Raw genomic sequence first — 67,415 nt, forward strand, 5'->3', positions numbered from 1 at the left:
CCTATTCCTCCATTGATAACTACTTTGGCTGCCCTAGTCTAGTTTTAGTAAGGTGCAGGGCCCAGGACGTTAAGCTAATAATGAGCGACGTATGAGGCTGATAAGACGGTGGTAGCTGATGATGACGAGAGGAGTAGTCGAGGATGTTTCCCTGGTGAGGGCCTTGTGTATTTCACAGCACCCCGTCACACCCTATCTGCCCTCCCTTATCTCTGTCTGCAATGCAGACTTTACACACTGACTGAAATTCACACGGACACATGCATGTTGAAGAGGTGGCCGATGGGATGATATTTAATTGTTATCGTGAGACAATTGTTATTGTGCTAGTCTTTTTCATCTATCATAAATAAAACCAACTTCTTGTTTTATTTCAGTGAACATAATTCATCTGGTTGAATTCAATAGAAAATATATATATATATTTTTAAAGATGTTTTTGGCAGCAATATTCACAATCTGGCACCAGCAATGTCAGAATACGTTGCGTATGATGCATATAGGGTAAAGTGAAAATTTCTTAAAAGCCCTGTCTACTTATTTTCATGGGTCTCTTCTATTGCCTATAGTTTTGAGATAAATTTACTATAAACTGGCAGAAAGAAATATGTGGAGAGATTTTTCAAACTATGTTTTTTGTAATTTTCATCTGTTGAAAGTTTGGCAGGACTAAATTCTGCCCATCTAACTATAGATCGGCTATGTTTTACATCACCCACCTCCATTCCACTAGATAATTCCACTGATTCATCTAACCTGCTTTCCCCTAGCACACCGTAGTGTCTGAAGCTGTGCCCTAGTCATTCACCATAAAGTGCACTACCTTTAGGGTTCCGCCATTTTGTAGTGGTGATCGAAAATAAAGTGCACGGTAACAATCCCATAATGCGCCATAAGGTATCATGTACAAAGGATGTACACTAAATGGACATGGAAAACCCATAATGCATCACGTTGTTTAGTCTTTGAGGAAGACAGACCATCAAATTGTTTATGCGATGCACTCCGTCACATAGCATCGCACTCACTTGCATAAAGACGTCTGAAAATGTCCCTGTTTTCACATGTAGGGGGCAGTGAATAGGGCACACCTGTGTTGGCCTGTGCTGGTCATACCGGCCACAAGCTTTTTCTTTGAAGCTCCGTGTGCTAGTTTAAACAGTGTGCTCGACATACACACTGTGATGTGTTTTCCTCATTATTTGCTAAAATAGCCTGGAAATACGTCTCCTCACATAACCTCAGTATAACATTTCTGCCTCTAAATTCAGAAGATTGCAGCTGCAACAACGAGACAGGTTCTCCAGCTTCTTACTGGAACTTTCTGTTCCACCTTAAATGGTGCAGAACTGACAGGAGGCAGAATATAACTGCAGCACTAATGTCAGTGAGAATTTCAGCTTCATGCTGAGAGAAGTGCACAGCAAAGTTTTCCTGTAGATTTTTTCTTTAAAATTTTAAATCAGTCAGATCCAGTGAATACAGGAATCAGAGTCACGGCCTGTCACCACTTTATTAAAACATGCAAGGAAACTATAATAATGAAACAATACCTATTAATACCTATCAATACCTATAATTCTTGATATGATTTTGTCTGACGAGATAGCTAGATATAGATTATATAGACGAGATAGATATACATTTTTGTATATTCAAAACCATTAGACAGGGGCTTAAAGTATTGTGACATAATATTTTTTGCCATTTTGCCCACACATACAGTAGTGTGTACTGTACATTGTCTTAAAAGTTATTTCATTTGTGGTATAGCATTGCTGTTCCTTATTAACCCTTATTTTGAGCATAACAAATAGAAGAACTCAAGATTAATTCTCAGTAATAAGGCATTCAACAAAACAAAGAAATGTTGTTGAAAATCTGTTTTTTAAACGTTCAGTTGATGCCATACTTTAAAGAGGAGATAATTGGCCATGAAAAAGTTATGTTTAATATTACGTATAATAAAGTAAGCATGTTGACTAATTAAATGTACAATAAAATGTCTACAGGCTTGTTTTGTGGAAAGAAAATGTATTTATATATTTTTGGACACAAGTGGAAAGATGTTAAAGTGCAGAGCCGAAAGTGTTAAAATGTCAATCAATTATTAATATTAATTATACTTAATTTCCTAACTTTGCCAATATTTAATTGCCTAAAAGGGTTAAGAGATGCTAAGTGTGCCTTGTGAGACGATTTGCATTGTTTGTTTAACGCTGCTATGAATACTTCCTCTGTATACAGTGGTGACTGTTTTTAATGGAATAATGGAAGCTATGAATTTTCTTTTTTCTTCAACCATGAGCAAACAACTTGGGTCTTGCGAGAAGAGCTTCACCCTTATCACCCATCTGCTTTGTCCTCTTTCTTTCCCAACATATCAGCTACTTTGAATTCCACGCAGCACCCCATGAGCGAACAAAACCGGCCTTGCCCATTTTGTGATCTGATTGAATTATATCTCTTTCCCACAAGCTGGTGTCTGCTTTCTCCCCATGACACCCCTCCCCACGCCACTCTGTGGGAAAAAGAAAGACATCCTGATTGCAGTGTATAGCATGCTTTGTAACAGGTAATTCAATTTTACACCGTGGCCGTGGGCTGTATAATAGAGAGTGTGGGGGCATGTAAAGACAGAGGAGAGGGGTTCACTAAACAGCCTTTCACTGCCCATGCGGCTTTTTGCATGTGTAAAAAAAAGTCCAGCAAGTTGAGCGCGTGAATGGGGTCAGCTCTGTAGAAAAGCGTTTCTGCTGTGTTAAGGGCAGGGGCCTGAGTGCCAGCTGACAACAATACACCACCTGATGGTGACAAAGATCATGGCCTGGACCAGATAGCAGTGCAGTGCACTTCCTTGAGCAAATCACTTTGTCACCCAAAATTAGCTGGAAGAATTTCCTTGTTGGAAGTGGAGGTTCTTTATGTTTAGGGCTGGTTTCCATGGCCTACATTAAGCCCAGACTGTTTATGAATTATCATTACTATTGCTATGTAGTCCAATCTAACTGTTTTCATTGTGTTATTTTATTTGTATTTTTTGTTAGACTTGCAAGGTACAGAATTCACTCCAAAATTATGTTAATCTCCCCCTTTCATGACCAGAAGTGTGTTCTCTTTAGAGGATATCGTCACTGTCCAATGAAAACCATGTACCTCCAAAATGGGGATTTTACAGGGGAAGGCAAAAATGTTCTTAACTTATGTATCTTAAGTGAATGTAAAAAATAAGAGGTCTTTTCAGGTCAGAGTATTTTGATAAACAGTGGCATGCAGAAGTTTGGGAATATTGTTATTATTATTATTATTATTAGAATGAAAAGGGAGGAGCACACCATGTAAATGTCTGGCTGCCTCAAGAGTTTTGTGCTCTCATATAACTTTTACCAAAGGTCTCAGACCTTAATTAAGTAAGGGCTATGACTTCACAATTGTCATTAGGAAAGGTTAGGTGATGTTAATTCCAAAGCAAACACTCAAACGTGGCCCAATTCATCTGAGCCCAGCCCTTCCTGCATCCTCACCTCAAAATTCAGTATCAGGAACAAGGTCTGTGGACCTCTGAAGTAAAAACATACATTTTTGCATTTTGCATTTCATTCAAAAAGAACATCTTTACAACTGTCAAGCGCAGGGATTGAGCAATCATGCTTTGAGCTTGTGTTGCAGCCAGTGGTACGAAGAATATTTCACTGGAAGAGGAAAAAATGCATTAAAATATGTGCCAATAAAGTCTGTAAAAAGCTGAAGAAGTAAATAGGATAGTTTCTACAGCAGGATTACTGTCCCAAACCCATCTCAAAATCCACAATGAATCCTCAAGAAGGTTATGCCATGGCTCTCACATATCATGGCCTAAATATCATTGAATTAGAAGTCATTTGCAAGGAAGCATGGGTGGAGAAGTGAACTGAAACTTGCTAGATACTAAATCATTTACTAGCAGTAATACTTACCAAAGCATGTGTTAGTATGAAGCCTGCCCAAACAATTGGGCCTTTTTTCTTTTTTATGATTTTCAAAGTTGAAAAAAAGTTAATAAATATAAAATGTATCCTTGCCTAAAATATTAAACTTATGTTACCTATAACATTATGCCTTTTAGAGCTCATCTTTTACTTGCCTAGTTATTCACAGTAACATTTTGACCAGGGGTGCCCAAACGTTTGCATGCCACATATGAATAAAGTGAAGTTTTCCAGTGCACTTGTGAAAAGAAGCGTGTATGATGGATGTATGACAGGAGTGACTTGTTTGTATCCCATGCCTGCATTTCACAGCATCTACGCTTTTCACAGTATGTAACGTGTGCACCCGTGCACAAAGACATGCATTGAGTGAAGCCAGGGCAGCACAGTTGACAACAAGCAGTGAGATGTTATGTGAGCTTGTAAAGGTCCCCCCTGGCCCCTGAGGGCTCAGTACGATAGGCTCTTGCTTCACCAGGCCTGTCACAGTGAGAGCTCATGCCTGCAGATCAGTGGTGCTGGATTAGCGCCTCTGCATTTACACATGCTTATGCTTATCCGGGCTGCAGGGCGTCCCACATGTTGACGAAGGCCTCTGTTAGTCCTGTGGAGGAGTGTGGTAGTGGATAACATATAAATAAAAAGAGATGAACTCAGTGAGTCAGCATTAAATCCCTGCTGTTATATGTATAAAAAACTTTAAATTTAAACCCAGTTGTTATGAGTAGGCCAATAGAAACGCTCAGAAGTGTCTTAAAATGACGTTAAAGTTAATAATGTTAAGTTCCTATTAGTTCACAGACTGTTAAGAGCCTAATTGGAACTGGCATTTGTCTCAGATGGACTCGAAATAGTCAGAACTTCATTTCATTGATTATCTTTAGGTCCGTTCTTCGAGGAGTGGAGGTGGAGTTGTCTATTTGTCAGTGTTTTAAATTATTTTCTCTGGTTTATTATGATTATCCTGCATTTCTTTCATTCTTTATTTGTTAATATTCTCTTGAATTAATAATTTCATTGCTGAAATTCATTCATTTGAAAACCTCAGCTATGCTTGACGTTGTGTCAACAGAAAGAGCACCTGTAGACGTGGTCCTCAATTATATGGAATAAACTCTTGTTACATTAGTGTACATTAAAATTACATGCTCTGCTGCCCATCTTTTACCTGCTCTTAAAGAGACAGAAATTGCAATGGGGGTTCCTGGTTACGTATGGGTAAAATAAATGTATGTATTTATTTATTCACATATCAAACAAACAAACAAACAAACAAACAAATAGCAGGCAACATGCTCATGAGACAGACCGTCAGATCAGACAGGCCACTGCTGCTGTTTCACACCCCAATGCCAGTGCCTCTCTCCATGCCTTTGTGTATGTGTGTATCCCTTCTCTCTGGTGCCTCCTGTGTCTTTTTAATAAGGCTGAGTGTCAGAACCTGGATGACAAATAGGAAGTGGCTCTTTGCAGATTCAGTGTGAGGAGCAGGGGAAGGTGTGTGTGTGTGTTTGTGTGTTTCATGCAGAGTTATTGCAGATCAAAGAGTGCTCCACAGGAGTTTGATCAGAATTAACACCTATCTGCTACTCCAGTTTAGGAGACGCTAGGGGTGTGGTTGCTGGAGTGGTTTGTTGCAACAGGCCTTGACTACAGTCTAAGCCAAGAGGGTTGTGTGTGGTACTAAGAGGAATTCTCTGACTTCTAACAGGAGTTAAGACACATTTATGTTTTATTTTTTTAAGGTTATATAAAATCCAGACCATTAACCAGGCCAAAAATGCTAAAAGCTAAAATGTGAATTCATTAGTCGGTTGCTTAGAAATGGTGTTGTTTTGTTTTCATATGTCTCAAACCATTTTTCTCGTCTTAAAGGCACATCCTGGAAAACAAAATGTCCATAATCTTCCTAATAGGCATTTTAATCAGCCCGCAGCCAAAAGTAGGAGACAGGAGCTGCCATAAACATTTCCTTTTCACATTAGTTTTACATCATAGAGGTGAAGACTCTTACATTGTTTTTGGGTTAACACTTAAGTCACAGAGGGGCCAACACACACAAATGCTCTTAACACATGTTCACTGTTCGACCATTAATTATTGCTGGAAAGAGCAAATCCATTTGTGCAGCATACCATCTGGAACCGAAGCTCACTTTAGGCCTAAGGCCTTGGGGAAAACTGCTCTGAAAATGAATAAAAAACACATATATATATATAAACTGTCCTGACAGTTACATGAGCATTAGTCCTCTAATCACTCCTAAAACCTTTGCAAATATTTACTCTGCACATACACAGCTTTACAAGAAAGACATTTATTAGACCTGGTTCCCCTCTGTGATAGAATACAATGGTGCTAAGGCTACTACAACCAGATCATAAACACTTCCCTTCTGAACTGGACCAGATCTGGGCAGAATACTTTATGTATTTACAGTAGTGATTTTTTTAAAACGGAGTACACTGTCCTACACTGTCCTTTACTCCACCTGCTGTACTGGAGCAAAATATCTCAAAATCCTGAGCAGGATTTAACCTGTTTATTTGGATATCATATATTTGAAGCCTTTTACTTTTTCAGGTAATGTGTGGCAGTGCTGAAAAGAAAACCCAGTCTTTATCACTGATCAAAATGTTCACTACTGACTGTTCAGTGCAATCATCCCTCCAAAGGTACAGTGATTTATCAGTCTACTCATGCTTTAGCAGAGCTCAGTAACTTTCCTTTGAGATTCTGGTCCATGTTCATAATTGTGTCACTCAATTCCTGTAGATTTGTCAGGTGCACTTTCATGCTGAAACCCTACTGTTCTGTCACATCTCAGAGATGTTCTGTTGGAGTAAGAGCTAGTGACTGAGATGACCACAGAAGATCCCTGAACTCATGAATCCTGAAACCAGTTTGAGATGACTTATGCTTTGTGACATGATGCATTATCACGCTGGAAGTAGCAGTTAGAAGAGATGAATAGTTGAGTATGTAGAGATAGATTGAGATGATCCACCATAGAGATGATTGACTGCTATTAACGGACCCAAAGTGTACCAAGAAAACACTCCCCACACCACCTTCACCAGCCTGGAATGTTGACACCAGGCAATTTGGGTCCATGAATTTGTTCTGTTTATGCAAAGTCTAACTCTACCATCTGTGTGTCACAGTAGAAACCAAGATTTATCAGATTAGATTACATTTTTCCCAGTATTCAACTGTTCAGTTTTGGTGAGCTGCAGCCTCAGCTTTCTGTTCTTGACTGACAGAGGTCAGCAGTTCTATCAGATTTTACACTACACATGAAATCACTGAGATCACATTTTTGCCCTATTCTGAGGGCTGATGTGAACATTAGCTGGATCTGCATGGATTTATGTATTGACTGAATGAGTAGATGCACAAGTGGTCTTAATTCATATTCATAAATTTATTAATTCATCTTCTTATCCGCTTCTCCCTCGCCATGGCTGGGGTGGGTCTGGCACCTTCCAGGAATCATTGGGCGCAAGGCAGGAATAGCCCCATTCCATTGCCACTGCAGTGTACCACACGCACACTGATTTTTTGATTAATAATAATATTTAATATTAATAATAAATAAATAATATTTATTATAAATAAATATAGAGTCCTCAGTATGTTAAATGTAGTATCATTCTGAATGCTGCCTGTTACATTACATTATGATCCCAACAAGGACAAGCCATCTCAGAATTCCCTTTACCTCAACTGAATATGTGAGTCACATGCACTCTTAAAACTTCTTAACTGGTTCTTGGATTGAATTTATTGTTCTAGAAAAATACATTTAATGGGAAATAACTTTGTGGAGATTCTGTGAGCTTTAAAATTGTTCTCCACACTCACTAATCTCGTCCACAAGAGTATTATAATAATCTAAACTATTCATTACAACAAGTATTAAAAGTATTTTTCGATGTCAGCACTGTATGTCATCACTTTCTGTGTGCTTCAAATAACTTTTTGGGACACTTGTTTTTAAGAGTGTTTACCAAGGTCTTTATTTATTATAAAGCTGAAAGTGTCTGGTACCAAACAATGAACAATAAAACATGTATATTAATAAATGGTAAGTAATTGTAATGTACATTTAAACTGTATATATGGAGAGTGAGCCCAAACACCAAGTCAAAGCACAGCACATAACTGTGGGCCTTGTTTTGTCTATTGTCCATTGTCTACTGATGGACTGGTTCACGAATACTTTGCGGTCTTTTCATTGCGTTCTCTTGAAATAACAGCAACTTCTTGGAAGCAGGCCTAATTGGCTTAACAAATGAAATCACATTTGATGGAACAATCTTGGTCAACTTTAATCCTCTTAAAACGTCCACTCTGTCATTGAGCCAGTTCACTTTCTCCAGCCGTCGAGAAGAGGAGGAGGAGGAAAACAAAAACATCTAAATAACACTGGGGGTGTAAATAAAAGTGCACAGCGCTCACAGAGGCTCATAAATTCTCTAAGTGTGTTTTCATACCCTTCCCCCTCAGCAGGCCCTTTTAGCCCTTGCGCTTCCCAAGCTTCAGATACGGAAACTTCCCCTTAGGCCTCTTTCAATTACAAATAATGTTTTGATGGATGATATCTGTGATAATGGCAACATGTTGGCAATGTAATATGATAGCTTTAAGCATATGCTAAGAGCCGAAGTCTTGTGCAGTAATATTAGGAAAAGCTTATATGGTGACTTTTGGGGTGGGGAAGAGCAAAGTCATGTGATTTTTGAGGCAAATGGAGGAGAATGAAAGTCTGGCCTGACACTTCTGCACCCCTGTTCCCAGAGCAGTGCAAACTCCAGAGGTGAGAAAAAACAACTTTTTGCTTGCATTTTTAAGGGTCCTAGACTGGTGAGACGGCAATCACATAAACCTCACCCTCCCTGGCCCAAATGGTGATCACACCCTTTGGCCATTTCGCAAAGAGAGAGAAAAACTCTCATTTGGCATGTTAGCTAAACATTGACACCAGGCAAAACAAACAGAGCCATGAGGACTGTTAGACACTTTGTGCTTGGCATCTGGCCTTTCAGTTTGGGCATATTATGGTAGGGAAAATCGGTATAGAGCCTTTACATTATGCAAAGATGTTCCTTTACATATCTCATTTACAATATGATTCTTTAAGAAACCTAAGATTTAACCTTCTAAGCCTTACGTTAATGAGTGTGTTATGTGTCCTGTTGTCAACGCAGAAACTACTTATTAAATATTTGTTAAGTTTAGCATGGTTTGTGCAGTCACACAGGGTTTTATTTTAGGCTCTATAAAACTGATGTTAAGTTTAAGAGTTATATGGGTTAGGAACTGATGTGTAGGCCTATGTATAAGGTACAAGGAGTTGAAAAGCAAAAAGTGGTTCTTCTATGGTTTTGCCCTAAATAACTATTTGGCACCTTTATTTTTAAGAGCTTGGCATCAAATTGCTATGGTTCATTGTGAGTAAACTAAAAGTGCAACCATTTTATCTTAGGCAAACATACAGTATATATCCAATGTCTCAGTCTGTCCCAAATGTCATCTACAGTGGTATAAATCTTTTTAACAGTGGACTGTGAAGTGGTGAAACTGAATTCCCTGAAGTGATGGAGTCCATCTCCATCTTTCATTATTTGGTTTTGCCCATCAAATGTATCCTGCATGAATGATGCTTCTCTGTAGGAGATCTGTGGTAATGGCTCTGCTCCCAGAGTAAGAAGGCAATGAGTACAATTGGCCAGTAAGATGAAGGAAAGAGAAAACTTAGAGAGCAATGGAGAGACAGGCCTTGTGTTGAAAGGAATCTCATAAATGTGAATAAAATGTGCTAAAATATCTGAGTGGTTCAGTGATGTAATGCACTGCTACTATGAACTGGGGGTCGTGAGTTCAAATCCTGAGCCATGGCGCTTTGCCATCAGTGGCCGAGGGTCCGCAATTGGCTGTGCTCCTTCCGGGTGGGTAGATGGCGCTCTCTCCCATTATCAAGTGTGTCTCATCTGGTGTTGTGAAGCTGGGGACCTGGCGAATTACCTCCAAGCACGCTGAGTGCCCGGCAATGCCGCATCAGCAGTAGTTCGAAAAGAGGCAGTGGCTGGCGACGTGTTTAGTCATTACCCTCCTAGTGTCAGAAGCATTGTGCTAGGGGGAGCTACGTACAGGTGGGTTATTGAGAGATAAACAAATAAAAGAAATTTAATAAAAAAAGTAGAAGAATAGAGAAACTAACATCTACACTAGCAATGTTAACATAATTATGGTAATATTAATAAGATCTATGGTAATACCACAGATCACATGTTTTCCCAAAGAAATCCTACATGGGCTTTCAACAGCTGTTTCACTACGCGTCAGCAATATTTAGGCCCCACAGTGCTTGTTTGGTTTCACTGTCATAGGCTGTAAGCTCAAGAGGCAGCCTGTGATCTAATCTTCCTTTAGTTATGTGTGATTTGTAATTAGACGGAGACTTTCATCACTCAGTGAAAGGGCTTAATTAGCCCTTTTCAGTGCCTTGCCCACATCTGCCATGTTATTGTTTTTGTCACGATCCAGACTTTGGATCTATTGCTTGGAACAGTGCAAGAATATGGCAATGCCCTGATGCTCCAGCTCCCACTACTGTTACGACACTCCAGCAGCATTAGCATTCTACCAATCCACACCCCCCTCCCTCACCCTGCCGTCCCAGAATCCCACCACAGCCCCTCCACCCAAGGATGCACTGCCATATTGTGAGGGGGAGATCCATCATCGGGTTAGGAATGGGGATGCCTTGAAATACGCCTCATTCTTCTGCATGGCCTGCTCCTTCGCAGACAGTATTCCTTTAGAGGTGGCGGTGCCGGGGGTCATACTGTCCTGGGAAAGTTAAGTTCTCCATTTAAATCAACAAACGATGTGGCCTTCTGCCGAGGATATGAATGTGCCCGGTGGCAGATGGCAGTGTCCCATACCCATAGACTCCTGCAAGCCCTAATCCCCGGGGGGATCATGCATTCCCGGGTCATCAGTTGTTCACATCAAGTACAAAAAAAGAGGGGAGAGAGCGAGAGAGTGGGACACGGAGAGGGTCCCCCACCCTTAATCCCCTTCCCTAAATTGAGTAAATACGTTTCATTCCAGCTCTGATGGAAAAAAGGGCAGACATAAGCCTAGAAAAGGCCTAATTAGGTGTCTATCTCATCAGACTGAGGGTCTGGGAGTCACCCATGAATAATGCTACCAACTAATTATTCGGGCCGTACAATGGGAGTTAAGAAATACTTCACTTTGTCCTGTACCGTTCATCACCTCATAAGAGACAAGTACTTGAGACCAATTGTTCCCCTCAGGTATCTTCACTGCCCCTGAACAGCATGCTCTTAGTTGCAGCCACTATCTTTAATTTCATACATGGCCGCTCGTTTCATCGCTCATTGTTTGTTTAGGTGGGTGAGTGCTGGTCCCACGCTCTAGCCGTGTGTGTGTGTTTGTACATATCAGCTGCTCCAGGCCAAACAAAGGGGGCTCATGTGACTCAGCAGTTGAGGGAACAGCATCCCCCATGCCCCCTTAGGCTCTATTGCTGAGAGAGACTTTCTCACACCTCTCCATCTGGACGGGCTCCTTTCGAAATGTCAATCACAGCAGGGACTCCCATTTTTCAGCTTGTGCTGGGGGATGACCCTCTCTGGGAGATCTGGTGGAAAGTCAGCGCGCTTGTTGATTTCTGCTCAAGACCTCATCTGCTCAAGACCTCATACCATAGGACATCATACCACTGTCACTTGCCATACTCATTGGAGGCAGGCCTGTGCATTTTATGTCATTTTTTCCATTGATCCTGTTTTGGGTTGTTTTTTTTTTTTCTTATGCAGTGTTAGCCGGAGGTTATTATTCATGTGGAAACAAAAAACACCAACATAATTACAGGCAACAATCGCATTTTCATTCCAGCATAGGCATGCGTTTAGGCTACTCCAGCTGCCTAGCAGACCCAAGACATGCTTGTTATGAAACCAAAGTAGGTCTGAAGTTGCCATATGACATTAAACAAGACAAAACAGTTTGTGGTGAATTGATTGCCATAAGGTCCAACTTTGTTTTCATGAAAATCATCCTGGTGCCAAAAAGAGCTTGACTGCTTGGGAAATATGCACCTCAGAAGCCCTCTAGTGGTCCTTAGAATTTCATCAGTTTAGATCTCTTGACAGTTGTATTTTAGCGCCTTCTAGTGGTACTTAAATAAAATGCAACACAGAAATGAGTTCTTACTTGTACTTTAGCGCCATCTGGTGGATAAAATGGTAGGTCGCATGGGGACATTTTAGATGATCAATGTGCAATTTATATGAATCTATGAGTTAAGCATCATATGGAAAAAGAACCTTGGCCAAGGCCAAGAACCTTTCCCAAACCTAAGCTACACACAGTCTGTATTCATATACAGCATTCATACCTATACACATACAGACCTTTACATCTCTCTTAGCTCCCTCAGCACTTTATTACTTTTAGTTCTTTTTAAAAACCTATTATTCTTTATTGAGCTCGTTGTTTAGTGTACATTTCTCTCTGTACATGGTTTACATGTCACGCTTGTGTTGCTCTTACCAAGCAAAATTCCTTGTATGTGTAACAGATTTTGATTCTGATATTTTACTTTCACAAGAATAAGACACACGCAGCATCTTATTCTTTCTATATGTTCAGTATAAATACATAAACCTTCAAGACATTGTTTTTTCAAATTTTCTCTAAACCCTCCAGATATTTGTAGCCTCATACAGGGGTTAAACACAAGTGAGCAGGCCAAATTCATGCTTTCACATGCTGCACAGCTGTTCTTCATGTAAACTGATCATTTTTGAACATTTTTAGACCTGTCCTTAAGAGTCTTCCTCTCTTTTCTTTAATTACTCTTCGTCTTCCTTTTTTTAGATGTAAAGCACCTGGTTGGTGCGTCTCTTTGATGCAACTACTGGCTTCTTCTTCTCCTCTTTTACAAAGTCAAGTTGATGATGATGGTGTTTAAGGAATGATATATGGAATAAGGAATGAGACATGATATATCTCTCACCACAGCTAGAATTGACCAAGTCAAGTCGCGTTGGTATTGAAGTTGGTTTGTTTAGTTGAGAACAAGAGAGGCCAACATCGCTGAGAATGACTGGAATCCAGATCTTCACTCGCTTGGCACAGATAAGTCAATGTAGGTAGGTAGAACATGGCTTTATAAACACAACAAAGGAACGGGCTGCCATTTTTTATTAAATTAGTATTTTTACCTTTAGATATCTTTCCTCATTGTGGTCCAATTTAAAGGCAGAATAGTGCTACAACACAGGACATTATGCAGATGGTAATGTAGTTGAAAGTTTAATTTAAATGGTTTTTAAAAATGTGTTTATGTAGTTAAAAAAAATACAGTGTTTGATAGCAATTCAAGCATCTCCTGTCTTCAAGTGAGGAGGCACTCGTCAGATATCAAACCAGATATCAACCATGTCTTCACTGAAGTGATACATCATGTTTGTTTGATTTTTCAAACTATTTTCTTAAACTATTTCTTAAAAACCAGATAGTCTACTGAAAGCCTATTAAGAGAATGGGCCTGGCTTGTAACTCACTCACTTGGTCACTCAGTCACACACTCATGTGTGAGGTTGAGGAATTTTCACAAGGGGGAGCTATTGGCACTGATGTGGAGCTCTATTCAGGCCTCCAATTTTGGTCTAAAGCCGAATATGATTCAAAGTGCTGAAGAAAACCTGAAACAAAGGATTTTATGTTTCCTAATATAATTGAATACATCCAATATGGTTTGAAAACTGTATGATAAAATCAGAAATCCAAGTTTACATTTATATTTATAATAAGCTGGTGAGCTAAATGTTTAGCTTAACGGGGGAAAAGAGGGAAAGGCTGAAAGGAAAAGACACCAAACCCGGACGTGAATCAACACAACAACAGCATCTCACAACAACATCTGCTTCACTGTTTCTGCTTATTCACTGTATTTTTTAACAATATAGTTACAATAGCTGGATGCAATATTATCACCAAAATGATGATACAAATGTCATTGTATTATTATATAATATCTAGACTAGAAACATAGTAGCTAAATATAAACAGTTTACTGTATGTTGAGTAATGTCAGCCTTACACCAAACGTCTTTTCAAGCTATTTTTATTCAAGAAATAAAATCCAATGTCTGAATAAGGAGTCAAAGTAAACCGAACTGACCACTTTCTCTCAGCATCGCCATCTGGAGGACATCAGCCCAGGGCATCTGTTGAGAATACGAAAAGAGAAAGAGAGAAAGTGAGGGGGAGTGACAGAGAGAGAGACAGAGAGTGCTCATAGGAATGGTAAGTTGCTTGGATGATGTGATGAGAATTTGTGAGAAATTACTAGTTCCATGTCACACACCGCTCCGGGCACTGTGCTCACTGTCACTGTGTGTATGTCTGTGTCCACAGCATGAATGGGTTCAAGATGGAGACCAAATTCCATCTGTGTCCAAAACTAATGAAAAATAGGCTTATCTTGTCCTCTCTTGTCAGTATAATCACTTTCCCACTCGTTAAACAAGCACTAAAATAATTACATTTAACAAATACACTTATGAACATGCACATAAATAAATCACTGTTGCAAGGTTGGATAACCTTCTCAGACCACTGTCACAAATCTAATTCATCCTAAAGACAAATTGTGGTACTCAGCACAAGAGCAAAATTGCGGATGAATCATGATAAAGTTAAAAGAAGATTCAAGTTTGAACTAAAAACAGTAAACTAAGTTTACTTTCTTGTTACGGTTTAGTTTAATATTTGTCACATGCATAAAACAAATCCTGCTAACTCTGCTTATCTAAATGAAACAGAAATTGATTGATTGAAACCCAGGTAGTCGTCCTAGTAGTCAAGACAAGACAATCATAATCACCATTAGTATTGGACACAGATGGAATTTGGCTTCCACCTTTTTTAACTCACCCGTGCTGTGAGTACACACATACACACTAGTGAAACACACACAGTGACTGTGAGGACATGTGCCCTGGAGCGGTGGGCAGCCATATGCAGATTTGATGCTATGTTTGAGCTGAATGTTCATATAACTGATTTTTTTTCTTCTTAAATGTCATCCCTGCATTTTAATTTTGCTAAACACATAAATGGAATTCTATGATATTTTTTGTATCAGGACAAACCATCTTAAAATTAAGTAAATACAACCTCAGATGAACAACAACACACAACAGATTCCACCATGTCATTATTTTTTCAACAAAAACTGGGACAAAGTGCAGAAGCAGTGTGTAAAAAATAGGTACACTCTTACTGCTTCCATAAGAATTAAGAGGGTTAGTAGCAGCCAGGTGCTGCTAATCAAATGCCCTTGATTAATTGATCATCAGCAGATGTGACCACCTCTATAAAAGCAGAGGTTTGCTGGTCTGGAGCATCCAGGTGTGGGCTAATACAGTGCCAAGGAGGAACAGCAACAGTTGTTGCTGCTCTTCAAACTGGGAAGAGTTATAAGGCCATTTCCATACTCTTTGAAGTCCATCATTCTATAGTGAGAAAGACTATTCACAAGTAGTGAACGTTCAAGACAGCTGCCAATTTTCTCAGTAGTGGAAGTCCTAACTTATTCACCCCAGTGTCAGACCCTGCAATACTCAGAAAAACCCAAGCTGCATCTCAGACTCTCCAGGCCTTCATTAGCATATTAAATGTTCGGGTTCATGAAAGCACAGTCAGATAAAGGCTAAAGAAGTATGTCTAGTATGGATGGGTTGAACATAGTCGCCTGGCTTAAGTTTGCAAAGTTGCATCTGAACAAACCACAAGACTTCTGGAAAACTGTCCTTTGGACAGGCGAGACCAAAGTGGAGATGTTTGGCTACACTGCACAGTGCCATGCAGACGACAAAACACAGTCTAAAAGTCACTGAGTCGACCATGAACTCGTCTGGACACCACAGTATTCTGGAGTCAAATGTGAGCCCATTTATCCAACAGCTCAAGGCTGGCCAAAATTGAATCATGCGAGAGGAAAGTGATCCCAGGCACACCAGAAAATCTACAACAGAATGGCAGAAAAAGAAAAGAATCAAGGTGTTGCAGTGGCCCCAGTTAAAGTCAAGACCTTATCCCATTTGAAATGCTCTGTCAGGACTTCAAGAGTACTTTGCATAAACGAATACCCATGAGCCTCAATGAACTGAAACAGCACTGTAAAGATGAGTAGGCCCACATTTCTCCAGAACCATATCATACCGAGAAACATTACTTCAAGTTATTGCTGCTAAAGGTGGTTCTCCAAGCTATTGATTCATGGGGTTCCATTCTATTTTCCATGTCCCCATACATAAAACCATACATTTCAAAGAGGATGTACTTTGTTTTTCACATGCCTCTATACTGTTATTTTCTAGAATTGAGGGGAAACCCACATATATAAATTTTATTTATTTATATTTTAATCCAATCTGAAATCTAAACCGGTTCCTTTGCTAGTGTATTCCTGTCACTTGTACTAATTTTTGATAACTATGTCATCTCATGCTATGCGAAGTGGAGTGGAAAAGTGGAGAATCTTTATTGCCAAACTTTCAACCTTTATCTTAGAATAACAGATTAAAAATCATGATGCTCCACTGTCTCTAAAAATGGTTTCTGTCATTGCCACTCCAGGCCTGAAACACTGGCTACTGCACTGTAAACTTGTGCAATGTAACTCTGGTAGAGTGTGCATAAGACCTATCGTGAGAACTGTGTAACGCTGCATCCCTCAGGTCATATTTGTGTCAAATTCTGTGGAATTACTCTACCAATAAGTCCACACTGCTTCTGTCAAGTCTACTTTATGTATTTATTTATTAATTTATTTTGCAGTGGTGAATATGTGAACTGATTCAGTTGAAGTGCCCAGAGCATAATACAGAATAGTACTGTTCCAGTGGCATTGAGGTCAAGGATTTTTTCTAAATCCTTGGCCAGCTGAAGCTGTGGAATCATATACACATTTGTGTAATCATGTACACATGCACACACTTGGATTTCATGCATTTGGAGACATTCCAGTCTGGGGATTACAGTCACGTCTGTTTTCCAGATTTGTCTCACTGGATAGTTTCTGCGTCGAAGTCAGTGTAGGCACTAGCAAGCTTTTCCTCTGCTACTGCCAGTGTTTTTGTATGTAGATGGATGGGTATACATTCTCCCAACTCCTGGATAAGCTTTTGTCTCATAGGTTTTCTCACGGATCTGCTAATTGTAGTACCCTGTGAATTATCTATCTGGCCAGACACTTTCCCATTTACCACATCATCTTTATTTCTTGCTAATTTCTTCACAAATAGACAATTTAAGCAAAGTACAACTGGAAAACTGGCTTTTTCACACCAGAATGGGGAACAGGTTACTCGTCTCACTCATTTTAAATAATAGAATATCTGTCCATCCATCTTCAAGAACATTTACATTTACATTTATGGCATTTAGCAGACGCTCTTATCCAGAGCGACTTACAGTGTTACTAGTATTACAGAGGTGGGCCAATGTAGTGTTAGGAGTCTGGCCCAAGGACTCTTATTGGTGTAGTGCAGCATAGTCACCCAGACCAGGAATCGAACCCCAGTCTCCCACACCAATCAAGCACACTGTAGCCTGTTGTCATGCTTGGCTTAATCTGCTCCATTCATCTTTTTAGATTAAAAGGGTAAAATCAGATGAGCACTCTGAGAAGGAGAATCTGACGCTATGTGTGACATGTCATCTCCTTCTTTTTTGTCCTCTTTATACATTCACCACCTGAATCAGGCACATTAAAAGGCAGTCTTTCCTTGTTCATGTTTTCTTCTCTTTTTTCTTGGTCAGACACCTCTGAAGTTGTTGATTGAGGGCTACAATGAACATTCAACACAGAGAAAACCATAAGTGCACTATTACTCTAATCTGTAACCCAGATGCCAGGCTGAACTACAGCACTGAAATACTGTGTAAAGTGGCCAAGGCAATGTTAAAATGTTTGATTGTTGATTGACATATGCTGTATGCCATAAGTGTAAAACAACCTACCTCTTCTGGTAGCCCTGAGGACTGAAGATTCAAAAACTGGTTTTAGGCCTAATTTTTTATTGTCAACTGATATGGTATATGGTCCAAATGTGCTGAGCGATGCTCCAGAGTACTTCCTAGTCTGACAAGAAATTGTTCATAATATTCCCCAAAAAACATACTAGTTACGCCAGTAGTGTTTTGATGAAGTATTATAGGTAGCTTGTAAAGGACTGATTCATACATTTTTTTATGTTTTATTAATTCTTTATTCATCATTACATTGTTCTACATACATTTTAATAGTCTTGATGCAATCCAGGCCCCATACACTATTAAGAAATTTGGTCTGTTCAGCTTTAAAAGTACCTGTGATGAAAATGTAACATAAACATGTATTTTTATTAAAGGTATAGTAAACTTTTGTTCTGGGAAAACAGCTTACATGTGAAAAAAACCCAAAAAACTCCTGTGTAATGGTTTTCAAATCTATATATTCAAATATATATTCATAAATGATTGCAGTTTAAATGCTTTAAAAATATCTACCTGCAGTCCGCTGAGAACTATGTGTGTGTTAGATCTCAGAATGATTGACAGTGGCTCCAAAATGGCAACATAAACAACCCCCCATTAGCAGCAGTGCTGATGTTGTTAAAGACAAAAAAAGTAGATCTAAAATTCCAGCTAACTGTTCAAGCTAAATCAGATCATGAATCTGGTGATATTTCTTTATTTTTATAGCTGTTTTTTTACATTTTTAATAAAGTGGTGACACTCCATGATCACTGGATCAAAATATAATGTTAAGGAAATAAACAACACTAAAACAACATCATGCCGCTAAAATTCTTCAAAACTTCAGTGCCGCAAGTTAAATTCTGCCTCGGTAAGCCGACGAAAGTTGGGGCTACTGGAAATGTTCACTGAGTGTAGTTCATCAATGGATATGAAAACCAGCTGATATGCTATATTCAGATGGTTACAGAAATAAATGCTGGTGTGGCTTTTTTATAGTGCCTCTCTGTGTGCCATGCCTTCATGTCAGAATCAACAGACTGTTCGAGAACTTTAAAAAATAATGAGAGAGAACAACAAGTTCTCATTTAATCTTCCAGGGGTTCAGAGGATCAGCACACAAAAACAAATGTCCAGCTTGTTTGATAGTCTTTAAAGTGGTCTTAAAAGCATGCTGACAGAAAGGCTGGTTCAACATTCATTTACATTTATGGTATTTAGCAGATGCTCTTATCCAGAGCGACTTCCACGGTTACTCATATTACAGAGGTGGGCCAATGTAGTGTTAGGAGTCTTGCCCAAGGACTCTTATTGGTGTAGCGCAGCATAGTCACCCAGACCGGGAATCGAACCCCAGCCTCCCATGTGGTGTGGTAGCTCAGCAGCAGGTAGTGGTATAATCTGTTGCGCCACACCAACCACTACATTCAGTTCTTAGGCCATATTCCGTGTTCACTGGGTGAGGTGAAATAAGGGTTATTTTTCTTATAATCCATGCTTTTAGGGGTCTTTTATTTTGTGAATTATAATTTGGTGTGAGATCCGGATCCAGCAAAGACGCTCAATGTCCCATCACTCTCGATTTCAGCACGTCTTGATTTTTTGAATAGGTCAAATACTGCCATCAACTGGCGAAATATTGTTATTACGACCTTTTAAGGTGGACCGGAAGATCCGAATAAGAAGACCTTCGGTGTCGGACTACACTAAAGGTAGCTGCCTGGAGAACAACTAGACAGATCACAGTGACCAGTACTGCAAAGAAGCTGCAGGCGGTCTCTTCCAGCCTGTCAATCACTTCATCCCCGATACACTCACCCAACCTTACATTATAGTAAGGTAGTACCGTTTAAAAACCGGTGAGGGGGGGGGGGTAGATGATTTATGTTAGAATTGGATGGAGATGGAAATTCAATTTAGAAGAGACAAATAAGACGGAAACGGACTGTTTTGTCACTGAAACATTTGGGGATGTGCAGAGCTACACATCATACCTCAACCAGCCAGCAGAGGCGCTAGACCTGTGGTGGCTTCACTTTTGAGAGGCGATGCGCCGTCCATGTTTTTCTGCAGTTCATGGTACAGATCACAAAAGATGTCAGTAAACTAGTATTTGAATGTATTTGCATAGAAATCAGAGAGTGAGGCAAAACATATGGTATGCCAACTTTATAAAATGCTGACTTAAAACCTAAGACATAAGGTCACATGCAATCCATGACTAAGTATTAGTTTTTTTTATTATTATTTAACAAAGCCCAATACTGTGATTTGAGAGACTATGATGTTAATTATGGCCCATCAGTGTCCAGAAATAGCCCTAGCTACTGAAGATTATTTATCATATTACACAGTTGTCTGGAGACTTGTCGTAACACTCCAGTAATGCATGGCTGTTGCCCTCGCTGGTTAGGGTTAAGGTCAGTGGAGTAACTACCAGCTGGACAGTCGTACTGTGGTCTCTAGCATGGAGGGCCATTGCACACAGTTTACTGTGTTTACTAGACCCAAGCCTAACCCTTATACTGCTAGACATTGCATTGCCTAATACTTTTGTCAGACCCAGACAGCAATGTAGGGCATTTGCTGATTATTATGAACAATTTTATTAAAATCTATATAAAAAAATGACATTTCTGTCTGGTTCAGGTTTCAAGTACCGTGAAAAGTGTGTTTGTTGTCATTTTAAGAGAAGGAAAGAAAATAAATTGTTTATATAATTAAAATCCTGTCTGTGTCAAGTCTATGAGACATTTAGCCCAGTGCAGCGGTACTCCGTAATATCATCTGATACAGTGACATATTAAGTAAATGTTGTGACTTTGAATTTGATCAATACTCAACATCACATCAACCTTCCATGACTCAAATCTTATTGCAGTATTAAGAATTATTAAGCAATTAAAAAGCTACTCCTATATATTTGCTCTTATTCTTTACAAAAACAATTCATAGTAATACTACAGGATATAATTTCTAATTTCTAATTATTTTCTAATAATAATATAATTTCTACAGGATTCCCTCCAGAACCATTTACTACATTTGGTTAATTACCATAGTTTACCACAGGATACGGCATATGTATTACCATTAAGTCAATGTGGTAATTTTTATATTCAATAATAATTTATTTACATATTATAAAGGCATTTATACATTTATCCATGTTTCAACATTTGCATGTTTTTGGCAACCATAAAAACAAAAATGTTTCCCCAATCATTTAATAATTGTACCAATAATAATAATAATAATATTAATAATTGTATATTAATAAAGAAATCTAAATTTCCAACTCATTATTTTAAAAAGATAAAAATATAAAAAAAGAAATACATATATGTTTATGTGTGCTTTGAACAGCAATTACAGGATTGTAGAATAAACAAACACAGGCCTGTTATCCTGCATACACATACAGTTATCGGTAAACTTTTGTTTTTGGAGTTTGTGTAAATTATTTATTTTAAAAGTACTTCAGTGCTATTCTACTAATATTTTAGGGAGGTGGTCGGTATGGACTGGGGCCTTTAGTAATTATGTATTCAAATGCTGATTATTGATCTAATTTTGTACATATGCAGGGAACTGCTCCAGTCTTTGAGCCATCTCTGGCCTTGTGACTGCAGTCCCCCCGAGGCCTCTGGCAGTTAGGGGTCTCTAGGAAGGAATAGTGTATGTCTACGCTCACCTGCTTGCGCAAAAGCGACGCAACCACAGTCTCCATCAGCATGACTCTACGGGTCATGCGCGCCTTCCAGTTCCACTTCCTTTAGAGCTCCAGTCTCTGAAATGGGTCCGACGGGCTGCTGCTGCTGATTATGCCCCTCACACGTGTTACGTTTTTCGTGTGTGTTTTGCGAGCGATCTGAACCGCATCTAGTGCCTCAGCTGAGACGTGTTTTCGGCCGAGTGTGTGTTTGTTTTTTTAGGTGCTCGATTGTCGGAGTGCCGCGTTGATCGCCACGAACTCCCGCAGCATCTCCTCCTGCGTTTGCTAGCAGTGATTAGAGCCGCTAGCCGGGTAAAAGTACCGGGTAAACAGCAGCGCCAGCTCTTTAACCGCCTTCACTTGGCCTTTGAAATGCTGGAAGGCCCCATTGAGCTCGTACAAACACCACAGCTCTGAAATCTCCCCTCGTTTAGGACTTTAGCCAGTTTCGCTTGTAGCAGCGCGTTGTTCGTCTCGAGCTCCGACACAATAGCTCGGCTGGATCATGGGGGCATACCTGTCTCAGCCCAACACGGAGAAAACAACGGCCGATGGCGGAAACAAGAAAGTCAGCTATGGCTTTGCAGCCATGCAGGGCTGGCGCATTTCCATGGAGGTAAAGAAAATAAAAGTGTGCTCGCTGTTCGCTCCGAAACGCAGAAGCAGCAGCAGCGGTATTAGTGAGGTTAGCTAGTGCAGACATGCCGCCGCCGGTGCGCGCTCTTGTTGTGTGAGCGTACGAGTTCACTTCCGTGCACTTCCAGTCATAGAAATGAAGTTAATGGGGTTTGAAACGGGGGGCTGAGTATGTTACATCTTCAGATGTGTGTGTGTGTGTGCTCTACTAAGTTGTTTGAATGGCCATGTGTGCGGGGCTTTTCGCGCCAGTTAACTTGGGTGGTAACTTTCTGCTCACCACATGGCTGACTGCATTGTTCTGTGGCCTTTCAGCTCTGCACCCCTCACCCATTCTAACAATTCATCTACATTTGCAGGATGCCCACAACTGTATCCCAGAGCTGGATGACGAGACTGCGATGTTTGCTGTGTATGATGGACATGGGGGTGAGGAAACATGGCTTGCGTTAATCACCTAGCCATTAGCAGCTTCTACTAAGAAATAAAGTCACAGTCTGTCTCACCACTTTCACTTGTAGAACTTGCAGAGTGGCATTTTCCCTCATGCAAATACTACCATTGCTGCCTTGTGGTGTGACCGATTAAAAAAAAAAAATCATTACCTTAGCATTAGTGCAGATATAATGACTCCTCTTTAATTGGTATGTTATGCAGCGGTTTGAGCACATGGCAGCAAAGTTTCACTGATGATAGGTTTGAGGCTTTAAAAAAAGTATGTTTGCATGGTAGTAAGGAATCTGCACCTCCTCCTTCCTTCCAGGTGAAGAAGTTGCTTTGTACTGCTCCAAATATTTACCTGACATCATAAAGGAGCAGAAGGCATATAAAGATGGCAAACTGCAAAAGGTAAGCGCAGCAGCTTTTTGTGCAAGCCTAGACCATTACGGCCGTGTAATCATCAGTCTTTTTCTCCACAGACTCTCTTTTGACCCCTTCAGAAACAGAATATGAAGTCTTTGCACTGGTAAACCATAGAAAGTGGACTCTGAGCAGTGTTCATTTTGTTTACACAGATGTCCTGTATGTTTTAAAGCAGCAGCTTTTGCGCTTGTGTCCTCTGTTTGCCAGGTGCACACCTAGCAGTGGTTGCTAGGATATTCTTGCTGGTTGAACGAAAAGGTCTCCGGCTGTCTTTTGATTTGGTATTTCATTTACAGCATTTAAAGATTTTGCCAGAACTAGATCAGCTGGCAAGTGTTGATGGAGTGCACTGTAGCACTACATCTGCACCAGAGCTGCCTCTGTTCTGGCATGATTCAGTGGTGCAAATATGCCTCAAGTTCCACCTCTAGTTGATCGTCTCAGTATGCATAATGTGGTTTTATTGACCCTAAAAGGGGATTTATATCTCTGACCACTTTTTATCCTGTTTGCTTGCATGTCTCCAGGCTCTGGAGGATGCCTTCCTGGCTATAGATAGCCGAATCACCACAGAGGAAGTCATCAAGGAGCTTATTCAGATAGCCGGCCGCCCACAAGAGGAGGCAGTGTCAGAAAAAGTAGCAGATGAGGATGATGGTGAATAAAATGCTTTCTTCTTTCAGTAAATGTGACATGATGCCAAAGTTTTATGCAGAAATTGTCTTTTGTGATTTGGCAAGTCATTGGTGAGGTGGGGGTAAAAAAAAAAAAACTCACACTTTTTAAGCTCCAGTCTTTATGCTGCTGTGACCATTATGATCTTAAGGCTATTATCTTCATAGGATATGTCATTACAATGTGGTCATTTTTTGACAGTGATGAAGGTCTTTGATGAAAATATTTGATCAATAAGTAGGTTGACGTAGATGGAAAAAGTACAAATCTAAAAAGATACTTTGGTGAAAATGAATAATATTTAACCAGGTCTAAATGCAAACATAATCAGCAGACCTTTTACTCAAGTTAAGCTTCTTAAGTCTCTAAAAGCATACCACTTAAGTGCAGTGACTGTGTGCAATTACAAGCAGTTTTGTGGGAACAACTACTTTCTCATCAGATGGAGATATATAAAAAAAAATTACACGCACACACACATTGTGTTCTGTACCTAATCGATTGAATGAGTAACCTTCTTTTTCTCACATCAGTGGACAATGAAGAGGCCGCTCTTCTGCACGAAGAGGCCACCATGACAATTGAGGAGCTGCTTGTCCGCTACGGGCAGAACCTGAACAAAGCGGCCAAAAAGTCTGGCCAGGATGCCTCCAAAGAGCCTGAGGATGCTGAGAAGTCTCACGCAGAGAAGGGAATCAATGGCGAGATGGAATGTGAGGCCCCTGAGACAGACAGCAATGGAAAAGCCAAGGCAGGTGAGACTGGAGAGGCAGCTGGAGGCTCCAAAATGAGGGCCTGCAGGAGGGCGGCGGCGGCAGCAGCAGCCTCCAGCGGTGGAAGCTCCGGAACGGGAGACTCCTCTGAGGGTGAGAAAGCTGGAGTAACTGGGGACGCTGGCCCATCCTGTTCCTCCTCTGCAGCACCTGCAGCAGGGAGCACCAAGTCCAAGTTTTTCGAGGACAGTGACGAGTCAGAAGATTGCGAGGATGAAGAGGAAGCTAGTGATGAAGAGGTGAACATGAGCTGATGTTGCGTGTGTCAAGTTTTGGGGATGTTTGGTGTATTAACAGATTTATACAGATGTATACTAGAATGCCCTTCTACAGAATTTGGGAAATTTGGTTCTCTTTTGTTCTCCTGCCCATTTCACTGTTTTGTGCGTGCTATAACAGGACTGCAGCGAGGAGGATGGTGAGGAAAGCAGTGAAAATGAAGAGGAGGAGGATACAGAGGAGGAGGAAGAGGACACCGATGAGGAAGAAGAGGAAATGTGCTTGCCAGGGATGGATGGTAAAGAGGAGGTGAGCTTGTCCAGATGTGTTCTGGAGCCCTGTCATGACTTCAAAAGCACAGTTTGGGTCAGGAGGTCAAGGTCACTGTGTGTGTGTGTTTCATCATTGGTCGATGACAACAGCACAGCCTCTAATGCTGACAAGATGTCGTATTTGTTCCATATGTAGTGCATATAACAAAAATGTTATGTTTGTATGGTAATAATGTAAAAAATCTCTTTTTTAAAGGATGAATTAACTTTGCATCAAGTTCTAAATATTAATCTGTAGGTCCCTGAACAGAGGTTAATGTTCAATCCTTAAGACAGTCCACACAAAGCTTAGTCCAGTGGTAATGTGTGGTCTGTGCTGACCTTCACCCTCTCTGCTTCCCTGGTGCTGCAGCGATTAGCTGCCCACCACTCTGGGCGCGTGTGCTCACTGTCAGAGCACATGTTTGATCAGTAGTGTGTATGTTTGTGTTTGCTGAACGGATGGTCGGGTGAAGGCCAAATTCCCTCTGTGTCCAACACAAAAGGGGAATGCGGTTGTCTTGACTCTTCAAGATGGATTTAGAAGCTTGGTGTTGCTCTGCTGACTCTCAGTTGGAGTTTTTGCTTTCTGCAGTACTGAACGTGTAATGATGCTGCTTTTGTATAGCACAGGGTTGTTATACCCAAGTTAATTATTTGCTAATTATTAATCGCTCTTTGCTGGGAATACAAAAATGTGCGAGACATGGTTTTTGAGACAATTGTGAGGCATTTTAACTGTCAATGAATCTTATTTTAGAAAACGATATAAAGAGATATAGAGATATAAATATTTTAGAAAACACTGGATAGTTGTACCTTTCTTTCAGACTGTCAACATTTCTGTGTAACAGTCGTGTAATCTTGCGGTCAACCGGTTAAGCAGTGGCCAATTCCAAAAAAAGATTTGCTGTACATAAAGACCTAGTCTGTTATAAAATGCTGACAACAGGGTTGAGTAAACTTGATTTGGTGCTTAGCAGTAATGTCCTTGCTGAGTCATCTCTTTTTGAATGAGTAATTTTGCCCTTGAACATTTTTTTGTAAACACATTAACCTACAATGAAGGAGTTGCTTTAGAAATTATTTATGCACAATGTTTTATAAATAATGTGTACGGTTTCTCTTTTACTTTTATCCTGTTTCTCAGCCTGGCTCCGATAGCGGGACTACAGCTGTGGTAGCCCTTATCCGTGGGAAGCAGCTGATAGTAGCTAATGCTGGTGACTCCCGCTGTGTGGTCTCAGAGAGAGGCAAGGCAGTAGACATGTCCTATGACCACAAACCAGAAGATGAACTGGAGCTTGCTAGGATCAAGAATGCAGGGGGAAAGGTGACCATGGACGGCCGTGTTAACGGAGGCCTTAACCTCTCCAGAGCCATTGGTAAGTAGGCTCATTACATGCCGTGCTGAGCCATGTCATTAGACATCTTTTGGTGCTAATAAGCTTGTTGTGAGTTGAGTACTGTTGTGTTAAAATTGTCCCGATATTTTCCTGTTTAGGGGACCACTTTTATAAGAGGAACAAGGCTCTTCCACCAGAAGAACAGATGATTTCTGCTTTACCAGATGTTAAAGTGCTGACTCTTAATGAAGAGCATGAATTCATGGTTGTTGCTTGTGATGGCATCTGGTGAGACTGTTAAGATGTTGCTTACAAAAAGTCTGTAGCTCTTAAAATAGCCACATTGCATCTAATTATTGAGGTGCTTTCGAGTTTATTAATTAAAATGTTAAACATGTTGGACTCTACCGTATGCTGAGTGCACATCCATATGTGCTTGTTGAAACCTCTAATTCCAAACATATGGGCATTGACATAGAGTTTCTGTGCTCATAAACGGCCTGTTCTGCTCAGAGAAGGTCCTCCATTAGCTTTTGGAGCATGGCTGCGGGGACTCGCTGGCATTTGGTCACATGCATTAGTTGAGCAATAAAGTCTGGCATACAGTCTGCATTCCAGTTCATCCCAAAGGTGTTTAACAACGTTGAGATCAGGGCTCTGTAAGCCAGTCGATTTCTTCCACATAACCTCAATTATCGTCATACTAAAACAGGAAATGTCCCACCACAAAACTGGATGCACAAAATTCTCTAGAATTACTTTGTTTGTTAACATTATGATTTTCATGCCAAGTCTACCAATTATGATCAGAAATGTGGTCAAGTATGTCCTAAATATTGACGTTAACCTGGTATAATGGCGAGATTCAGACTGTTAAAGCAATAGTGAAGACATTGATATTTAAGAGCTTTCTATACTATGTCTTTTGTATAAGTTGTGCATTCACTTGTCCCTAATCTAGCTGTGTGCTTACAGGAATGTCATGAGCAGTCAGGAGGTTGTGGACTTTGTGAATGAGAGGTTGAAAGCTGAAGGCAGTGAAAGCAAAGCACTGTCTGCCATTATTGAAGAGGTAGGTACATCATTACAAAGACAAATATTTGTTGAAATTCTCAGGACCTTGTTTTCTGTAATTATTGTCCATTAGGGATATCAGCTCATTTTAACCACTTAAAGTTAACTGAGGGGAAAATAACAAGAGGAAGCAAAGATTTTAGAGCTGTTTAGACGCTGATGTGTGTGGTTGAAGTCATTTTGTGAAATTTACCAGTATTTGTACGACTCAGCATTCCACATCAACTTTCTTCTTAGTTTCTGTTGGGAGAGGGGCTGTAGGCACATCAAAGGCTTTTGCAATTTAATCCTAGTTGCCTGTATGGGGTGGTCTATATTTAGTAGTACTAAATCAGCTATTGCAGAGCCTGGAGCTGTGCACGCTACATTACCAGGTTGAAACTATACATAAATGATACAGTACATGTATCATACAGTAGGTTTATAATGCTCATAATGGATATGGACATGCTTTTCTAGAAAATCTCTCATTGTTTAAAATACTCACTTGGACTCCCTTAAATCTGTTCTTTGTCCAGCTGCTTGACCATTGCTTGGCGCCAGACACATCTGGGGACGGCACAGGCTGTGACAACATGACCTGCATGATAGTCACATTCTCGCCACTCGCCGGCAGCAACATGACCAAGAAGCGGAAGCCAGACGAGCAGGTGTCTGAGGAGAACGGCAGTGACAGCAAAAAACCCAAAACTGAATAGAGCCACTGTCCGTGAACGTGACGTTCTTTTAACATTCTTTTGATGAAGACAGAAATTGGACCCTCTTTTCTTCTCTGTACACAACCCTCACTGGATTTCATTTTTTATGGATTTACTGCCCATGAAAGAATGGTTTAGTTTTAAATAATTTGAAGTTGCAGGAAAAATTGAACTGTAAACCAGCCATTTGTTTATTTTGGTTCATCGTTTTTTTGGGGGAATTAATTAATTAACAGTCCAGCTGTATCTCAGCAGAGGTGTAGCATCACACAAATGAATCATCTGTGAATCCTTATATACTCTGTCTAGTCACAATACCCTTGTATATAGTACATAGTGTTTCCAGAAACCTATGAATTTTCTTTTTTTTTTTTTTTTTTTTTTTTTTTTTTCTTTTCATCATTGTGAGTATTCGTGGCTTTCTCTTGGCACCCATATGTAATTGTATTCAAATACATTTTTGTAAATTATGCACTGAATGTGATTGTTTTAATTTTGAGGTAGAAACGAGCAGATTTGTTCGCTTTTATGATGAGGAGGAATTGGAAAGAAATGCAATCTGATATTGAAACTAATTACAAAGACATTCCTTTTGGTTTTGCTTAAGCAAACATTGACATTAAAGAGTCATCAAGCTTTGCAGGCACAATTCTAAGCAAGTGCAGTTGCCAAGTACCCTTTCCAATCCAGCTACATGAAATGAAAGAAAAATGAATAAGAATAATAGGCTGGGTAAAACCATCAGATTTTAGGCCGTGCAGCTATGAGGTGGGAGTACCAGTTCAAAGGGATTGCCACTCATCAGTTCTTCATTTTCAGTTGCAACACTCAAATAGCTCAATAAGGTTTCTATACAAGGTATTTTGGAAAATTATATTTTGGTACTTTTAAAGCATCTTTGTTCTCCAAGAAAACACTGAACATTGCTCAAAATCGACGTTTTCCTAAAACAATAAACAAGTGGAGACAAACTTGTCACAGGCTTTTCTTTGTTATGTTAAAGACTGGGCAGTGGTCCTCAGCATTAAACTTAGATTTGAATAATGGTACTCTTTCAAATCTGAAAACTTTTTAATTTCACTTTTTAAGGCAAAAACAATGTTTACAATGCAAACCACACATCACTGTCAGGAAAACAACTTTCAGGCTGAACACAACCGTTGTGTGTATATGTATGTATACACATTCACTGAGCACTTTATTATAAAACACTACATTACATTCTTCAAGATTTTGGTCCATCCCAAGTATATTCTACTGTATTCAAATCCAGTTTCAAGAAAAGACTACTGAACTCCATGTCATGATAATATAGTCAGTATGAAGTGACTTTTGCTTTGAGACAGTTGTGCTAATCATACCGAAAGTGGAAATTAGAAGATGTGTAAATTGTGGCCGTGACGAAATGAACAAACGTTCCTCACACAATTACACCAACTTGGCCTGTTGCACATGGACAAGGCATGTTGTATTGATGGATTCCTGCGGATGGTACCAAATTCTGACCCTACAGTCTGTGTTACAGCATAAATTGAGATTCATTAGATCAGGTTACATTTTATAAGTCTAGAACTGTCCAGTTTTTTGAGAGTTTAAGTCTACTGCAGCCGCAGCTTTCTGTTCTTGGCTGACAGAAGTAGAACCTGACATGGTCTTCTGCTGTTGAAGAACATCTGCCTCAACATTGTATATGTTATGAATTCTGAGATGCTGTTTTGCTCAACACAGTTCTACAAAGTGGTTAGCTGAGCTAACTGAACCCAGGCTCACTGAAGGTGTTGTCTTCATCACACTATTCTGAGTAATTAGTTCTAGAAATACTCAAACCAGCTGGCACCAACAATCACTCCACACTCATTTCCACACACATTTTCCCCATTGTGATGGTCGATGTAAACATGACCTGAAGATGCTGACCTGTATCTGCATGATCTTATGTACTGCACTACAGCCAAAAGATTGAAGTTTCCTGAGGGCTCCTAATGAAAAGGCTGACTTGACTGAAGATGAAAAGGCCTGAATCTCCTGCAGTTCAAAAGAAAGGTTCACCAGAGTGGTGCTCGTCTAAACATTCCCTCCCAGCAGCATGACTCTGCCATCTGTTTAAGACAGGAAAACACACATTTAAAACTGGGATTCTGATCCTACATTGCAAATGCAGTGGCCTTTAAAAGTCAGACCACAAAAATATGGGATTTTTTAAATTAGTATTTTAAGCTGGAACAAATCAAAAGATCATTTTTGAATGAAAGAAATGAAAATGTTTCAAAAAGTAAAAATTTATTTATTTTTTTGCACTATTTCTATGCAAATTTTCACATTCAAATAAAGCAAATGTATGACCATTTATTACTTAATTAGGCACCCTTAAACACTATTATTTGTTCAAGTGTGTAAAAACCTGCTTGTCCAGCATTTCTTCTGACATAAACAGTATTAATGGGGAGTGAGTTTCATTTTTGCTGCAGGAACAGCCTCTGCTTTTCTGGGAAAGCTTTATTGTACATGTCTCAACATTGCTAAAGATTGTGGGGGTTTGATTGCATTCAGTCATACAGAGCTTTAGAGAGGTCAGGTCACTGATATTGTATCCGACACAAACATCCCTCCAACTCATTGCTCTGTGGTCTATCTCTAGAGAGAATGCAGTTCCACTGCTCCAAAGCCCAGTGCCGGGGGATTTATACTCTACTATACTGTTTGACAACATTGGACATTGGGACCTTTTCTATGGAGCTTGTACAAGCTCTGGGTGCAATTGAATGCCTGGTTGAGAAACTGGTTCATCTTCAAGGAGCTGATTTTCCATGAAAGGGGTCTAGAAATATTTGGACATACATTAAATGAGACAGGTATTGCCAATAGAATAGGACTCTCTAAAGCATGTAATTCTGATTCCAGGTGTGGGCTGGAGGGGTCTGAAGCATCCCAGCATTGAGCTGTGGAGTTGAGGAACTGTGATCATCCAACATCCTGATGTCACTAATGCTCTTGTAGCTGAATACAATCAAATCCTCGCAGCAATGCTCCAAAATGTAGTAGAAAGCCTTATCTGGACAGTAGAGACAGTTACACCAACAAAAGCAGGATAAACTGCTTTACTATCCTTGATTTCAGAAGAAACAATGAACGAACAGGTGTCCCAATACTTTTGTCCACATAGTGCACAGTGTCCAAAATAGCTTTGTGATGCTGGAAAGGCATACGATTACTTGCCTGCATTCTTTTATGAAGAAATTTCAGCTTCTGGTTTAACAATTCAATGTCCTGGAAAAAAATAAATAAAATAAAATAAATTACACTGATCTAAAAATATTCTGGTTAATTTGATAGTAAGCGTTAATCATGAGTGGCAGTGCGGTAACATTTTTTCAATGTTCCGATCATTATTTCACCTTGATCATCTTGTCCTGCTGTTTTTGCTTGATTTGAGGAAGGAGTTCCTCCAGCCTTTCAATCTGAAATAACAGTAACCAGGTTATGTCCAGACTGCATCGATAGAACACACATTATTATGCAGCCACGAGGGACAGCTGTCTAACAGTTACCGTCCGACACAACTAGTGTGATTCTCCTCTCACCCTTCTTACAATACCCTGCAGTCTGGACTTCAAGCTTCGATGGATAACGGTCATGGCAGTACTTCTGGGCCTTGCATTAACTTCATACACAAAAACATCACATGTCAAAGATGAATGAATTTAGAATTGTAATATTCTTTAAGATTAAGTGTTAAATCAAAGTATCTTAAATGACCTATATCTTACCACTTTCCTGTAGGTCCACTTATTAGGTTTGTGTTGGTTTATGAAGCAAAAATAGGGCCCTATTTTAGCGATCCTTTGGCGGGCCTTCAACCGCTTGATTTAGGGCGTGTCAGTATGAGGGAAAAAAGTATGCTTTAAGTCTTTTAATTACTCATGGGTGTATTTTGGGCATAACGTGCAATAATCCAATCAGCACGTCACTTGCCATTCCCTTTAAGAGCCAGGTGTGGTCTGACTTTGGCGGATTGCTCTTTCAATGGTGCAAATCAGGGGTGTACACAATTGGGCACACGTCTGTGTTGACAATTCACTGCCAAGATAGCAACAAACGTCTGACTCTTGACGCATGCCTGTTCAGCCAGTGGTACACCCACCTAAAGTAGCAATATGCCAGAAATTTACCTGAACACACCTCATTTCGAGACCACCACGCCCATTGACGTAGATATAGGATAGGGTAGGGTAGCAATGAGCATCGCGACACGCCTTGCGCAGGATGTAAGATAGGGCCCACAGTCTTAATTCATTGTTTACACAACCATTTTCCAATATCAGTTTATTGCTTAGCCATTATACCATAGTAATCATACCATGCTGAAAGTATTTTGCCACCTCCAAGACGTATGGCCTAAAGGGATACCAGAGAATAAAAAATCTTAATAAGTGAAAACTGTAGTGTCATTAATAATGGAATAAATATGGAACATCACAAAGAGTCTACACTGATTAGAGCTTACGTTTCTTGAGGAACTTTTGGAGGTTCTTCAATTTGAAACTGTGGAGGAACCCTTAAGAAAGGGTTTATGGAAATAATGGGTTCCTTGAAGGTTTCCTCAAAGCACCTTAAGAGGTTCCAAATCCAAGAAATCCTAAAAGTTCCTCAAGGATCTTATAACAGTATAACTTTTAACAGTGTATGCAATGTCCAAACATACAGACAAACTGAGAATAGTACTACTTCACATTCAGAAAAGTGAGAAAAGTGCTGTTTAAGTAGGCCTTCTTTCCAAATACGGGAAAAATGAAATCGCACAGACTTACATTTGTTTGCTGTTCCCCGGTATGCAGCTGTTCAAAGGGATTAAAAAGCCTCGGCCGTTTCGGATCTAGAATGGGACATTTGTATCATTTAGCATAACTGTTCTAGATTATATAGAATTTAAAAGAAAAGGCTTTATACATCAGGTTAGTAACCAGAATTCAGTCTATGTTTCTCAAAATACCTTGAATGTCACCTGAGCAGCGTCCAGTCTGAAGGAGTGGGCTAAGATCTGTGAGGAAATTGAGAAAAGTTCAGCTCCCTTCAATTCTCCCTTACGGTTAAAATACAACGGTACATAACTGGAGGTGATAACAGGAAAATGATAACTGACAAAAGAAGAAACCAAAGATGATGGCGATGATGGTGATGGTGATGATGACGACCCACCTGTCTTACTGTGGTCACTTTAGTCCCCCTGGGAATGTGGACCTCTCTCAGAGCGGTAACTCTGTCATCTGCAAATGAACAATCGGTCATCCCTAACTACTGGACATAGACCCCACCAGCTGCTTTGCTGAAGATCAACACTGACTTCAATGAAACAGCATTAAAAGGGTCATCAGTCATCAGCCCTGAGGTCCTGCTTTGTCAGTTACACCTGTTGACCGCTCACTACTCTACGCCTTTTAGCCATTGAGGACATGGACGGACAGACGGCTGGATGGACATATACATACATACATACATACATACACACACACACACACACACACACACACAGACAATTATATATATATATATATATATATATATATATATATATATATAATAACGTATTAAGATTTCGCACTAAGCACAAGCTGCGGACAGTTGCTATGGCAACCAGCACGTTTCGCCTCGAACATCTAATTTCTAGCAAATTACAAAATTACAATTATACAGGAATATTTTTGTACAATAAGTGTCTAAGTAGCAAACTAACCATTAAGGTCGAGCCTTTTCAGCGCGACCCAGACCGCCGTGTGCGTGTTCTCCACATTTGCCATCGTAGAAGCTGAGTCTCCTCTCCTCCCCTCCCCTCCCCTCTCCTTTCCTCCGGAGGTTTATTCTCAGAGGCAGTTTGGTCAAATCAGCAACTCCAAAGAAAGACCTTTCAAAATAAAAGACCTCACAGCACTAGCCCAAATCTTCCATTTTGGGCAACATGGTCATATGGACCCTGCTAAAGACACATGAGAGACTATTGTATTTTCTGTTACCTTCAACAATATGCATATATCAGCGCGTTTCTGTAAGGAACTAAAATGTCCTTACAAAAGTGCTTCACTGTTTACTGAGAAAATATCCATAGCCAGTTTGAATAGGCCACCTCTAAGCTGAGATACTACTAAATACAAAAGTCAGCACTACACTTTGGCCAAGTACTATCGGAAGAGGCGAGTCTTTAGTCTGCGTTTGAAGACGGGGAGCAGCACTGCCGTTCAGACACCCATGGGGAGGTTCATTCCACCACTTCGGTGCCAGGACAGAAAAATTGCCATTGAAAAAAATGCAGAAGAAAGGTTTTGAAATACTACAATATATATATATATATATATATATATATATAGAGAGAGAGAGAGAGAGAGAGAGAGAGATGGGGTGAATATAATAAAACCTTAATGGCCATACACATATTACATATAGTACACAACCTCATAGGACCCATAGGTACTGAGTTAAAGTTAACTATGATCATCATTATGCATTATTAGTCAATATTAATCCACAAATATGCACGAGATTCATACGGATTACTGATGCCCTCACAGTCATTTGTGCAGCAGGCTGGCTCTGAAACTACTACTCACAGTAGTTTCAAATAGACTCATCTGGTATCTTGGGAAAGAGAAGAGAAAGAGGCAGAGGCCAGCTTACAGCTCTTATCAATGTCAAAGCAAGGAATGATCATGGTGTTCTGGAAACGAAAGAAGGACAAAGACATAATGCAGACATGTCACAGGTCTTACAGAGACACAAAGTACAAAATAAAAGAAAGAAACAAAGAAAATACATCTTAAACAAAGGAATGCAATGATTCATATAGTAAACAATAAGGGGGCGATCACTAAAGATTATCTTACTCCACTACAAGTGCATATATTTGTAAGAATTAATGAGATGTAATTTTCTCTTATTCTCAGTATACACATTAAAGCAAATTTACACAGCATTATCTATTTCTACCTCGACAGTCCACATACCTCTTTCACTTTCAGTGACGGTTCCGTATGGTTCAGCTTGTCCAGAAATGCCTGTTTAAAGCGTGTTCTTTAGTGGTGGCTCAAAGAGTGAATTACACTTGCTGACTGTAGAGGGAGCCCAGGAGCAACAACAAAAAATGCTTAATGCTGCTTTAAGTCAAAACCAAGCATATTGTTAAAGGGATACACCAGCCAAACAAGGAAAACCCAACCTTGGACATCATGACTGAAAACTGCTTTGAGGTGGATTTTTGGGGCTGGGCTGTTTGAATGTTTTATAGCATAGCTGGCCTCAGGCCAATATTAGAAACCTCAGGTTTAAGCTGTATAAAAGAATAAATTCTTTATTGAGTGTCGCTTTTCCCCCTGACTGTCTCTGGGATTACGAGGTTGTTTAGTAGTCAAAATACAAATACTGAAATGGCATTGAATAAAAGGCTATAACACCACCAGCTGATTTGCATGGTGATTTGCTGATTTCAGTCTTATGATTTGTTTAATTTGCCCATATCTAAATGTATGTTATGACACATTAAGGCTGTATCCAGCCTTCACCGCAGCAACCATCTTTAAAACCCACCCTTTAGCTCCAAATATGGGCACAAGGCTGACTTTATAATGACTACATGACTTCAGAGGTGTATTGTGGCACCCATGTGCATGTGACCCTCCAGATTATCCAAGATATGACCCCTTAAAACACAACTAAGACCATTTAGAGTGCAGGAAAAAAAAGATAAATAAATAATAAAAAAAATTATATTGCCAAAATATATATATATAATATAGCCCAAAGCAGCCATAGTTTTTCAACTCCCCCTACCTTCAAGATGGGAAAATGTGTGTGTGAGAGAGTCCTGTTAGAGGTGGTCGACCAAGGGGGACTTTTCTTTTGAAATATAATTTACAAGCTGCTGCTGCTGCTGCCTTCCTTTCTCTGTGCTCTGTATGATATTCCGCTAGGCTGCGGTGATGAGCAGACAGTGGTACACAACCTTAGTGCATTGGTCTCTCCGCTCTCTAATGTAAAATAACCCCTCTGTTGAAACGGCGCCCAGTGTGAACACACCTGTACTGACCACCAGCAGACCAGGCTGATACCTCAGCATGAATGAGCCAGAAGGACTGCGATTCAGGAGGGTAAACAGACCTCACATTATAACGGACGAGTCCCATGAACCCCAATACAAAGGCACGAGGTGAGTAGCAGAACAGCGAGCTACCGACCAGGACACTGTTTATAATTACTCATTTAAAATTCTTAACTTTACCTAAAAAAAAAACACAGCTGGGGCTGCTGCAGCCCAGTTCCCCTGTCCAGCTCCTTATCCAGCTGCAGAGCAGCTGTGGGAACCTGGAGTGTGGGAATAGAGCAGTGGCAGCAACAACATGTGCAGTGTTTGTTTGTGTCAGATTGATGTACGAGCTCTCCTCTGCTCCTGCAGCACCTACAGTGGAAAGGTGTTCAAAGTTACTTTGCTGTCACTGGGTGGATTCCTGCTGGTCCCGCTCCTTGTGATTGTTTTTCTTCTGGAATCCCCGATTCAGCCAGAGGCTTTCAGGTAAGAGCTGGGAAAAGCTGGGAAATAGGTAAACAGTGTACCGATTTCATGCTCCAGTACATACAAGCAGTGCACAGTGGAGCATAAAGAGCCATACGGTGAACGTGGCGTGGCATGGCTTCAGCAGAGCGCACACACAAGCTCTACTGACCTGGTTTCTCCTTCCTGCTGCAGAGTCCCCTTAAACCACACTGAAGCAAAGGTATTGATACTTCTCCTAAATAAACCGTCAACCAGAAGTAAAGGCAGCTACCAAAGGTACTTTGGTGAGAGTGGATTCAGGGATTCAGGGATCCTCGTAGAAGATCTTAGTAGTACATTTACACTCTTGAACATAAAGGTGCTCCAGGTGGTTCTTTAAGCGACACCGTAGAAAAAAACACTTTGGTTCCATGAAGAACCGGCTTTGCAGTGGGGTTTTTTTTTGGGCCCCCTTTAAAGTTATTCTTCTGGGCCCCTGAAAATGTGACATTGTGCACGCAGTGGATTTCACTGTTTGATGCAAGACTGATGTCCTCTACAAAAGAAGTGCTGAATAGTAATTTCATTGCCTACAATTATGTTTTTTATAGATTATTTTAATAATAATAATTAAAAAAAAACATTATGCCCATGCAGTTAAACCAGCTGACAAGTCCTTCAACACTGTGCTGCTCACCTCCTTCTTCAGTTGGGAGTAGGGCTGTGATCTGGGCATGTGGAGGCAGGGTTGTTGAGCCTAAAGCTGCTTCTGCCTGTCCTGGCGCAGAGTCAGAGGCAGGGACAGCTGTTTTATTATGAAGGGCTGTTAAGAACTTTGCCTGCTCTGATTAATTGTCAGCTAAAGGAGGAGTGAAATGTACACACTGAATTTCTCATGAAGATATTACATTCAGTTAAAGCTAACATTGGACTAAACTAACAGGTAACGTTTCCACCCCTCACAGGCTTGCTGAAAAATTGGGTGAGGTACTGACGCTTCCTGTCTCTCTCCTGTTTGTTCTCCTTCTCTGCATAACCAGTTTCTGGTAACATTCAGAATGCTGTATGATTCTTCCCTCCCAAATAACAGTCACTGCTTGCAAATACAAATCGCACCTGTTTTGAGGGTGGACTGAACCATTTCAGGTCAGTAAAAGGAGGAGGCAAATGCAGGCTCTGAGTGTTTACTTTTTTCCAGACTGGTTCCTTATGGAACAGTGGTTCTTCTATCGGATCGCTCAAAGATTAAAGCACCTTTATTATTAATGCAAAGTATCTGTCAGTAAAGGAGCTGAAGTCTCTGGTATTTTGTTTTTGGTATAAAATAAAACCACTAATGTGAACAAAGAGCAAAGCTGCCCAAATACCAGTTTAATGAATCAAGAACGATTTGGGAATGATTCAGATGTGATCATTTCTGCAGTAATTGGTTCATCTCACATATATCAAAAACGACAAGTCTACAAGTGTAATTACGCTAAATTGTAAAGTCATGCATTAAGTTGTAAAGAGGCATTCTATGAGCCTCATGGCTCCAGTACAAAGGGAAAGATGAAACACATTTGGAGTAATTTGTGGAACATAGGATAAATTAAATAAGTGAATAGGTAAGTTCATGTCAGCTGTTACCACCTACCTCTGCAGTCAGAATTTTACCATCTCATTAAATCCACTAAATCATTCAACACACAGGAGGAAGAAGAATTTGAGCTGAAGAAGCTGATTTTAAAGGAAGCTTTGCATAAATAACTTTGTTTATCTTGTAAGCTCTAAGTTCAGATGTTTTGTAATGGGTTCTCTGGATCTCTGCTTTTATTTTTTTAAAAACAGTACAAGTTGCTTAAGATCATTACAGCACTGGTGTGTCAGACTTTGTGTCGAAATGTTTAAAATGTCCTCATACTTCCTGTGTTTGATCATCAGTCATTGGCTTGGTTTTCACAGTTTCGAAAGCCTACCAGGCAGGAACATTTCAGTTAGATGATGAATCTGAGGCAAACTGTAAAGTCTTTGAAGTTCACATTATTCATTTAGAAAAGTTAATTTATTGTTATATTTTTATAATATTAGAAGGCTCCCTGTATTTGCTAGTTTATATGCTAAGCTCAGATCCCCTGGATACTTTTTTGGGTCAAGACCATCATCACTGCTGAATATTTAAGCACCCTTGGCACTAAAGGCGAACCAATCTGCAGCGACTCCTCATTTAGATTCTACTCTCAGTTCTGTGGCAGTGCTTAATGATTGGTCTCTTTGCCAGTGCTGCTGCTGCTGCTGCTGTTGGGCACTGCAGCCTGTCTCCTCCAATTTTTCTAGCCCTAAATCCAGCATGCACTGGGATTAGATGGCCCTAAGAACCCAGAGCTTAATTAATGTTACCCCCCCCCCCCCCATCTCCCTTTTATGTCTTTTTCTTTTATGTCTTTTAATCCTGCTCGTACCGTGCTAGTCTCAATGAGCCGCCCTTCATGACCGGCTGCTTTGAACCCAACCTGAAGCTGAGGCAAGCAGAGAGACTGTTGGAAGACCAGCTCATCGGGCCTGAATCCATCGCCAATATTGGAGGTCAGTATGTACTGCTGGTGACCTCTTACCCTGTGTGCTTCGCTGTGTTTGCAGTTGTGCAAGGAGTGGCCAGATTAGAGCGGTAAAGGCCAAGTGGGTGAAAGGTCATCTGGCTGTATCTTTGTGTGGTTAACTTTTTTATGTGCTTATTATTTTTTATGGGTTTTTTTTGTCTGTATTGTTGGTGCATTACCTGCATTTATCATAAGCCCATATGTGTTAAAATAAAAAAAATCTAATAAAATTGTTCTTTATTAGTACAGGACGTTAATAATCCTTTTTTGTGCAGATGTTCTTTATACTGGTACTTCAGATGGGAAGATTGTGAAAATTGATGGAAGGAAAATTACAGTTTTGACAACCCTTGGCCAGCCTCCATGTGGTAAGCTGACTAAAAAAAATTACCTACCAGGCTGAAATATTTCATCCAAGTGTTTGTCAGTAGAGCTGTTTTGTCAGTGAACATCCCTTTAATGAAAGTTGTTTCATTCTCAGTCATCATTATGATTTCTCTGTCAGCAACGCATCTGTAGCCCACAGACTATCCCCGGGGGACAAAGAACGCTGGGGGCAGGGTTAGAGACAGCAGCAGGCATTTCTTTTATTTTAGAAAACCCAAATAAACTGCTGACTTTTCAGTTCTACTGAGTTCATTTTACAAGCTTTTCAACATCACATAGTCCTCAGATTTCCACTGTTTCTAAAGGCCTGACTCGAGCCAGTTAGACATGGGAGCCTGAAATTCCCAGCTTTTTGAACTTTATGTTCCTACTAGCATTCAATTGCTATTCCCAGTGATTTAAAAATTAGATTTCCAAAAATTAAGGAAAAACTTGAAAACTTGTTGGAGTTCATATTTTAAGCCGTGACACACACACCTAATCCAACATTTGTACAATTCCTTGTTAAAAGCTGGACAGTGTTCACACTGTGATGAAGCCCTCGAGAGTGGCTTCAAACACACTCTCACAAGACAACTTGGCAGATCATTAGCTACTTGTTGACGTCTAGTGTGAATGTACGATTAGACAGTAACATTGTATTCCTCAGAGTGGGTCAGGGACCGTCTTAAAATTACTAGAGGAACTGTTGATTTTACCAGTAGTTGTATTTCTGTAAGTACATAAGCTTTTTTTTCTGCTGGACACATCATCAGTGATGGTCCTGTAAGCTTCTGCAGGTGTTCTTACAAAGATGATAATGGGTACTGACATCTTCCATTCTATAATTTTTAGACGATCCCTAACTTGGGAGTAGCCACTGAAACAAGGCCTACATTAAGGCCATTTGTCTGTTTTCACATATTCTCATTGACAGTGTCAGTGTAATTAGTATTGGTCAGCTGTATCAAATTTCTAAGCTTTGTAAATTCTCTTAAACACTTGTCAAACATTGCCCTTCTAAGCAACTGTCTGATCTGAGAGCAGAAAACGGCTATAAAAAGATGTTTTCAGCTCATGGTTTCATCAGTGCCCTAATTGGTAGACATCTGAGCTCTCTGTGGAACTGTGTGGCATGCTGTTGCAGGTGGTCAGAAGTAATGGAAGCTATTTTCTCTCCCATTATAAAGGGTCTCGAGAGCAGGAGCATGTTTGTGGACGGCCACTTGGAATCAGAGTGGGTCCCAATGGCACCTTGTTTGTAGCAGACGCCTACTTCGGCGTGTATGAGGTTAACCCTGTCACAGGTTAGAAACCTTTCTTTCTTTCTTCCGCTCATTTTACTTTCCATCTCTCTTCCTTGCTGTCTTTTTATTACCGTTGCGTAGTCACGATAAGGTGCATGTGCTAATCCTCTTTATACCTCACTCTTTGGCGTTCAGGAGAGTCTACCCTTCTGGTCAGCACCCGGAAGATGGTTGGGGGTCGGCGATTATCTTTTGTCAACGACCTGGATGTGACTCAGGATGGGAAGAAGTTGTACTTCACCGACTCCAGCAGCAGGTGGCAGCGCAGAGACTACTTGAACCTCATCATGGAGGCCACAGCAGATGGACGGTAAATGGGGCTTAAAAAATACCTTACTGCACGCAATGCCAATTCTGGTTCACGGTCTGTTTATGGTCATGCTGTAGCTGCAGTAACCAGGTATATTAATTTTATAAATAAAACAATATATATAGAGAGAGGATTTTCATTAGTTTTCATTCAACTATTTGAGTAATTTTGGCTTCTTTTTCTGAATTGATATTGTAGGGTTCTGGAGTATGATATTGAGACCAAAGAGGTTACTGTGATGATGGAGAACTTGCGCTTTCCTAATGGGATCCAACTCTTCCCAGATGAAGAGTCTGTTCTTGTCGCTGAAACTACAATGGCAAGAATAAGGAGGTAGGACTTTCTTTTTGGCTCTGACCGTTAAATGAAACTGTTATTTGCTGTTGACCATGAGCACCTTTTAAGCACCAGCAGCGGTCCTTGTGTCCTTGTTTTTTTAATGCTGTGCTTTGCAATATGGCCTTGATTTGGATTAGGGACACTTTGTTTTCATAGTCTTGCAGAATTCAGTCAGCACGTTAAATTAGTTTTGCCTTCTCTTTTTCTTTTTTTCCAGCACTTGCATGTTTAACACACATTTCCAGGTCAATTTGATGTTGATTCATTGTCGCGGCTAAAAATCTCCCCTCTCTGCTTTCCTGCTCTACTTCTCACAAGCAAGTTCTAGATGTAAATGAACTCCAACCCCTCTGCTCTCATATTTCTCAGGTCTGCTGGAGGCCATAAGTGTTTTCCCCCCAAGCATCACCTGTATAAATGATGCAAATTTACTGTTGCCAAGGTGACAGGATCCTACAATAGGCTTTTAGTGTAGTGTGCTCGCTCTAACAGTAAAGGAAGTGTGGTCAAGGGAAGTGCTTTTACATGTACTTTGCTTATCAAAATTTGGTGGCAGACTTTTTACGTTAGGAACTGGACAGTTTTACTCCAGCAGCATTACGTTGAAATAAGTGTAAAAGGGAACAAAGTAGGCTCAGAGTGGCTCAGTGGTCTAATACACTGCCACTGTGACACGGGGGTCCTGAGTTTGAAATCCCGAGGCGTGCTGCTGTTGGCAAACCCCCGTAGTCAGCGAGAGTACAGTTGGCTGGGCTCTCTCGGGTCATCACTCTTAAGCAAGTTTGGCTGGTACAGGTGTCTGTTAGGTAAAGTTATGTGGATGTCATCTTAAAAAGAGTTGCTTCCCTCAGAGAGGCTCACTGGGAACCGGATCAGCTGCACATGATTCAATAAGAAAAAAATTGCTTCCACACACAGTTGGATATTTATTTTAGATTTACATCTCACAACATGACCTATGCAGATCTTGATCTTTGTGAAGCACGTAGGAGATTTTCTTAAATGTCTTCACAAAAGGCAGCACTTTAAATGGTTGAGGAAACTTGCTGGGGAAAATCAGAACTTGTGAAGCAGTACTCAAGCCCCACAGCACCTTCGAACGTCAGTCGTTGTGCTGTATTAAGCTTGTAGCTTGGTGGTGATGGTGTAAATATTTCTATGCTCAGTGCAGGTGTAAGTGTTGGACAATGACAAACCTTTAACTGTTTGAATTTTCTGCAGGGTTCATGTGGCTGGTCTCAATAAAGGAGGCATGGATACTTTTATAGAAAATCTCCCTGGTTTCCCTGACAACATCCGACGCAGCTCCTCAGGGGGTTACTGGGTGGCCATGTCAGCTGTGAGGCCTAACCCGGGTTTCTCCATGCTCGACTTCCTCTCTCAAAGGCCCTGGATTAAGAAGCTTATATTTAAAGTATGTGCAGTGTATGAGTTGTTATAATAATATACTGGTATAACACTGTGCCATGAAATAGAGTTTATTGTATTTGGACACAAGTCAGAAAAAGCAAACCACCAACAGTCCCAGCACAAAATTACACATGAGCTTTAACTGCTGAAATGATTCTTATATAGTCAACAACAGTGCATATCAGTCTGCAATGGATGCTGTAATGCTTGCAGTACATTCTTTGGGAGATAAATTTTCGCCCTGGGTGATCAAGCCCTGTCTTGAGGACCCCTCATTATGCACCATCTTGTGTTTTCCCCTCATCTAGCACACCTGAGTCAGCTTGTTAACTTTAGAAAGATCCTCAGGTGCTGGATAAAGTGTGCTGGCGTAAGAAAAAATATGTCCAGAATTGTGCAGAGCGTAAGGCCCCAAGGACTGACCTTGGGAAGTCCTGGTAGCCTTTTATACTTGACATGCTTAGCAAGCAGCTTAGCTTACATAGCATGAAATTATTACTTTGCGATAGTTTCCTTTGTAGCTCCTTTGTTGCTTCCTCTTGGGTGAAACAGATAATAGCATTTACTGTTGAGCAAGATAAGGATGAACCTCTCCAACATCCAGCATTAGGGTGAAATAAATAATAATGTTTTAAAATTTTAAATAGAAATTACATTTAAATATACAAATACAATTTAAATACCTTACCACATTAGGCAGTTAATCAGGTAATTGATTTTACCATACTTTAAAAAAAAAAAAAAAAAAAAAAAGCTTAGATGAGATTAAACATTTAATGTTCATGTTGTATTGAATATGCAGTCCAGAGAAAAGACTTAATTTCATTATTGTTTAATCAAGGTTATTATAGTAGAGAATCAAGCCGGAGTCTAGCTTTTACCAGAATATTCAGACATTTTTCTGTAACATCCTTTAGAATAGGGTTCGATATGAACAAATACAATTTTCTGAATGTAGATATTCTAGACACTGAGGACTGATTTGCAGAAGAAAGAAAAATATTATTTGGTTATTTTTGCATTTATTACATTGTTTCTTTCCTAAAGGGATATTTTTCGACACCTTCGAAATGTAGTATTAAGGCTTATTTATGAGTATATTATGAGTGTTAAAGAAATATGGATATGGACGGACCCTTCTGTCCGTACTCAGTGTTTATTTAGTGCGTATTTTTGTACGTTCTCTGGAAGCTTTGGATGTGGACAGAACAGTGCAGTGCCACTGGCATTATTTGGGGCAGTGTAGCCAGTAATTGAAGCAAAACATGACCACGAAAAATAAACTCATTACACCGCTGCCTTTTTCATCTTTTTCGTAGGACATACTATATCACAATCTCCTCCACCTTTTGATTCTGCACTGCCCTCTAGTGGATGTATTGCTTAACATCCATGCCAACATAAAGGATGCATAGAAGTATGTGGTCAGGGACAGTTACAACATTTGAAACAGAGGTCTTCATTTTTCGAGCGTAAAGGGAGTATAAATGGGCCTTTAGAAGTTTCTTATTTTACAATCCCAAACACTGAAGTTAATGATGTTAAGGTCCGGTTCTGGTATTTAACCTGGTGACATTCACATCCTATTTGTTCAGGGTCTTCCAGTATTATTATATAGTTACAGGCAACTCTTATATCTGTGTTAATCAATTAGCGTACATGATTTGCATTGCTAATTTTAGCCATGCCTGTGTGCTTTCAGCTCTTCAGCCAGGACATGCTGATGAAGTTCGTGCCTCGTTACAGTCTAGTGGTGGAGCTGCAGGACGGAGGAACGTGCGTGCGGAGCTTCCATGACCCACACGGCATGGTGGCCGCCCACATTAGCGAGGCCCACGAGTACAACGGCCACCTCTACCTGGGCTCCTTCCGTTCTCCGTACCTGTGTAAGCTGGACTTGAGCAGAGTGTGAAATAGTCCTTGATGCTCAGCGGAACAAGGGGCCACAGGTCGCAAAGGCATTTCCTGGGGCTGCTTATCCTATTTCATTCCGAACCACATCCAGAGAAGAAGCAATTAACACTTCTGACACATTAACTGGAGCCCATAGCAAACCACTCCCATATACTCCCGTCCTGAAGCAAGCAGCCTGAATCCCTCAAACCCATTCCCACGTTTGATACATTTCATTTTTAGCTCTTCCTCATACCTGGACTTTAACCCTCTGTCTCATGTGAGGGTGACATCAGTCACTTTTCACATTCTGTGGTGTATTATTAGCAAATCTGGAGCATTGCTAGGTTGCTTTATTTAAGCGCTGGCGTTTCTATTTTCATTTCCACCCGTGAGAGAAGGTGCATCAAGAGCACATCCTGATTTTATTTGCACTGAACTAACTGTCATCTGGCCCTTAAAATAGAGCTGCTGTTTTTCCTTGTACACCCTGTGACTGAACTATCAAAGCAGGTGAGATGTGACTACTTCTCGTCACACTACTGAAATGTTAAACACAAGCACTAAGCCACTCACAAAATCACAGTATTAACCTTCCAGCTGCATTTCAACATTATATTTTTTATAATTTCAGGTTTATATATATATATATGTGTGTTGCAGTACTGTGCAAAAGTCAGAGGCCAGTGTTCATTTAAAAAATCCCAAGCCTAAAATGCCATTAATTAAGTATTTATTGTGTCTAGTTTTTGCCTTTCATCCATTCTTACAGTAGGAATCTTTTTCACCACCTCCAAAAATTGTAGGTTATTCTTCTCACATTCCTAAACACATTAAAAGATGCTGAGGTCTGGACTGTGGTGTGGTCAGACCCTTGTTCTGAGAACACCAGCAGCTTCTTTGTTTGATTGAAGTCACGTTATGCTTTTTTTTTCCCCACCACATTTTCCTCCACAATTTACTCATTGCTAAACGACTACCTGCGAGCTCGGTCACCCCATTACACAATGCTACCAATGCTGGGGACTAAAGGCTTCCTTTGAGACATATGAACCAAGCCATCACATCTTTTCAAACTGTCACCAAGGCAGGGTCAATGGACAGCTGAATATGGTTGAAGGAGAAACACTTGTTTTCCTTGTGAAATCCTGATGATAGCTCAGGACCCATAGTTCAGCTTTATTGCCTCCTAATAAGCTTCAAGTGCTGTTGGGGTGATGGGACAGTGGTGGTGCCCTACAAGGTCTTGCATGATTGTCCTGTTTCTCTGTATTTCTCTTTTATTATTTATTTATATACAGTTTTAAAGAACTCTTAGCTTTCCGTTTAAATCCTTTTGAAGTGGGTCATGTTCGCTCATTTTATCAGAACCATCCCCTGAAAATGAGTAACTGGAATAACTTAATTGTTGTTTTGAACAAGAAATTAAATAGACAAGGTCTTTGACTTCTACGCAGTACTGTACATTGGTTGATGGAGATTCTCTGAGTATTTGTTAGCAGAGATCATTTTAAAATAGTATGGATAAGTAGCAATAATGTCCTGATGGATGCTTATACCAATTCTTGAACATCTGGCACTTCTCTCCTGCACGTTCAGATACTCCACTCAGTGGTTCTGTTGTCCTGGAGCCACGGACAACATGAGATCAGGCGCAGTAGAAAGGATGCAGTGTGCAGCTGCTAAAAGAGCTTCCAGTGCTCTTAGAGTGAGATTAGAGGTCTAATAAAAGTAACTTCTTCTAGACCTGAAAGAGATCCTCTCCCGGATCTAGAGTAGCATTATAAACCTGCCTCAGCACGTCACAGGCCTTTCTCTAGCAGAAACATGTGAATAATTTACACGCAAGCTAGATCTGAGGAGAAACGATAACTAGTCACTGCATATGATCAAAAGTCTGCATCCATGTTTCTTTCAACTTCCAGTGGGGTATTTTATTCTGTGCCGGTTCACCATTGAATTGGCACATTGTGCCATTTCAGATTCTTTTTTTTTTTTTTTTTTTGAAAGTAGCATATTAAGACCTGTGTGAAGGAAGGCAGAAGCAAGAAGTGGTCTTCATTATCTTCAGCCATGGTATGGCCCATACTTCAGCATTACAGAAGAATGTCTGAAAGATAAACAGGAATCCTGCTAGTTCTTAGGTTCTAATGATATCACTGAATGACAGCAGATATTCATTCAAGGTAAGACAGAGAATGCACTACTGAATAAAATGATGAACTTCAATGAACTGCAGTGAATTTCCTCATCTAACTGAAGAGCACCAAGCTCTGTCTGCATGTGGTAAACTCAGTTTCTTTTACACACTTTATATAGAAAACCAAGCCTGCACTATACCTGCTGCAACACACCATGCGGCTGGAAGTCGCAGTTAGCAAGGTCCACATCGCTCTCTCTCTTCTCGCACACAGTCCGAGATAGCTCGACCTTCAGCAGATACTTGATGCCTTTAACAATCTGCAACAGGACAGGGGTAGCATGCTATTGATCATATGTACAGATCACACATGAACACTGACACCACTGGCAAAAAGTACTGTACCTGTCTTTGGGCATCGTCAATAGCTGATGCCTTGAAAAAAAAGGCATCGTTGGACTGGTTGTTGAATGAGTAGACTGCAGTTTGCACAGCCTTTTTAACTCCAGTGTCGTTCTTGCTGACATTTTGTGGCTTCCCAGGAATTGGCCCTTTCACAAAAGCATGAACGGGACCTTTTTCTGGAAAACATTCAAACATGATATTACTGTAGTGCAATACTGTGGACACTATAGGCCACCCATCACCGTATCTGCCCTAATATTACCAGTTTTAGCAATGTTTAGATATTTTGGGGTCAAATAATAACGTGACACAAACATCTGGGCTTGCAGCAAAAAACTACACACTAGAAACCCATTGGTCCCCCCAAATTATTAAGAAATTAAGCTAGAGGCTAACGGTAACTCTAAAGGAGCTGGATAGGTCCAGAAATATTGTTTACCAAAACAATTATAACCCTAACTCCTTAAAGCCCAGCCAAGTCCAGTTTGCCAAAATGCATGTTGGTAACTCATCACTGATCATATTAAATTATATATTATAATATGTTCTTTGGTTAAATTAGACTAAAACTGGACATTTTGGCCTGTATGTTGAATGCTGCCATTGGCACCTCTCATCACCCCGAGAACCCATTCCCACAGTGAAGCATGGTAGTGGTAGCAAGCATGTGGGCATGTTTTGCCATTAGCACTGACTGGGAAACTAAATGAGGTTAAGATGAGGGTACGATGAATGGAGGTAAATGCAGGTCAGTTCCTAAAAAACATAAAAACTGTTTCAAACTGCAACAGACTTAAGACTAGGATTTTACTCTGTGTTTAACCATTATCATGAACACTTTCTGGAGGCATTCACCAGAAGCATACATATATAGATAAAAACTGTCAATATTCCAATACAAGATGATATCTGTCTAGATTACAGAAGGAATTAAAAGGATCAGACCTCGGCCAATTTGGTCATTCAGCCTGTACTTTTCTCTGCCAAAACACAGGGCAGTCCTCAAAGAAAACATGTTTCAAATGACAAGAGACTAAAGCTAATTTGGCCTGTCATATTTTCAGGATAGGAGGGTGAAGAACACTTACATGACATTAACATAAAATCAGTAAACAGAGATTTAACAAAAAAAAAAAAGGGAAAACCTTTAAAACAGTCAACCTTTTTTTGTCAGATGCATAAGAATAGTTACATTTTCATAGGGTTTAGAGCAAATTCAGCAGTAATCGGATTATTCTGGATACACATATCTATGATCTCCATGGCTGATTGCTTTGAGTTGAAATTCATCATATTTAGTCATTTAACAATGCTTTGGAAGAGTCTCACAGCTATTTATTCAGTTTGCGAAGTAGAAGCTCTTCCCATCTTAGGAGGAGTCTCTCAACTATGTACTCAGTCTGGGAAGTTGAACTTCTCTTCCATCCTCTGTACTCTGAGACAGCATTAGCGGGATTACATCCCTAATTAAATCCCTTCTTTACAACACAGATCACCAGCATTGATGTGTTCTTGTACACAGGTATGCTGGTTAACCAGCACCAGACCAGCATAAACTAGTTTAGACCAGCTTGGTATTTCTGCTGGTCTGAGCTGTTTTTTTAGCAGGGTATTGAGCAAAAAAAAAAAAAAATTAAAATGACCAGTTTTAGCAACTTTTAGATTGTCAAATAATTACATGTGACAAACAAAAACACAGAAAAAAAACTACCCTCTAGAAACCCGTTGGTCCTGCGGTTACCCTGATAAACGAATCCAGTCAGAACAGTGCAACAGCTTTCTGATAGACCAACCTCACAGCTGGTAAAGAACTACAGAACAAGAACATCAGATACCAAGCAAATCTTGTTTGATCAATTATATTTGGAGTAACATTGTTCAGTCCTTTCATGCTAGACTTCAGATGGGAACATCTCACAGACCACTTCTTCGATTCCTGATACCAGATCAGATTGAAAAGCACACCAAGGCCAAGGCCTGAGGCCAACCAACCAAAAACAGAGCAATAACACCAAACATTAAGAATACATTCAAAGTGTTCTTCAAGGTGGGGTTCTTACCGATTGAGCACAAGCCAGCCAGAAGAAAGCCCAGAAACAAAAAGTGATGACAGCCGTCCATGTCTGTGCAACCTATCTCTCTCTCTCTCTCTCAGCTTTGCTCAGCAACTTCCTGTGCAGCAACACTTTAACCACCCTCCTTAACTGCTGCAGTCCTCCACTCTGCACTCAGATATTCCACTGACATTAAGTAAGCCTAGACTGTCTCCTGACAGCCAGAAGAAACCTAGGTGAAAACAATGAACCGTCTTTATGGAGTAGTTTGTTCGTGTAAGTGTCCAGAAGTTCCTGGACCCAGTATAGGCCTGTACTGATGGGCCAGCTCTCAAGATGGACCTGATATGAATGAACTAGGGGGGGAAATGCAGTTACGGTATGTTGGTCTGCTTATTTGTGATGTCATAATATGTGTTAACTTCAAAGGAACCGACAGCTCCAGGGATTCAGGGCTAGTAGCGCACTGAAGGTAGAGAGTAAGTCTTCTGTGAGCTTAAAGCAGCCAGCAGACCCCAGCGGTCCTCCCCCACATCCTGCCCTGATAACCACACACTATTGCATGTGTGACCATGTGAGATATGCGAGCAAAGCGAGGTAACAGCCAGTGTAAACGTGAACGCAGTATGGTGGCATTTACATTACATGTTCGTTCACGACAGTGACATTTCTCTTCAGTGAATACCGGCGGTGTTTCTCTCATATTGACAAGCCTTTCAGGCATGGCTTTAACCTCAATGGGCAAAATGGACGAACACTGGGCAGATCACACCCAGGCAGCAGTCTGTAATTAGAGTGTTGTGAATGTTTTTTTTTTTTTGTGTGTGTGTGTTGTGTTTTTATGTAATCGTTGATTTTCGTAGTTTCGTAGTTTTATAATGTCCGAGGCCTTATAATCGTGTCATTTATCAGCCCAAGTTCGTGTTTGTTGTTGCAGTGGCATTTCTGTCCAGCGGGCGGCGCTGCGGTGCCGCAGTAATCCAGACTCTGTGTGCCGCAAGGGGAGATATCGTGTTCCCTCTCCTCTCTATGGAAGGTAATTGCTGCTGTCAGATATTGGATAGAGAAATATCCATTATTCAACAGTCAGAAGATAGCTGAAAGAACTCCAGCGGCTGGGAGCTCTTGTGTGTGCTATCCAGATCCAGCAGCACCTCATCATGTGCTACAAAAATTCATAGACCCCCCCCCCCCCCCTCACACCTCCCCTTACACGGCTGAAATAATTCAGACATGAGCGTAATGAAGTGCTTTTCAGATGTGGATGTTTTCCAGGGTGGATGAGAGATAACAGGCTGTTCTGTGTGGAGGCCCTTATGAAAAAATATCCATCATAATACTATATAGACATTTCTACAGCGTTCCTTTAAGGAGCACAGTGGATTTGGGTAGTTTCTGTACTTTACTACAGGACACTGTACAGAGTAGCTAAGTCAGGTGGGTGAAAAACACAGTTCAGATAATATAATTTTATTTAGTTGTTTAAAATGTTGGAGAGAGCTTTTTATAACAACCTAAAAAACATACAAAACTGACAGTGTGGTGAATTTATGGTAAATTTGGTGGACAGTGTGGTAAATTTATTTTTGAACACTGAACATCCACAGTACAATTAAACTGGTTCACTTACATGACATCGATAGTATATATAATATTTCTGATTAATCTGTGGATGAACACTTTTCTAAATGTAAATGTGGGCTTTATTAAGTGTTAGTCAAGTCAAATCAAGTCAAGTGGGTTTTATTGTCATTTCAACTACATACAGAGTACACAGTGAAACGAAACAACGTTCCTCCAGGACCATGGTGCAACATAGACACAGTGCATACAGAATACAAGTGCAACACAGTACAAGTGCAGACAGACAGCACAACACAGTACAGACAGAGAATAATAAATAGTTAGGGGTAGTGTGCGAGTCCAGCGAGGTAGTAAAGTTATTTGTGCAAAATGCTTTGTGCAAAAATGCTTCCCATATTATCTGGGGTAAATGGTTGGAGAGAGAGAAAGAGTGTGTGTGTGCATGTAACAGAAAAAACATCAGTTCAGTCTCTGGAGTTGAGAAGTCTGATGGCTTGGGGGAAGAAGCTGTTGCAGAGTCTGGTCGTGTTGGACCGGATGCTGCGGTACCTTCTTCCTGATGGCAGGAGGGAGAACAGTCTGTGTGAAGGGTGGGTGGAGTCATCCACAATGCTGGTTGCTTTGCGGATGCAGCGGGTGGTGTAAATGTCCATGATGGAGGGGAGAGAGACTCCGATGATCCTCTCAGCTGTCCTCACAATGCGTTGGAGGGACTTGCGGTCAGAGACTGTGCAGGTCCCAAACCAGGCAGTGATGCAGCTGCTCAGGATGCTCTCTATGGTCCCTCTATAGAAGAGAGTGAGGATGGGTGGAGGGAGACTGGCCTTTCTCAGTTTCTGGAGGAAGAGGAAGGGGCTTATGCAACATTCAGTTATGCAACGTTTTGGACACCCCTGCTCAAATAACACATTTTGTGGATTTTCTAAGTGAAAATGAAAGTCTACAGGAAACAAAGATATCTAAAAATCTCCACATTTTAGAGCATAATTTTTATTTGCGTTCTGAATGTAACATATTTGAAAAACGTAAATGGTGTATTTCATGCGTTTTTTTAGATACATTAGATTAAGCTAAGAAAAACTTTATAAAAGTATTATTTTTTACCCAAAGTGGAAAACCACACTTAATTTGACGAGAGGTGCCCAGACTTCAGCATAAGGCTGTGCATTAATGTAAAGTAGTATGCAACACTGTCTGTTGAAATTGTATGGTGTCCCAAAGTATGACTTCTACACTGACTTTTCTAAGGGAAACCGATAACACTGGAGTATTAATGTCTATTTCTGCCTTTCTTCTGTCCACCCTGACTCTTTAATAACATAAATACGTATAAATGGTTCTACTTCAGGATTCCAGGTTTTAACCCTACTTAGAGATCCACAAGAAACAACCACTCCAATCAAACTCAATGACCCTCCACACTCTCAGCTTTGTAAACCTAACTGATGGAAGAGAGTTACTCCAGGACATATTTAATCATTGGATTTTAAATGGCCTCCCTCACTTCATGACATTGTGGCTTGTGCGTCTGTGACGCACCTGTCAAAAAGTGCCTTCACAGCTCCGAAGGTGGGAATTAGGTCTAGCCGGGCCAAATCCCAAAGTGTGTGCTCCTCTTGCACATCTTGTCTGATCGTGATTCAGCCTCTGGCTCTCCACTTTAGCATGAATTGGGTGCTATTTTTTGCTGCGCTGCGGTTGAAGAACATGCAGCCGTAGCCTCCTCTACAGATGAGTGGATGATGCTCGCCAGTACACTCTTGCTGAACCCCTGCCACCAAAATCCCTCTCCATCTGTTGTTTCTCGGCAGCCCCTTCTCAAAGGCTTTTGCTCTGTTTTTTAAGGCTGACCCTGGCAGGGAAACTCCCGGACCTTGGTGCTGCCAGGGACTGCTCTTACTTCACAGGCAGGTGATGGTTGCATGAACAGTCACACAGTCACCTAACAGTGTTAGTAGCTTATTTAAGAATATTGCAAATTGAAGAGTATTGACATATATAAGTGATTTTACCCATCTTTGCTTAACCCCTTAAACCCTAGGTTAATGATTCTGTTATTAATCTTCAAGTAAAAACTACTGTTAAGCTGTGTAGCTTGCCAGATTTTGTGAGGTCCCATATTTTAGGGCCTCTGAAACTGGTGTACAATTTGACATTATTGAAGTGTGCCTTCATATAGAGTTTAGAGTGTTTAATGGGTTGAAGGGGAATTCCACCACTTTTATTAAATTATCTGTGTAATTCATTCATAAACGAAGGCATAAACAGAGTTTCAGAGGGGGTTGATGTTTTGTTCTAGAGACGCTTACCGAGTTAGAATCTTTCACAGTGGTGGTGATAGGAACCAGATGTCTGAAGCTTGCCATACCTCTAGTAGCTAAAGGTTCATTGGAAGTTAAAACATGACATGTTTCTGAATAGGTCTGAATAACGTTTGCTCTGCAGGTTTTTTCAAAAGCTCTGCAAGAAACACTTGACCTAAAAATATATTTTTAATGCATGCATGTCAGAGAGGTGCATTCAAGGCACCTAATGAACAAAACTTCATTTTTGCAGCTTATTTTCCAATATCTTAGAATAAATATATAAGATTTCCAATATATTATATATTTTAAAATACATGTACAGACAGATCTATAAGTATAAGGAGGTTGACAAAGTTATTGTTATTTTAGCTGGATACCACAGCATATTGGAATTTACATTTAAATACTGAAATTAGATCATGTATGTGTTTAAAGTACAGCTTTAATTTCAGAGGATTTATGTCCAAACCAGGTTTATATTTTTTGGGAGCTAGTAAAGCTTAACAGTGGTTTAGAAGTTCCTGTAAATCCTTTGTATTTACTCTTACTATAGACTGGTGGAGTCTTCTCTTTGTTGTTGACGTGGACACAGATATGCCTACCTCCTGGAGGGTATGTTGTATAGGGGTTTTTCCCCAGCACGGAAAACGTCATCCTCCACAAATTGCATTCTGTGGTGTTCTGGACCATTTGGTGTTTTTGAGCTCATGTTACATCCATTACAACTCCAATATTCTAAATGTGGTAGACAGCTAAAATATCAAAAACACTTATAAACCTGATTGGTTTAGGTGGGACATAAAATGCACTGTATCGAACAATGTAGCCCAGAAACCATATCTTTCAGAAGCTTTCTGGTCAGTTAGTTATATAAATTATATATATATATATATATATATTATATTTATATATATTTCACTTCCTGCTGGTGTCTTTTCCTACACAGACATTGCTGAAGTCGAGACATCTCTTGGCTTGTCACAACAGCAGACGTAGGCCTAACTTAGCTCTTATGCTGTATGAGATATTTTTTACACTTCGAATGATGACCACTGCAACGGGTTGTTATGTAAAATTACCCACCTACTATTGTGAAGCTCGACATTTTTTTTTAAACAGTCCATCAAGTTTTAATTCACTTCCCCTTTACATATTCATGAGTACAACAGCAGAATTCAGGCATTAGAGCTGACAGCAGCTTACTGGTTTCTGGTCCAAATCTTTTTTTGACCTGCCAGACGTTATAAAAAGCGGTGCTGTAGAGCTGTAGAGATACTGCGTTAGCCTTTTTTTTTTTACTGACGCTGACTGTAGATAAACCTTACAGGCCATGAACCAGCCTCGTAAAATTGGACCCACTGACTGGAAATAAAAAACATGATTGGTTGAGTTTATTATCACTTCTTCATCATGCTGGTGGTTAATCTGATGTCTCAGGGTCTTTTTGGACTGTTTTTATTTTGTGGAAAATTAACAGTCAAATAAAACCTGTACTGTAATATTTACAGTGTTTAAACACAAGGATAATTGTACAGAGTAAAAATTACTAAATTAATAAACTAAAAGTTACAGATAGTGCTGCACCGATACAGATATTGATATCAGCGCCGATACTGGCACTTACACACAGTACCGGTATCAGCTATAGAGAGCACCAATACCATGAAGCTTACTGACACCCTACTTTTTTATGTTAAATATTTTTATTTGCGCACTGAAACCAAACATTTAAACAAACAGTAAAATCTGTTCATAAATAGTTTCAGAACTTAATTAAACCAGACGTTGATTTTCAGCAGCTTGTTTAAAGGCCACACAGTGAAGTTTAGTAGCTTTTTACATAGAGATGTGTACCTGAATGTGAAATTGCTTCATAGGCATTTTTTTTACTGCTCTGAAATGAGAATTTTAAACACTGATTAAAAAGCTGTTTGGTCAATCTGAGCGAGCCTACTTGCACTACTTGCGTTTATGCATTGTGGCAATTAATTTTTTTTTAATAGCTCTGAAACTTTTCAAATGTGCAGGTACTTAGCCAGTAAATGCTGTTCTTTTGAATGTATTATATCTTATTTGGGATAAAAAATAAATAAACAAATAAATAAATAAATAAATAAACAACCTATAAAAAATGGAACACTATAAATAACAGGTTTTATAGCCATATATCCCGTATTTAAGTCAGAGTTGGTATCGGTATTGGTAATTCTGGAAAATCTGAAATTGGTATCGGAAAGTAAAAAGTAGTATCGGTGCGTCCCTAATTACAGACAGTATTTTTAAATTCCTATTACTCATTATCCCTTCACTGAATGTCTAAAAGGTATTAATAGTTCCCTTATTGCTGATGCAGTGTTCACTCAGAAAAATATGTGGGTACAGAAGGAAATGCATCATAGTTTCTCATTTGTGTCAGCTTTAAAGGCTGCTACCCTTCTTAGTACTAGTGGCATTATGCATAAATGTTAATAGATTACTCTGTTTTGTGTTATTATGCTCTTTTAATAGAAAACGCAAAATCATGAATCACTGCTGAATGATGTTTGACAGTTCAGTTTTCTGCCGGGCCCTTTAAATATTTTGTTACTGTATGTGCTGGTGTGACATACTTTATGTTAAAATGGTTAGTGTGTGATGTATATTTCAGATATATTGTTACATGTCATGACTGAGATTTTCAGGGTTTTTTTTAATTACATGGTGACAATTTGGTGAAAATTATAATCAGAATGATCCACTTTTTGCAATTGTACTCAATATCGGTGCACATTCTGAGAGCAATATGATTCTGGTTGTTGGATGCATGTAGATTTGAATGTGCTCATGGCCCATGACGGCCCTCAGGTAGGTCTTAGAAGAGCACTGATCTGTCAGTGACCGACACATGATGCATACGTCTCAGCTGCAGATAGTGGCCGTGTACAGAGCCATATGACAGGAGAGAAAAGAGCGAAGCAGTGAAGCGAAAGGCTATAAAAACATGTCTTGTGTCCAAAGGTCAGAGGGAATAAAGACCAGGGCACAACCATAGAGAGGTAACCTAAAGCTGGTGGATGAAGCCTGGATTTCAGCTGCACAGCAGAGTTAAGGGCTGGCAACACCAGAAATGCCTTAGTGAATAGTTGGTACGTTCGAAGTGCGGGTTGGATTGCTTGCTTATCCGTTAAATGAATGCAAATTGTAATCATGAAAGAGAGACATTTTAAATAAGCATTATGTAGTCCAGTGTACCGGGCACTTTCTTATCTGTTGCATCATCGACCCACATTGAAAATCCCCTTTTTAATTGGTAAATCCATTAACACTGATTATTAGTCATTTTTTTCAGTACTGAATATGAATTCACCTGGTTTTCCCTGTGGAATAGTGTGTCCCTCCCTTTGGGCCATCTGGCATTTAAATTCCTGCTAAGTAGCATTTTTAATAAGCCCAAAGCATTAAAACCCATAATCCGCAATCCGCATCAACAATTAATAGACCATAAAACCTCTGGGAAAGCATCTTTTCACAATTGTGTTCTATGCTCACACAGTAAATCTAATTTTGCTGAAACAAGGGCCTGGCATTTTCACATTTGTACCTTTGGGGACCAAGGACCACATATTCTCTCTGAGTAAACTGAGTGTTTAGGGAGGGTGGAAACCTAATCCAGTCAAAAGTCAGAAACTACCCTTTTTTAATTTAATTTCCAATTTAAACTGTCATTAAAGCTGCCCTAAAAAAGACAACTGTATTTTTACCATGGCACAGTTAAATAATGAGAGTTTGGTACATTAACCTCTTTATAATATCCATAATCTTTTTTTAATCTCATAAAATTATTTTTTAGAGAAAGATTTAGAGAAAATGGGTCTCCTAACAACCTTGCATGATCTTGTAGAAAACCAACCTGCCTATTAAAAGAAACAGCACTTAAAGATTTCATCTTTTGCAGAGGGGCCATCTGCAAATCTGATGGTGAAACTGCTGGTGTTTTAGAGATTACTAGGATTGTGAGATGCAGAAAATGCTCCAACATATAAGAACTAACATTGGAGTGGAAAACGTTCCCTGCATATTTTTGCAGAAAACTGAAACACTTCCCAGAATTGAAGCTGTAGTACAGGATGGATTCATTACATACTGAAACGTCAGATATTCTGTTTAGTTGTTGATGCTTCAAATATCTGTTAAACATGTGTTCTGATTTTTTTCTAATGCTTAAACATGAATACCTTTTACTCATTTGTCCATTTTGATGGGAAAGTCATAAAGGAGGGGGTACTTTTTCATCTGTGCCTAGACATCATTGAAGACCATGCAGTATCTTTGACATACTGCTGAGGTTTGCATGTCATGTTGCAGCAGCATATAATATGACTGCTGGATCAGGACGCAAAGTACTAAGCTGACACACAACATCAGACTTTTTCTACAAGTGCTTGCTTGGTTTTTTGGCTCTCTGCTTGGCGAGGAGGAAGTAATTGAAGTAGAAGGGCTTGACTTTGTCAGATGTTTTGGTGAGTCTGCAATTGGTTTGTCCTTAAGGATCTGGTTGAGGGTTTCCGAAGCCTTTTGACAGAAAACGTCCTGCAGGAGAGTCGCCATAAAGACATCAACCTGAATGCAGAAATAAAATAACAAAATGACTTGCAGCTCTTACCTGAGTCTCTGAAAATGGCTTTATTTTGACATTGCAGCTGTTATTCATCTACAAGGACTCTATGGAGACATGGAGAGTGTCGTGTACCACCAAAACTCTTGTTAATGAAAGGCCTTGCCCCTTGTCCCAAATGCACTTGATGCTTAAAGCAACAATATGGAGCATTTGTACCTTTTAAAAACAGCTTCAAAATCAGTGTGATGCTCCAGTGACTTCTAATAGGGAGAATAGCATCGCCATCGTTGCTACTCTGGGCTTGGCATGTTGCCAACTGGACTGTGTAATGCTGTGTAAAAACCTGAGTCCTGTAAAATCACTCTACTGTGTCAGTCCACATGCTTCTTTCATGTTTGGTATCGTTCAGCCTGTCCAGAAATGTGTGTCCTTTAGGGGTGGGTCAAAGCACAAATTCCACTACAAATTGTCCATAATGTTGCTTTACCTATAACTATAGTACATTTGGACCTTTGGTCCGTATGTCTTTGCCAAAAGTATCCAGACACCCCTTTTGTTTAAGGCATTCAGCAACTTTACAGTGCACTCTGTTGACACCGGCATTTAAATGCAAACACACACAGCTTGTATACCCTTCAATGAAAATAAAATTGGACTCTAGAGCAGCTGCCCATGAGCCTAGAGCAGGGGTGACCAATCTCATCCACAAAGGTTGGAAGTGGCTGCAGGGTTTTCATTCCAGCAAAGCAAGAGCATACATGATCAATTATTTGAAGACTGAGACCAGCAGATTAAAGAAGTGGAATCAAGTGGGCATCTGCTTGTTTGGAATGAAAGCATACAGCCACACCATCCCTTTGATGCTAGCATTGAACACCCCTAACTTAAAGTCAGGTGTGTCCAATCCTTCCAGCATTGGATTGTGGAACAGTGGAACTGCATTCTCTGAATTGATGGATCCCCTTCCGATCAATACTTTTTAGGTTGAGTTGAAGCGATGTGTGATCCAAAACAAATCATCCAACATCAGCACCTGACCTCACTAATGCTTGTGTGGCTGCATACCATCAAACGGATGAGCAGATGTCTACAAACCTTTGGACATACCTCAATCAGCCGTAACATTAGCACCACCTCCCTAATTTTGTTAGGTACGCCTTATGCTGCCACACCAGGGCTGACCATTTAAGGCATGGACTCCACAAAACCTATGAAGGTATCATGTGGTATCTAGCACCAAGACATTAGCAGCAGATCCTTTAACGTCATGTAAGTTGTGATGTGGGGCCTCCATGGATCGCATCAATGAGCCTTCGGTGCCCATGACCATGTTGCAGGTTCATCAGTTATTGTTCCTTGGACCAGTTTTGGTAGGTACTGACCACTGTATGCTCACAAGACCTGCCTTATTAAAATGGCTTAGATTCTTATGTTTGCACATTTTGCCTGCTTTCAACACTTGCTGCCTAATAAATATCCCACCCCTTGACAGATGCCAATGTAGATGAAGGTAAAGATCAATGTTTTTCACTTCACCGGTCAGTGTTGCTAATGTTATGGCTGATCAGTGTATGTGTACAATATTCAGGCAGTAACTGTGCTAAAAGTTTAGGGTGGTTTATTGAACAATAATCATTCTCACATTACATTATTGGCTAAAGTTCTCACATAATGTTGATTTAAGGGTGGATGATATGGGAAAAAATATTCATACATTTATATTTTTATGTTCATACATACATACAATTTTTTACCTACATTTTGTGTTTGAGTGAAAACTTTTTGCGAAGGTATCCACTTCTTCCAGGTCAGAGTCAGAGTCTGGAGATTACCAAAATTACTGAGCGCAAAGCAGAAATACCTATTGGAGAGTCCATCACAGGATACAGTGTACACACATGCAAGAGCAATTTAACATAGCCAATTCAATTTGGGGGGAAACTGAAATACTCAGAGTAGTCCTACACAGACACTGGGAGAACACACCAAAATCCTTACGACCAAGGACTGAAGCAAGGATCTAACCCACAACCCCAGGCCCCTGAAGCTGTGCCGTCCACACGCCACCTGTTGTGCCACCATGCCACCAATCAGCTTTTAAAAAGACACATAACAAGATGCATGACATGGGCTTTATTGGGGTCTGTAAGCACATAGAGGACTATTTTTGTACCTCGCATGGCGATACCTGTGCTAGTTTGTTAAACTAGTTCTCCAGCAGTTGCAAAATGGAAATCATTTCACTGTGCACAATTGCGCCTAATACCCTTCCTTCCTTATCAAACTATCAAAATCCGAGAACCTCTTTTGCCGGTTGCCATCAGCGTAGTGAAATTGATTTGTTGATGGATATGTTTTAAACAGTGGGGCTGGGAAATGAATCCAATATTCACTTCAATCTTAAATCTGAAAGCGGCCGTGACATTTTGACTCGATGGGGACATTCTCTGAATGAGCAAAATAGATAGTGTGAATCACCCTTTTCAGTATGTTCCACCACTTTGCTGACATGTGTTCAATAGGCATTTGAATGAAATTAGAAGGACTGGATGAACCAGATAAGACTGTAATCTATTCTTCAATTAGTGTGACAGGAATTTCCCCCCGTCTTCTTAACGGGGAGGAGGGAGAGAGGGACCTCAGTCGATATCCACTTTATGACAGGTGCCCCCAGTAAGAAAGGGAATGCACTTGACCATGAAATCTCTTCCATTCTCTCCAGCTCACCTCACCCCGTGATATTTCCTGTTTCATTATTGCCTCTGTGGCAGTGATTGGCCTTTTCTGACATGGCGCTGTTCCACACACACTGATTGACTGCGGCTGTTCCACAGCAAGGGGCAAACAGGCGGTACAGTAAGCTATGGCAGAAGCGGTGGATGGTGCACAGATAAAAGCTTTATTCCATAGTGAGAAGCTTACATAATCTGTATAAAGCTCTCACCAGTTTGCAGACTGTATATGATCACAGCTCGCCCTCTCAGCTGTTTACATTTGGGTGTGTAAGATAACGAGCAGGCAATTGACCTGGGCCAGTGTTGTGTGTTGTTGCTCTGTGTGGACATATGCTGCATTGTGATGATAGTGTAGCCTGGTGGGTGCGGGTGCAGATGCACACTGTATTACAGGTTACAGTGTAGTGCAGATAGTTCAGTGGCATCATACCGCATTCCACAGTATATCATGTTGATGCTCTATGTACCTGTAATAGGAAGAACAGTGCCTACTTCAGACTCAGCACGCCAAAAACTGCAGCATGTAACTTTGATGAGGCAGGCAGGACAGTACTCTTGAGAACTGAGTAATGTTACATGACCTGACTGTACCTCAGCAGTCCACATGCTTCTTTCACTTTCAGTGCGGTTCTGTATCTCTAACCTTGTAAAATGCATGTGAAAGGAGTGTCCTGTAGTGTTGGCACTTAGTGCAAATTCCAACTCCCAACAGTAGGGGGAGCCCAGGAGCCAGAAATACCAATTCACTCACATAATGTTGCTTAAAGGGTGGGTGATATGGAGAAAAATATTCATACATTTATATTTTTATATTCATACATCATACATAGACTTTTTATATACATTTTGTGTTGGAGTGAACACTTATTGAGAAGGTATCCACTTCTTCCTGGTCAGAGTCACAGTGAGTCTGGAGCTTACCAAAATCACTGAGCGCAAAGCAGAAATACCTATTGGAGAGGGTGCCAGTCCATCACAGGATATCACATATACACACGCAAGGGCAATCTAACATAGCCAGTTCAATTTTTGGGGAAACTGAAGTACTCAGAGTAGTCCTACACAGACACTGGGAGAACACACCAAAATCCTTACGGACAAGGACTGAAGCAAGGATCTAACCCAGTGTCGTCCACACACCACTTAATAATAATAATAAAAAAACTCATTCAACAAGCCCACTTTACCTTAAAAAATGACCAGGAAATCTGCTCTGTTTAATCAAGCATATAATCAAAATAATTATAAAATACTCACTCTGCAATTTTAGTACCTCAAAAAATCTGTCTAAACAAAGTGATGTTTGTCTTGTAGTGACAGTTCTGATGTTAAAATGATGCCAAACACCAACACAGCGAAATATGTCTTTTAAACATATGGGGTAATCAGCTGAGTGGGTGCATGTGTATCAAGAGTTGCCTATGTGACCAATCATTATAATGATTATAATATTATTATAATAATTATAATTAAAGTGATGATAAAATCCACATTGACGTCTTGCTGAGAAATGTATGGGTTTTTTGGGGGGTTTTTTTTAGTGTGATGATGTGTTGTTATGAATCATTAACATTAGCAAACGCAAATGTGGGTAAGAGGCGATAGCAAACAGTAGTACGCCTTCATGAATGAGCAAATGTGATCATTCACACTAAATGTAAATCTGGCCCCATTGATGGTCGTTGATTCAAATTAACTAACATGATTGTCACAGTTAATGATATATTGCTAACTTACACACAGTGAGATTCCTGTGCCAATCTTTCAAAAACTGCTGAAGAAAAGAAATCAAATATGCAATTTAAATTAAACAGCTTTATTTACAGCAATGTTTTTTCAGAGTTCTCTACTGTCCTCCTTCCCAAAATTCCCCAAACTCTTCAAATCCACACAGTTTAGGCTGAATGGCGTATGTATAATTCAATTTCCATCGAAAGTTTGCATGTGTGAGGTTTTCATGTAATCTTGCTAATAGGGATGTTTCAGTCCGATCCAGTGGATTGGGATCGGGGCTGGTCCTGGCATATTTGCATGATCTGGTATCACAGGTAATCCCAATCTGTTAGAAACCCAATTAGGCTTCTACAATCACTCACTGCATTCAGGAGTGATTAGGCTATGTTAGTAGAGGGGTTAAGATTGTGAGAAACATCTGATTGGGCCGTTGTTGTTCTCTAGCAAGCATGTCCATGACACTGTGGTGTAATATCACCTGTATAGAAACCCAATCATAGCACCCACTATAAAACAAGATATTTCACATCAGTAGATCAACAACAACAGTTACCAGTCCAGAGTGTGTACCACTACACACACACACACACACACAGTGACTTGACTGCAGTGTTTTGAAGGAACTGAGAGCTGAATGGTCAGGGAGTGGAGCGAAATGACGTTCCTCCAGGACTGTGATGCAACGTGGACCAAAAACAATACAGTACAGTTAACCACAAACATAAATGTGCAAACATTTCATCTTATCTAAACTGTCTGTATTAATTATGCAAACACAAAGATCGGATCTGCATGGGCCGATACTCAGCATTAAGAGACTGGGATTGGATCTGGAAGCAAAATAACCTGACCTTGGGACATCGCTACTTGCTAGTAATCATAATGTATCTGTAATCTGATTACTGTCTTTTACTTTCTATGACTATAATGAAATGATGTCCCGTTGTTACATGTATTGCTATATGCCATTGCCCAATTCGATTACTGTCCTTTACTTTCTGTAATTGAATCGGAGTTGCGCAGCGCTGTCCGTTACTTCTCAACCCTCGTGTTAATGCAGATAGAAGCTACAGAAAAACGTGCAGAAATTGCCTATGCTGTGAGCCTGCTTCAACAGTAGGTCTTCTCTGTAGCTTATGCAACATCACGCAGTCTGAGAAAACATGTGAACAGCCCTCATGAAAGCACATTTTGTTTTTGAACGCAGCTGAAAAACAGTGTGCTATTTTTAAAGGTAGCACTATTCATTTCTCCTGACATAAGCGAAGGCTCATCAGTATTCAAGAGGTTTTCTTTGGGACTGTCACATGTAGAATATCAGAAATTTGGATTATCCGTGCAATGCATCTGGATCCTTGGCGTTATACAGCACTTATGTAATTCCTTCATCTATTTAATTTTAGAATACACCCTAGAACACAGCGACCAATGCACTCCTTAGGTCATTTGTTCTCTGTAGACATTCCACAGCACCCAGGCTTCTACAATCACTGCGTTCAGGAGCGATTAGGCTATGTTGGTATAGGTGTTAAGATTGTGAGAAACATCTGATTGGGCCGTCTTTGTCCTCTAGCAAGCATGTCCATGACACTTTGGTGTAATATCACCTGTTACAGACAGCCATTACATGACGACACACAGAATGTGACCAGCACTCTGAGCAGTGCTAAAAATAACATACAGCGTTCTACATGTGTGTGTGTGTGCACACATTTTCAGACTGCCTACACACAATGTCTGTGCACCCGCTCAGTGTTAATTTTTCTCTTTCCCTGAGAACATTAGCTATTCATCGCTTTCTGAGGATGCCACAGCTGCACGGCGAACTTTCACCCTTTTAAAGCGAAAATACAGATGCACGTTTCTCACCATTTTAAACAAGGCTGGCCCTTCGGCTCTGCTTGGAGGGTAACCTAGCAACAGTTTGCTGAATAGTGATGCAGGATGGATGTTCTAGAGGCCGCGTGTTCTCAGTGCCGTCTACTTAAATCTGGACTTCCAAACACAGTGCTGCTGCAGAAGGACGGCCTTTAAAGGGCTCATATCATGGCAAATCAAATGTCCTTTCTCTGTTTTTGAAAGAGTTTGATGTATTATCTGAACATTGTCGAGCTTAGATGAACATGCCATTGACTCCCCATTTCATGTGGCTTGTATAAACTTCATAAATAGCCAGCTTTGAATTCACAGTTTTTCTGATGTCACTAAAGCTAATGTAATGCTAGTGTAAATTGGCCTATCCTAGCCCTATCCATTCAAACTGAAATTTTAAAGGCACTTTATATGATTCTGGAGAACGACTGTTGATATTTAAAATCAAAGGCAAAACAAACACCCTCTCCCTTCAGTGCTCCTTCAGAAGCTCCACCCCCCAAATGCATGCACTTTGTTTGGTTCGGAAACCTGCTACAATTGCTGCTGCTAAGCAAACCTGACATTTGCAAACCGATGTCACCCACCTATTCAGCAGGAATAGAACAACACCCTGATCCTGTTTCATTCCTTTCAATGACCATCCTAAACCCTCACTAATATTTACATGTGCCTACCTATCCTCTTCACCCATTCTGTAAATGAGCATGAATGCCCCAGTTGCCGATTGAGTATGAACACCAGACTTTTCTCTAGCACATAAACAGGCCGGAGAGCTGGCGAACCGTGAGGAAACATGAAACAAGTGTATTGGATTAAAATCATATACAGCCCCTTTAAAGAGTGTTTAAGGTGATGTTTGAATGACAGGACAACCAATCCGAACAGAGGTCTTTTTTCTATTCTTTTTGTATTCTAAGGGATACAGAAAGGTAAAAAAATAGTCATGTAAAAATTAATCTTAGCTCTGCAAATGGCATCCAAGGTGGACACTGTGGCATGCTTAGAGAACATGTGTGTGGTCATTCACACCATGGTGCACTATTTTACATTCTCTCAGTGTTCTTGCCACATTGCCATTTCCAGTCCTAAAAGCTTCCGCTGCAGAATAAATTTAGATTGCAGACCCGAAGGACATTTTCTACATTTGGAGTTTGTTAGGTTGAGAGAAACTATGCAGGAAAAGATGATAAGAGGGTCATGAAGTAACACGAGGCAGAGACAAAACAATAGATCAAGGGCAGTCGGTCCTGGTGAGAGAGGCACGGGAAGAACAAAGCTGCCGGTTTGTTGTCTCTAGCAGGCAGAGCTGATGGATGACATTAGAAATGCATAATGCTCTGGGTGCAGCCCACCCTTTTCCGTAGCAACCACCCCTGTATTAATTAGCCATCATCTCCCACATAGTGTTCATCTCCGGCCTGCTTACACTGAAGACTCCATGACACTGAAGGAGGGCCATCACAGTGATGACGGTTTTACTGTATTCGGATTGTACACTTTAGCCCCCTAAAGATTCATATTAACAGCTGGTTAACAAACAATCTGGTGAAGCTCAATTGATTCTCAACAGTGTCAGGGACAACAGTGAGAGTGAGGTTTAGGTTAGGTTGGAGGTTGAGGTTAGGGTAAGGGTAAGTATTGGATCACAGTGCTCATGTTGGATCACATGCAAGTGTTGGATCACAAAGCTCAATACCAAATGATACTATGGGGGAGAATTTAAAACATTGTCTGAATACCAAACATTCATTTGATTGTTTTTTTTTACAGCTATCTATCATGACTGTTTTATTCAATCTCTAATATCAGCACTAATATCTTAATAGGATTAGCTGTGAGATGTAGAAATATGATAAAGCCAGGGACGTGGAAAGGTGTTTTTGATTTGGAGGTGCCTAACATGTATGTGACATCGAAATGAAAAAATGGCATAAAAAAGGTGTCCTAACTATAATGTTTCTCCTTCTAAACACAATATGCAAATGAGCTGTGCAGCGACCTTGACCTGAAATATGTTTCTGTGTATTTGTATATAGCCTAACATTCTGTATTGTTAGGCTATGTAAGGTATAAAATGTTCAGGTTTTATAAAATGAGTAAAATTGTTCTTTTCTGCCAGTGGGCTTCCTCCACATGTTGCAGAGGGTAATTCACATTTACACCACTGTCGTAAATATAAACCACGCTTTAAGCACCGCCACATGGACAGCCATACATATGCATTTGTTGACAAGCTTAAGGATACAGAACAGTGGAAGAACCATGCTGACTAACATGGTTAAGTAATATTATAGGTCTTACACAAATATGACTAAAGTTACTTATTTACTGGTCAAGTTGTACAGTGCAGTAGCTGGCATGCTGTGCCCGAAATGGCAGCGACAGAGACACCATTCTTCCAGTAATGAGTCAGTGTAGCATCAAAATGTCATTTAAAATTGTTACTTTAAGGACACTCACAGTGTCATTGATGCAAAGCACCATAAGCTATTCAAGCTATGCAAAGCACCATAAGCTACTCACCACTGTGAGTGAGCTATTAAGAGAGAGTGAATTAAAAAACGCAAGAGCATGAGGTATTTCATATAATAATAATAATAATAATAATACAACAAAGGGTGTACATTTGGTCAAATAAGTGGGGGACAAAGAGACTTTCAATGTCATTCATACACCAGTTTGAGTGTGCCTACAAACAGTTAGGTATTTTAATGATATATACATTTGTAATAAATTATCACAAGAATAATAATGACAGGTATTTTCTGATACATTTGGCAGCACAGCCAGTGTGCTGCAATAAATATTTCAGCCAAATACAAAAATGACAGATGTGATGTCATTAATAACTGCATTAATAATATATATGTTTTCCTTTTAAAATATATGGGCTATCTGACAGCTCATTAATAATTCA

At 40.2% G+C, this 67,415-nt stretch overlaps 4 protein-coding genes across 5 annotated transcripts; 2 read left to right on the top strand and 2 right to left on the bottom strand.

The window, feature by feature from the left end:
- Positions 1–21,825: 21,825 nt before the first annotated feature.
- ppm1g (protein phosphatase, Mg2+/Mn2+ dependent, 1G) lies at positions 21,826–28,819 on the top strand. Its single transcript, XM_072677659.1, has 10 exons — positions 21,826–22,369; positions 22,749–22,818; positions 23,153–23,238; positions 23,781–23,910; positions 24,462–24,940; positions 25,101–25,229; positions 26,382–26,616; positions 26,736–26,865; positions 27,553–27,649; positions 28,170–28,819. Exons 1-10 carry the CDS (start codon positions 22,259–22,261, stop codon positions 28,347–28,349), a joined length of 1,647 nt encoding a protein of 548 aa, XP_072533760.1. The 5' UTR covers positions 21,826–22,258; the 3' UTR covers positions 28,350–28,819.
- A 582-nt stretch (positions 28,820–29,401) lies between these two features.
- On the bottom strand, positions 29,402–35,096 carry LOC140554549 (uncharacterized). 2 transcript variants are annotated; one of them, XM_072677666.1, is made up of 9 exons: positions 34,081–35,081; positions 33,546–33,613; positions 33,340–33,387; positions 33,158–33,222; positions 32,707–32,744; positions 31,931–32,010; positions 31,745–31,807; positions 31,566–31,616; positions 29,402–30,448 (listed from the first exon to the last, which is right to left on the bottom strand). In XM_072677666.1, the coding sequence occupies exons 1-9, from the start codon at positions 34,142–34,144 to the stop codon at positions 30,395–30,397; spliced, it is 531 nt and encodes a 176-aa protein (XP_072533767.1). In that variant the 5' UTR covers positions 34,145–35,081; the 3' UTR covers positions 29,402–30,394. The 2 variants fall into 2 exon arrangements, with proteins under 2 accessions (XP_072533767.1, XP_072533768.1); XM_072677667.1 differs by lacking the exon at positions 33,546–33,613 and having other exon boundaries at positions 32,693–32,744; positions 34,081–35,096.
- Positions 35,097–36,278: 1,182 nt separating this feature from the next.
- apmap (adipocyte plasma membrane associated protein) lies at positions 36,279–47,297 on the top strand. Its single transcript, XM_072677661.1, has 9 exons — positions 36,279–36,540; positions 36,787–36,903; positions 39,314–39,429; positions 39,719–39,811; positions 41,000–41,116; positions 41,252–41,426; positions 41,625–41,759; positions 42,987–43,179; positions 44,878–47,297. Exons 1-9 carry the CDS (start codon positions 36,449–36,451, stop codon positions 45,085–45,087), a joined length of 1,248 nt encoding a protein of 415 aa, XP_072533762.1. The 5' UTR covers positions 36,279–36,448; the 3' UTR covers positions 45,088–47,297.
- Positions 47,031–49,750, bottom strand: cst7 (cystatin f). The gene is made up of 4 exons (XM_072677669.1): positions 49,674–49,750; positions 47,614–47,789; positions 47,409–47,528; positions 47,031–47,178 (listed from the first exon to the last, which is right to left on the bottom strand). Exons 1-4 carry the CDS (start codon positions 49,732–49,734, stop codon positions 47,086–47,088), a joined length of 450 nt encoding a protein of 149 aa, XP_072533770.1. The 5' UTR covers positions 49,735–49,750; the 3' UTR covers positions 47,031–47,085.
- Positions 49,751–67,415: the final 17,665 nt, after the last annotated feature.

This window comes from Salminus brasiliensis, chromosome 4, assembly GCF_030463535.1.
Source record: "Salminus brasiliensis chromosome 4, fSalBra1.hap2, whole genome shotgun sequence".
Lineage (NCBI taxonomy): Eukaryota > Metazoa > Chordata > Actinopteri > Characiformes > Bryconidae > Salminus > Salminus brasiliensis.

Excerpts from the sequence above, each read along its gene's own strand:
- cst7 (XM_072677669.1), bottom strand. The coding sequence starts at position 49,734 with ATGGACGGCTGTCATCACTTTTTGTTTCTGGGCTTTCTTCTGGCTGGC. Across the intron at positions 47,790-49,673 it reads GGCTGGCTTGTGCTCAATCG|AAAAAGGTCCCGTTCATGCT; the intron begins GTAAGAACCCCA and ends AATGTTTTCCAG. Across the intron at positions 47,529-47,613 it reads TTGACGATGCCCAAAGACAG|ATTGTTAAAGGCATCAAGTA; the intron begins GTACAGTACTTT and ends GTCCTGTTGCAG.
- ppm1g (XM_072677659.1), top strand. The coding sequence starts at position 22,259 with ATGGGGGCATACCTGTCTCAGCCCAACACGGAGAAAACAACGGCCGAT. Across the intron at positions 22,370-22,748 it reads GCTGGCGCATTTCCATGGAG|GATGCCCACAACTGTATCCC; the intron begins GTAAAGAAAATA and ends CTACATTTGCAG. Across the intron at positions 23,911-24,461 it reads AGTAGCAGATGAGGATGATG|TGGACAATGAAGAGGCCGCT; the intron begins GTGAATAAAATG and ends TTCTCACATCAG.
- LOC140554549 (XM_072677666.1), bottom strand. The coding sequence starts at position 34,144 with ATGGCAAATGTGGAGAACACGCACACGGCGGTCTGGGTCGCGCTGAAA. Across the intron at positions 32,745-33,157 it reads CCGGGGAACAGCAAACAAAT|GCCATACGTCTTGGAGGTGG; the intron begins GTAAGTCTGTGC and ends GTATCCCTTTAG. Across the intron at positions 32,011-32,706 it reads GGCAAAATACTTTCAGCATG|TTAATGCAAGGCCCAGAAGT; the intron begins GTATGATTACTA and ends TTGTGTATGAAG.
- apmap (XM_072677661.1), top strand. The coding sequence starts at position 36,449 with ATGAATGAGCCAGAAGGACTGCGATTCAGGAGGGTAAACAGACCTCAC. Across the intron at positions 41,117-41,251 it reads TGAGGTTAACCCTGTCACAG|GAGAGTCTACCCTTCTGGTC; the intron begins GTTAGAAACCTT and ends TTTGGCGTTCAG. Across the intron at positions 43,180-44,877 it reads TTAAGAAGCTTATATTTAAA|CTCTTCAGCCAGGACATGCT; the intron begins GTATGTGCAGTG and ends GTGTGCTTTCAG.